General features: G+C 40.5%; 1 protein-coding gene across 6 annotated transcripts; it reads right to left on the reverse strand.

Moving 5' to 3' along the window:
• Window positions 1-6804: 6804 nt before the first annotated feature.
• SOCS5 (suppressor of cytokine signaling 5) lies at window positions 6805-60733 on the reverse strand. Of its 6 annotated transcripts, XM_048296651.1 has the most exons (5): window positions 40769-40871; window positions 19165-19243; window positions 18119-18213; window positions 16943-17034; window positions 6805-14561 (listed from the first exon to the last, which is right to left on the reverse strand). In XM_048296651.1, the coding sequence occupies exon 5, from the start codon at window positions 14547-14549 to the stop codon at window positions 12939-12941; it is 1611 nt and encodes a 536-aa protein (XP_048152608.1). In that variant the 5' UTR covers window positions 14550-14561; window positions 16943-17034; window positions 18119-18213; window positions 19165-19243; window positions 40769-40871; the 3' UTR covers window positions 6805-12938. The 6 variants fall into 6 exon arrangements, with proteins under 6 accessions (XP_048152608.1, XP_048152606.1, XP_048152611.1 ...); XM_048296649.1 differs by lacking the exon at window positions 40769-40871 and having other exon boundaries at window positions 19165-23766; XM_048296654.1 differs by lacking the exons at window positions 18119-18213; window positions 19165-19243; window positions 40769-40871 and adding an exon at window positions 60682-60733.
• Between the last annotated feature and the right edge of the window lie 215 nt (window positions 60734-60948).

Raw genomic sequence — 60948 nt, forward strand, 5'->3', positions numbered from 1 at the left:
CTGGCTGCTGAGGACAAAGAGCGAGCTGAGTCAGCCCACACACAAGGAGATAATGTGACAGAGGGTGAGTACACAGGTGGCGTAACAGGCCACCAAACAGTACTGGATCCCAAGGCAGTTGCGGTAAGCAAGGAGTAAAGGAGACTCAAACTTTCTTTCCACAAATACACAACAAGAAATCTCTTATTTGGAGCAGCGACCTAATGCCAACAGGGAACAAAGTACAGCTGTGTTCCTGGAAGACCATGGCCTTACAGAGAGGGTCCAGTGGAGCAGCTGTGGCAAAATGTGCTGTGGGACATTTTGAGGAAAGAGGTGAGCCTGCACTATCTGTGGCCACCTTCCCCATGTTGCAGCTTCCGTGCAAACAACATTCAAACACACAGCTCAAAAGCTGCAATAATTTGACAGGCTGGCTGAGTGGGGAGCTAGGGCTGGGGGGTGCATTCCACAAGGTATTCCATGAACACTTCCCAGCCCCCCCACACACAGGCAGTGCTGCCTGACCTAGTCCACTCTTTCTGAGTCTACCTACTCAAGTTCTCACAATGAATCAAAGCAGGCCTCCACAGCTTTCCCTTAAGTCCCCATTGTAAACCCACACTAATTTCTCATCTCAAACTACAGCATTTAATCACTGTAGAATAAACCAATTAAATCAAGACAATACACATAAATGATTAAAACCCGCAGCTTCAAATTCTGTATTTCTAGATCTACAAGCTAACCTACTGAAAATCACAGGTGACATGCTGATCCAGGTCTGGATCTCACACAACTCAGGAGGAATCCCAGCCCTGTCATTTTTAACAAAGGTTCCACTACCTGTTGACCTGATCAGGAGTTGGGACACGATAATCCTGACGGGTCACTTCCAACACAGCATATTCCATGATTCTATAACCCATCACACACATGCCAAGCACACCTTCTAACTTTCACCTAAAGTCTATGCTGACCAACAAAAACTGCACAGTAAGTTCTGGGGGGGCACATGACAGATATCTATGCACAAGGTAAGTAAGCTGTAGAATGAAAATACAGCTTTGAAAGGTCATTCTGTACATAAACACGTAAGAAAGTTTTAAACTTCTTTTGCATATTTACTGATTAGCTTAAAAACCTTTATGTGAAGGCATTTGCCTAAAGTTTTTCAGTCTTTTCCTCATCCATGCAAAGAGATTGGCTTGGCACAGAGAAACATCCTCTCAAAATACAACTTCAATAAGATTGAAATTTTTCAGATAATTAACTAAAAAAAGTATTTCTCTGTTAAGGTACATATTCACTACACAGGAGGTCACAACATCATTTTTACAAGAACAACATCCATTTCCACAGACTCTTCACCTGGTAGACAACCCTGCTATCCCTGTAATCTGAATAAATGGCGAGGTGCAGCATTTTGCAGTCCCCAGGAGAGAGGGGAGCAGGGCACTGTTCTGCTGAAAGCCCACCATTCCTGCAAGCCCTCACATCAGCACACTCCTTGGTAAAGATGCAACTGATGCCTTTTCCTGGTCTTAAAATCAAGAGTCAAACACAGTTAGAAGGGGAAAAGGGATTTTACCTTGGTATTTATTTTAAGGATCCTTAGGTGCACATGTCCAGGTCATATGCATTGAAATGCACCCCGCAAAAAAAAAAAAAAATGCTCTCCCCAAAAGATCTGGTATAACATTATAGGTTTTATTAATTAGCATATCTATCAAAGATTCTTCAATGAGAGGCTCAAGCGAGACTCCCTCCCCAAGGAGCCTTCCGCTGGATGGTTCTATCTTGGTTTACAGAATATGTTCTGGAGAGGACCTTGGGGTCTGGTGCACACTGATCCCTAGCTACGAAGTTTCTAAAATGTTTCGTCTCTTAGCTGAACAAACAAGTTCAAGAATTTAGGCAAAAAGCACTAGGAATACAGAGGTTGTAAAAAGGTGTAACAGGGGTATAAAAGAAAAGGCAAAAAATCATCATGGCATCACAACCACACTTCAGGTAGCTGCTTTCATCACCCGGTTCCCCAGAGTGGTCCAAGCTTTGCTGGGTGGCATTTTAACCACATTTAATATTTTCATCCTCTCACTTTCATTATAGGTGGTGTCACAACCAGCTCTTTTGTTCCACAACTTTTAAATGAAATAGCCGAGACCTGGACTTACATTGCGGGAGGTGGTCCCAAAAAATTTCATGCTGTTCCAATAGAAAACCAAAAGGTTCCTCAATCTCCAAGATAAAATTAGATGATTCAGACATGTACATCTGCAGTTTTGGGAAAAACTGTAATTAGCACAAAAACAAAACTCAGATCAAACAGTAAAGCAAATTGCAAAAGGCAATTTTGTCAAGAGAGAGACAGTGCAGGGAGGGCCAGCTGTAAGGGCATGCATTGTTCACCCTTGTCATCAATTTGACAGCCAGCAGAATGGTTGCTATGGGCTCAGCGATCTGATCTTCATAGATGTCAAATCCAGTTAAAATATCTGATAAGGAAAGAGGTTTTAAAATAACATATGGAGACAAAAATTAAAAGAGAATTAAAGGAAATATTTCTAAATCCATAACGTTTCTAACCACTGCAGGATAGAAGAGAAAAACAGTGTTTGAGTAGCAAAGATGGCCACAAACAAACTTCACTAAGCTCAGACATCAAGCAGTGTGCCAGAACGAAAGGGAAGAACATGTCCCTACAGAGAAGTGATGACTAAACTTGAAGGAGAGAATCTGATTACTTGGCTTAAGCATTCATTGCTGCTGTTAATTAGGGTATCTCCCAACAGGAAAGCTAAGTCATGATTTAACACTGAGGACCATATGACTAAGGGCTACGAATAGAGCTTTGAGTGGAGATGCTGATTTAAAAGACTGTGAGCAAGTCTGAAGCATAGTGTTGATCAGTGTCTAATTGATTGTTAATTGCTTCGTTATTTTTGGCAAAACTCGCTGTACCACAACAAATTATAAGCTGTTACCGACTCAAGTTAAAGTGGACAGGGTAAGACTAGACAGTGTCTTGAGAAAACCAAGAGGAGCCCTTTGAAACAACCTGAAGGGGGCAATTATACTGCAGAAATTCTCCTTACACAAAACTGAAGGCAGCTCACTGCTCAGAATGCAAATTGCTCATGATATGGGTGCAGACATTATCTCTGTACTCCAGGAAAAGGCAGCCTGAGGAGAGCCCTGTTCCATTAACCAAGGCAGATGAGCACAATCTCTTACCTTGTACATGACAAGTGGGATGCCAGAACTGGCCCTGTTAGGATGGAGGGATTTGGTTTGTAGGCTTACTCAGGCAGGAGCCAAGCCAGATTCTCTCCTGTGAACCCAACACTTCTGGCTAAAGGAGAATAGTAAAAGCTCTCCAGCCACAGGGCATGGAAAGCAGGGTTGGCCACTAGATCCATTCTCTGCCCGGTCTGAAATGGGGATCAACTCTTGTGCCTAACCCCCTCTCTTTCCACCTACAATAGGTAGCCCCAAAGAAGCAAAGGAAGATTGAGCCACATTCAGAGCCTCAGACCATCTCAGGCTGCTTCACGAGGTGTCACTGGTCCTGGGAGGAGCACAAGGATCAGAAATGGAACCTTTGAGAAAAAGTCTAAACTGCCAGAAAGCAGGACTCAGGGCAAGCTCTGGAGGGCACCAGTGCCTTCGAAGCACATAGTGCAGCAAGTGATGACCTGCTGGAAAGTGACTTCCGAGGCATCTACCAAGGGCTGCAGCCAAGTAGTGCTCAACTTCTCTGGGCAACTGTATCTCTGGAGCTGGTGCCAGTCTTAATGTTCCAGCCAGACATACCAGACACCTGAGAATTTAAGGAGGTCCTAAAGTGACGCAGATACCAGTCTTGGAAATAGCTCTTTTGAAGTTTGTGCTGAAACTATTTACAAGCACTTTTGCCCTTCTTTTCCTTTACCTGCCGATGTAACAAAACAAACAAACAAACATGCAAACAAAAATCTAGTTGAGGTGACCCAGCACATAGATTAAGACTTCTTGAAGTATGGAGTCAAGATGAAACAAAAATCGTCAAAAAAAAAAAAAAGCTGAAGCTGTTGCTGTTTCTTGCAAACACTTGAGTTAAAACCCTCCTCACAGAATGTTTCCCACTGGCTTTTTCCTGAACAGCATAAACACTGGCAGCACTTATCTGATGGTCAGCATTGGCTCCACCACATCTGGAACAGTTTAAAGCCACAGCCTTTATGCAAAGCCATACCCACAAAGTCAGGAAAGCAAATCTGCAGTTTAAAAGAAAAGCTGGATAGCTCTGGCTCAACTGGACATTCAGAAGAACAAGGATGAAAGTGTCCTTCAACCATGAGTGCACAACACGTGGGCCAGGCTGGGGGTGGAGGGAAGGAGAGCACCCTCACGAGCACTGCTAGGGCAGAAAAGTATTTGGCTGGAGTACCAAGGCGTCCGCACGCCCATAGTATGAATGGTTATACAAGCAACCACTTGAAGGGAAAGTCTGCCTTTTTTCTTCCTCTTGGCACATAATGAAACTGAAGACAAACGGTGTATAAATAAAACAGGGCGCTCCTGTAGTACAGAATGATAACAATCTCAGCAATTCCTCAGCTCACGCCAGGAAACGCTCCTCGCGCACTGCTTGCGGGTTTATCAGCCTCATCAGACGGGACACAAAACACAGAATGACAAAAGCAAGGAGGCAAAAGCCAGCATCTCCACAACAGCACTTCTAAGGAGCAAACACCACTTTATGTGGGAAAACCCAAACTATCCTTGGCAAAGGCTGCGTTAGGCCATACAGGGCACTCAGTGCTGTGCCACTGCGTACCTCTGTATCCTGTACGTCATGTCGGTCATCCCTGAGCAAAAACAACAAAGTGCAAATGCTGAGGGTGGACACACACCTACCTCAGGTCTACCGCTCGCCGAAGGGAGAGTGTCACACACCTGCTGCTCCTCACCAGAGCACTAAGTGTTTCACAGATGAATCAAGTATCATCATTCTTCTTCCACAAAAGGGAAACCCGAGCAGCAACACATCCCACTTACCCCATGGCCAGCAAGCCTGATTCCAAGCAGCTCGTTGTGACCTTGTGAAGTCTTTGTCCCACTCGAAATTAAGATGAATTTATGTATTCTTACTAAGGTAACAGGTGAGATATAAAACTAATGTTCTTCTGAAGATTAGAAACCATATAAATGGCAATTTTTATTCATTTGCTAACTTTTTAGGAGAGGCTGTGGAACCCCTACTGAAGGTTTACAGCCTTGACTTCCCAGATACCCCAGGACACCTGACGGGAGAGTGAAAACAGTCTCACAAGCAAGTCATGCCAACATAATTTCATCCACACCCAAGCTATTGGTTGTTGGGAAGCTCAGATGTGAGACCACACTAACACTCCTCACACCACCAGATGCTTCAGAGGTGAAGTGACAACACAAACCTTTCTTATGGATTCGTTTGTCCAGGTCCTCTGTGTTCGGCGGCAGCAACGTCACTTCAGCAATCTGTGCTGTGCTTGGAGCTCTTGCATTCGACCTAGGTAACCAAATAAATGCTTACCAGACACTTAGAAGCCCAACAGAAACCCTGCAGGTACGTGTTCTCCTCTGCACAACTTGTGCTAGTGTAACAGACACGTTCTTTCCAGAGCCTCTCCTACACTTAATTCTATATACTGACACGTTCTATTCTAGATACCTGCCAAGTCACAACACAACAGCTTTCTAAGAGACTCCTAACATTTCCTTCCCTAGGAAAGTGATGCAGAAGATACTGATTCTAATTTAGGAATTTTAGCTTCAGATCACCTGGTGTTTTGAAACCCTTTTTAAGTATTGTTGTGCCTGCATTTTCCTTAGCTAAACACATAAAATACTTAATATAATATTAGGATATCTGCCGTAAGTTTTACAGAATTAGAGCCTAATATTTCAAACCCACCACTACAACAGGCAAATCAATTTCCATAACTTTCATTTCTTAATCAATTATGGATTTATTTCAGGTGAGTTATTTCAGGTGAGTTTAAGACATGTAGGCTTCCGAATGTTCCAACGAAGCTAAAAACTGCAAGGGCAATCTCCATATAAAACAGCCAAAACCACTTGGTTTGTTTTCAGGGTTTCAGTTTTCTATTAGTTCACCAATGATGAGATATAAATACTCCAATGGAGCCTAGACTAAATGTATTTTTAGGAGCAGTGGTCTAGAAAATATATAATTAACAAATTAAGAAGCCCAAAATAGTTCTACAGAGCAGCCCACGACACTTCTTCAGCTTGTCACACGGCTGTTGCTGTGCCCTGCTCCAACTCCTCACCAGCAGCATTTTGCTCACTTTTCATAATTAACTTTAGGGTTTGCACTAATTTGCTTTCGGAGCAGCTCCCATCAGGCACAGAGGAGAAACCCTTCCAAGCTCACAGGATGACATTGACATCTGTTCCTTAGTTTGTGCCCATGGGGGCTGTGTTCTAGAAGACATGTTTATGTCACAAAAACATGTCCTTAGCCCACAGCTAGAGAGAAAAACACTTGAGATTTAAGTGAAAACTCGCTAAACTAATTGATGAACTTCAGAGAGCGATAAAGCTTCTGAAGACAGTAACTATCAGTCTGTGGATCTCTTCACTCAAGCATTTTAGATGAAACAGAAATGGACTCTAACAAACATGAGTTACTGATTACTTTGATTTAACTACTTCTCATTTTTGACACGTGCAACTAAATATTTGTAAAACTATGCATTTACAGTAGGGACTTAAAATAAACTCATTGAACCCACAACTTTTTGCTCCCAAAACAAATATAAAAAGAAAACAATATGGCAGTTTACACCCCGTTTATTAAGACAGAGCCATCTATTACTTCATACACTGGTTGGGTAGCCATAAATCACATGATTTTCTTACTCTATTAAGATGCAAGACAGTTTGGCAACCAAATAACAAAGACGAATTAGGCAGGGTGGAGAAACACTTAAGCTGCAGCGAGTTAAAAACCACCTAAGCTGGGGAGACCTAAAGCAGCACAGTTATACAGGGTGCTGGCATCGGGTGACGCTCGGCATGGCGTGCTTGCCAGCCAACTCCTCGAGTGCCCAGCGGGCCTGCCAGGCCCCGTCAGCTGGAATGTCAGAAAAGGTCCAGGGACCGTCCGGATGCTGCTGTTTTGGACATCTACCAAAGAGCGCACCACCAAAGCTACAGTTTCTGTGCAGGGATCGCATAGTTCTTTGTAAGAATGAAGGCTTCTGGTAAGAAAGTTTATAGTGCAATCTGAATTAATTTGTGCCCACAGTGTCATTATTCATTTCCCCAAAACAGTTGAAACATAATTGTGTAGGAATTTGCTGTCTCTGTAAAGATGTTACAAAGCAGTGCTTCTACAGTTGGTAACTACATAGGTTCAATTTTAGTAAATATACCTCTTCAAGCTTTTGCAAAACTACAAGTACGAAAAGCAAGAAGTGACAAAGCAGCCAAGTGCTTCTGCATCTTCCAAACACCATTAAAATTCTCAGGGCTCTAAGGAGTTCAGATACCTTATCGCACAGGAAGCACACCCCGTGTTCAGTTTAACAGCAGCTCAGTGAAGAGCAAAACCTACTTCTGCTTCCTCTTTGCCAACGTGCCACCAAGTTACAGCTCCTGCTGAGAAGTCAGAGAGGTTGCTTTACTCCAGACAAGCAAGTTCAGATATGTTTCTGCTTGTCAGCGTAGCGGTGTGCTTAACATGGAAATTTGTAACACGAGCTGTATCGCACAGAGCTACACACATTTTTTTCCTACTGAAGACAAAAATGGGTCAAGCACCAGGAGCTTCAGCTCATAAATTCATTGTGTTGGCCCTAGGGAACCTCGCTGGTAACAGCTGTAGCCTTAATGCAAATTTACAAAGTGAACACTTACTCAGCTCGAAAAGCATACACACAATAGTTACCTTGATAACAATAAATACAGTATCAGGTTAACATCCTGTTGGTAGACAGTTTTTGTAAATGGAATATTTTATAAAATAATAAATGGCAATGCTTCATTGAAATAACAGATTTAATTTGCTTCTTGAAGCAACTATTCTTAAATCAGTCTGGCAACATGCAAGCAAATTAAGTAAAAGCACCAGATTTCTTTTCAGTTTTTAAATGATTGTAAGGTTTTAGTCATCAAGAGATTGTTTGGGTTTTGTTTTTTTCTTTTTTAAAGAGTCTTGATTTAAGACACAGTGACAGGGGAAAACTTCTAAAAAGCATCTTCAAGAGATCCTTATCTCATTGCAAAACATTCACTTTAGGTATCTTGACATAAAAACATCAAACCTTTTTCTTTTCAAAGCCCTCATCATGAGCACTTTCAATAAAAAAAAGTGCTTAAAATTCAGACATTTTAAGTCAACTACATTCAGCAGATACAACTCATGGTCAAGCTAAATGATTCTCTGTACATTAATACTGCAAAAAGGGAGAGCAATTAGCAGTGTTAGATGACGCTCCATAGGAATTAATACTTTTAAAGCCAACTGATTGGATTTCTATTTAAAAATAAACAGGTATGAAAAATCTCTTTTGGTCACAGTCCGAAGGCAACTGTTTAGGCAAGTGTGACAATAGCAGGAAAAAACATACCCATCAACTGGTCATAATATATAAGTGCAGGTGAAGACACAAATAAAATAGTCTTTTTAACTGCAAAGCATGCCATGCACAGACAGAAAACTGAGAGAGAATTTTTAGAATTCCAGTACATTAATGCTCACCATATTGGTGTACTTCAGTAGCTTCAAAAAAGACCATGAATGTAAACATGCTTGGAAGCATCTTATTAACATATAAATATACATGTGCCAGATACTTGCAGACTAAGGTTAGGCACATCCATGCTCACTTCACAACAACAGTTTAGGAAAATGAGGCTCAAAAAGCGCTTTCAATAACTTTAAATGTGAATTCTAAAAGTCTTAAATGGAGAAATGCTATTTTAGAAAGAATCAACTAAGATTCAGTTCATATTTTTCCATTAAATACTGTATTTCAAGATAGCTTTGAAAAAAAGAACCATAATCCCTGCAGAGACATCTCTCTGGTATTCAGCAACTTCTGACAATGACAACTTCTGTCTTACATGCAGCTCTGCAGCAGAGACAAGCTTTAAAGCATTCTGCAAATATTTTGGCTTGCACACGGACACTGAAGCAATCAGGTTTTTTATCACAGACATTCAGAATCTTTGCTTGTTTCTAAGTAGTGCAGAACCTTAAAGTTAAATATGGACCTAAGGATCTGAATGACTTCTGTAAGGCTTGACTTCATACTGTCAAACACCACAGATACACAGACACATCCTTTCACAATTCTGTGCTTCTGAGTTAAGGACTATCATTTTGTAAGCAGCAAGTCTTCAAATGCACAATAAAAGTACATAAATCCAAAACATGAATTGGTAACTTACTTTCTTCAGAAGTTCCATTCTGACAAGTAAATTACAGACAAGTGTCTATTTGCCTTATGAGTATTTTCAAGAGTTACGCCTTTAAAATTGTTAAACACCATAGACCTGATAAAGTTGATAAAAGATCCTAAACTCAGAGACCCTCCTGTATACTAAAATATAGTATATTTTCCTTTCTCCAATTCCAGGGGATATACAATATCTTGAGATTCCTCACAGAACCCTCCTATGGAGTAAGCCCTTTCTATAGCTCTTTCTGCAGAAATGAGAATCACCTCAAAAGAACACTTGACAAGACCGAGGCTCAAAAACTCATCTGTCACATAACCAAATTAGACTGGAATAATATAAGTGTACCTTTTTACATTGAATCCTACTGTTAAATTCAAAAAACCAAATCTGTGGTTTGTGCACCTCTTTAAGACATGTGTAAGATTTTCTAAACAAAACCAGAATGTGGAACACAAACCAGAAATCAACTATTTGTGTTCTCCACATACTAGCATTTTAATGCCTTTAGAACTGAAAATATATTCATTAAGAAATACATCGCAACTGGAGTGCCAACACTCAAGTCCACCATAATTTAAAAAGTGATTCATTTTAGCATAACCACACTAGCAAATTATTCTGTATATTTCAGTGAAGCAGAGCTTTATAAAAAGTTGTAGAGAAATAGATCATTCCTTTTTTGTGTGTTTTAAGGGAGGAAATCTCTCCATAAAGATTATGTACACAAATGCAAGAGCAAACTTTCTGTGATAAGGGTGTGGGGTTTTTATTTTTTTTTTCCCAAAGATTCCACCACATGATAAAAAATTAGATGAATGTGTATTCCTGACCACATTGACAATGTCACAGCTAGTTCATGACAAACAACTGTAACGGGTGTAAACGAAAAACAGGTCCCTACACTGGGACAAAGCTTGGTTGCAGGCTGACTGTATGACACTAATATTGAAAGCAAGAATTTAGTAAACTCATCTGGCATTCAGATCTGACTGAGGGAACAGTGAGAACAACACAGTGAAGGTACACTTAGGTGCAATTTCATGCTGGTGACTTTTTCCTCTTTTTATGCTTAGAGCAGATTTTTAAACCAAGAGTTGCATATCCAATGACACACACACAATTCAAAACTTAAAGGGACCATTAGCACAGTTGTACACATAATTACATAAACTTAGTATTTACATATTCTAAACAAAGTTCCATTTTAACAGTTGAAGTCTTTTAACACATGAAAGAAGATAATCTACTACAAAGAATGCATAACGGGATCACAAACTTTCCACAAGCATATAAACACATGTTTTAAAGTGCTTTCTGGGTGCTTCAGATTAACCCCTCGCAGTACGAGCTTTTATGTAGTGCTGTTCCAGCCATTACAAAATTACTTAAATCATTCCTCTTCAGGTGCATTGCGAATTCAGGAATAATGACGACACCATTGATGTAAAAAGCTTTAGGCTCTACCAACATAAATGTACATTACTTAGGTTCAGATGAAGTTGTCAAATACTTTGGTTTATCACAGCTTGGGATAAATATTTGATAGAACAAAAATTGCACCTCTCCACTCTTGAGTTTGTTTTTTTTTTAACTAAAAAAATACCCCAACATAAATTGACAGTATTCTTTGGTAAAAACAGGACATTTGGCCAGCTTGTGTGTACGTCTATTTATTAAAATAGCCTAAAAGTGAACAAATGTCGCTGCTGTACTGTCAATTTACAGGAATAAGCATTCCTTGCTCAGTGGGGAGTATCAAAATATTAACCTTAGCAGTTACCTATATAACAAGCTGAAACACCTTCAGCAACCATTACAGGGGATAAATAATACTTTAGAACACTTTTTGCTTAACGTTTATCCTTTGCATTACAAAAACCTGTAAAATGCTCTATGCCTGCAGACAAGTCCATTACTTTGCAGTGACTACAGAAACATTATTCAATGGTGTACACTGTCAAGTTGCTGTAACAAAAACCAGGAATATGGTGTGCTGACCAACTAATACTCAACTGCACAGTACTTGTGCATTACCTATCCTAAATACTAAGAAAAGCCTATTAAAAATTCAATTAACTGCTACAAGTTATGTAAATATATAAAAACAGAGCAGATATACAAGTATAACACTGAACATACTGTACTTTATTAGCACAAAAAGCCAGAACAAGGCACAGCAAGCAGAAAAATACATCAATAGAAGGGTTAGTGTAGCATACAAGAATAACGTTTATTGTACTTGCAGCCAAAATGTTTCCTACCTCGCACAGGTCACTGCCGTCGAGAAGTAAGAAATAACACACTGTAGCAGCTGGTAAAGAAACTAGGGAGCACTCAGAATCGGTACAAAACATTAAACAGGGGGCAGGGCATTCCAACAAAATTTTAGTGCAAAATATCTAAGACAGAACTACTTTAAGCTCCATCTCCAATTAAATAAGCAAACAGAAGTTAGAATCTTGTTTCTAAATAATCTGTTGAAACTATCATCAGTGCATATTACTTAAAAACATTTTTAAAAGCGCAGATGGCAAGGTATTTACAAATAAAGTGTAACAGTACCTTTGAAACCTGACATTTGTTTTGGATATGTCAGATTTTGTACTCTGATTATAATAATTCAACCACTTGTCATGTTCCCCATAAAAATATCAGACAACTTTTAAATAATTAAACATTTTTTTTCTTGCTACTATTACCTTCCATTGTAAGTTACTAGCAGTCAGGCCACCAAAATCTGTTTTGGAAAAACCCACAACCTTATGTTTCATGGCAATAATCTAATTCTGTGTCCTGCCACAGAAGCAGCAATTCACACTGGAAGGTATTTTTAATTGTCTCAGACAGTATTACTTTTGCTAACAATGCCACTTAAATCTCCAAGTGTTTGTAACAGAATTACAGTACTGAGCAGGCATATTCAAGTCTTAATGGTTAGGAAACCTTATACACTGTGAAAAGCATGATTCATCTGTTAGCATCAAAGCACCATTAACTCTTAATGGACTGCTTCTAATGAATTGCTCTTCGTTAAAAGAAAATATTCCCTAGTATTTGGAAACCTGTTTGTGAGCTAAATTATTACTTTGAGTAGAGGAAAGTTTTCAAGAAGAGAATTTTAAAAAAATACTTCAAATATTAGCAAAAATGCTCTTCTGATAAAGCCTTTCTTTATTAGCATTACATGAATGCCCCATGGGAAATGCCTCATAGTTTCTTCATCCAATTACTACAGCTATAAAAGGGAAACAAAGTATTTAGAAATTAGCAAAAATATTTTCATTAGGCCTTAATGAAAAACGTGCAGAATTGTGTCTGCTTATTGTTTCCAAGAGGCATCACAACTTAGTTTGATTAACAGCAGGCAGCATCTGACAGGATACTAACACTCAGCTTAAATAGGACATTGCAGAAAAGCCAGACGTCGTCGGTGCGCTTGCTGCAGTTAAACTGTAATACACAAAAAAAAGCATGTTCCAGAAGCTTATTTTGATTTCCATTTACTTTGTTTTAATAGGTTCCCGCTCCAGCCATCGCACCCTGACTTTTTGTTTATAGTGATACTCCTTTAGAAAGTCTTGCAACATGGAGGGTAGAGGAAGGTCATCAATTCCATCATACGTAGTGCACCTGCAGATTACTGCCCGGCAGATATACTGCAGACTAAAGGGGAAGGTCCTGTTCAGAGATACAGTAAGCAATGGTTCAAAGAACATGCAAGAGCTGGGGTCTTTGTAGTGTTCCAGGAGCCCTGTAACGGTGGAGGAGTGAAACACACAGGGGTCATGGGCATCAAAGCTGAAGTTGTGGTTCCACTGCTCAATGCGTGCGTGCAGCGAGCGGTTGTAGCGGCGGAAGCTCACTGAGAAGAGGTAGTCCTCCTGCGCAGAATCCCTGAGCAAAAAAGTGCCTTCGGGCTTACCCTCCAGAAGCGCTTCTGCTTCGTAGCGGTCCATGACGCCCCAGTAGCACGGGTTCCCTGTGATCTGGAGCAAGTCTGGCACGAGGCAGTGGATGTAATCGATCTGAGTATGCACTTTCCAAGCCCCCTGCCTGCTGATATGGCCGTGGCTCTCTCCCGACATCTGACGCTGCTTCTGCCGGCGTGACTGCAGGCAAAGCGTTGTTGTGTCCTCTTCGGAGTCGCAGCTCCCTGGAGGTGTTACGGTTTTGTCCCCAGTCAGCTCAGTCATACCAGGGGCTAACTTTGGTCCCAGTTTATACAATGGATTTACCTGTGCTGTAGCTTCAAAAGTGTGTATTTGGGCATTGGGAGGGGGGTCAACCCCTTCTTCAATACTAAGCCTACGTCTCTCTCTCAGCCTGTCTTCTTCATCTTCTGTGGAAACCAAGGAAGGATCAAACGTGTCAAAGAAAGTTGAATGAGGGCTCACAGGCGCTGTGTGTTGTTTAATCAGATGCCACTTCTGAGCCAGATCTGAGCCTGCAGGGAAAGGGCATTTCTCAAGCATTAGTTCAGAGAGATGGATCTTTCTTTTGTTAGAAAATAGAGGTTTGGACTGTTTGCTGTAAGTTCTCATGGGAAAGCACAGCCCAACAGTATCTTGGAGACGCTGTCGCAGAGAACGGCTGCCTACTGTCCTGCTGGATACCGCATCCATGTCATGGACTGAGCTCACCCCATACCTTCTCTCCCTCCTCTGCAAACCACTTCGTGTTCTACCAAATCTTTTTTCAGTATCCAAGGAGCTCTGTGTTTTGGTAGAGCAGGAATGCTTCTTCTTCCCACCCCAAGGAGCATGCCGAGAATAAGAGTCCCTTCGAGCAAGCCTGGCTCCTGTGGTGACACACGAATCATTCTCTTTCTCAATGCTTATTTCAACAATCTGAGGAATTTCTGTGACACAGTTTTGGTTCCGCCTTGCCGAATTCTTTGAAGGACTTAAGCCTAATTGCAAAGCAATGTTTTCTCTCAAAGGGCTGCTGGGTTGTTGCTGAGCCAAGTCAGTTATCTGGATAGCTTTCTCTTTACCAGATGAGCAATTACTGGAGTTCACAACTATATTCTCATTTTGGCTTCCACCCTCATGACTAAAGAGATTCTGGCACCTGTATTTGAAATTGTTCCACATCTTTCCCACTTTATCCATGGATTATGTTATCTAAATTCAAGAGGAGAAGAAATATTAAAATAAAAATATAGTTTAAAAACATGAGGATACATCTTCAGTTATCAATTAAGTTACAGACCCAAGATGACTATTAACTGAATGCAATACATTTTACAAGTGCCCTAGTCTTTGTAGGGTTATGTGGAAGCAATATGCATCACACCTTTTTTATATTTAGAAAAATCACCATGAAGAAAGTGTTTAGGGAATTATAAATATTTCATTTACAAACAGGCCCACCCTTTTTTCTTTAGGCACGTAAGTAGGTCTGCATAGTTATATTTGATGGAAACACACAGTCTAAAATTCTTCATTTTAGGAAGAATTTTTAAGTCATATGTAAGGTATGACTCCCTGATAAACTTCCAATAAGCAGCAGTAAAACAAATCCTGAATAAGAACTGTTCAAGTCACTCTAAACTACAAGAGCAGTTAGTAAAATCCAGCAAGTACACTGCAAATGTCCAGATACACCATGTAAAAGCAAAAGTTCCAGCTGCAGGCCAGATAAATTCCAAGATATAACTTTGCAAGATTAAAAGAATTAGCACAAGAATAGAAATTTAGGGGGGAAAAAGGCATTCATCACTATTAGATGAGACAATCATCAAAAGACAATTTTAGAATTATAAAGTCTCTGATACATTAATATAAGCCATATGAAACAGCTGAAAAAAACCCCACCAACCAACGGTCTGGCTTTATTACTTAAGATATAAAAGAATGAAAGAGCCCAAGGAGCTTTTCTATCTTTAGTAAGAACACTTAAAAAGAAAGCAGCTCCACAGCAGAAACACGATGACAGTGAATCATGAAGATACAGTAAAAAGATAAAAACATTAGCAGTGTGTATTCTGAAACTGCATCTTTAGAAACTGAGTTTGATAATTGGAACAAGACTGCCAAAATTACAGGACTGCCCTAGGACAGAGAGAAACAGGCTAATTCTGTACTAAAAAAAGTCAGGCAATGCCAAGCTAAATTAGATCTAATTAAGTTCTGAGAGAAGTGCTAAACTTAAAATACTAAAATACGTCATCTAATTTAACTCTTTATGGAAACGGCTCTGTTCTTTGGAAACATATTTTGAAGCAACATTCCTCTGTTGCTGCATTTCTTTTCCGTTCGTAACTGGAGAAGAAGCTGAAGCACTGAATGCACTGGGGCTCATGACAAAGTGGACAATAAACAAGTAAGCAATACTCTGGTGATCCAGCCTACAAGTCCTTAAGACAGGAGCACACCTGTAAGCCCACGATCTTATAGCAGAATCCTCTGAGAGTGGGCAAGAGTCAGAGGCATAGCTTACATGAGAAACATGCAAGAGAATGAATGTGTAACACCTGACCGATAGGAACAGAAAACAAAAGCTTTCTTTCTCACTCTGTCATCAGATGATCCAGCAAACCCAACAAGCCAAGTATCTACATCCAACTGCACTAAAATAAGACCTTAAGAACTGGGTGTGGATGAGGGAGGTGGGGAGAAGGGGGAAATCAGGCCTTCACAGTCTCTGGAGGTTACTGGTACAAGTTACCTACAACACAGACAATCTGCACAGTACCCAAGTAGTTACTAAGGAGGGAGACACTTGCAGAGCAATGTTACACACAGAAGATGCTACAGAGTTCCATGTATATGTAACGACCGTAAACAAATGAGCAAGGAATGTCTTCCTGATTAAAATAAAAAAATCTTAAAATTGTTTTTCTTTCTGGAGTTGTCTGGATCAAGCTGGAGAAATTCTAGTAGCACCAGAACTACTAAAGTAGGCCACATACAGATCTGCAGGAAGCATCCAACATGTATCATGTCATTGCAATGATCATAGCTGTTTGTGGTGTCTCAGAATATCCATGCTGACTATGAGGGAGCACATGTTTGCTAGCTGCCAGCCTGTCAACACAATATATATAAGGTGGACTTCTACACCTTTGTCTCAAGTTGTAGGTTTTTTATTCTCTTCCTAGTCAGAGAGATGTTTAAAATTCTTGGGAATGAGAGATTATATAAACTCCAGTCCTTTGGCAAGTCAGGCTAGAAAAGGTACACATTTTTGTTTCAATGAACTGGAATTACATTTCTAACCAAACAATCCTATGCTGTTCAGCAGTGTCTCTTATTCTGAAATTGCTCTTTATTGCTCTTCCTTTGCACTACTAGTCTAAAATGTCTTAAGACTGTTAGACGAGTGGAAAGTTCTCTACACGTGCCCAGAAAGCTTCAAGAACAAATAAAAATAAAAACCAACAAAACACTCCACCCACAAACCCCCCACCACACTGGCTTGACAGACTGTACTTTTCAAAAGTTAAATTTAAAAGGTTAAGTACTTTTTGTCACACTCAAGAGAATAAAGATACCTTTCTTACCCAGAAAAGCAAATGAGTCACTGTGTCTTGTCTTGGGAATATACCTCAACATGAACTTGCTAGATTCCTTCTTTGAGTTGTGGACATGATTACTACAAAGGGAAAAGCAGAAATTTTGTTAATAGTTAGAATATTTTTTCATTTAGACATTTACCGTTAGTCACTGACATCAAAGGGATATTTTACTATTTATTTCTGAAATGTATGCATGGAACTGCCTGCTCATTATATGTTTTTAATGCATATTAACATAAACAAAAAGCTTCACAGAACGTTTTTTTTATACATTAACAGCATTTGTCAAGTACAGTCATGGGGAGGACTCTGAAATAAAACTCTTGACAACCAAAAGCAAAGCCACAGTATCTGGATCATTGAAGTGCCAGGCACAATGGGCATAATCAGGCCTACAAAATGGTTTCTCCACATTTTGGTCTCAAGTCCAAAACAGTGGTTCCCAAGTTGTGGTTGGCAGTGCTGTCAGATCACCACATACTGTCTCTCCTCCTTGTTTCCAGCTGCTACATCAAATCAAAAGGCAGCTAAAAATACACACTTTTCTAATATTACTTTTCCAGGTAAGCAACTGCTGTACTCTCCACAAGGATTTTAAATGATTGTGAAGCAAGAGCAATATGAACCACAGTTCTAAAAATGGGAAAGTGGAATACAAGACAAGCTCTTTATTAAAACAGTAGGTCAGCACTTCCCTAAAATAATCACCATTGTTTTTCAGAAATCCAAGAAGAGTTGAGGGATTTAACATGCTCACACCACTGTCAGAAATCTAACAGTAGCAGAACAGAGGAGAATAATTTGCTTCTCCATGCTAGAACCAAGCCCAGGAAAGCAATAAGAGTTAACAGAAAACATTGGGAACTTACATTAAAGCTTTACATACAGAACAGAAAGAAAAATACTGAAATGTGATGCACATGTACTTCAATGAAAAGCTACAGGGTTGGGCAATCACTAGGTGAATATTAAAAGTTAATATACCTAGGTAGGAACTCCAGAGCAACGACAGAAAAGCACAAGTATTACCAGTTTCCATTCACCTCTGGAAGCACTAGAATTGCTGGAACATTTTTAAAGTTAGGCCTCACTACTGCTATTGAGATTCCATAAAAGTAACCTTTTCAGAGAGCAACAGAGTGACAAGTACAAAGTACTTACTTATACCAAACGAAGATCAAAGCACAAGCACAGTTCTTCTGCAACTGTAACATTTACTCTCATTTCTTTTGTTCTGCATTATGTTCCTAGCAAGCCTACAAACACAAGACAGTCAAACCTACTAGAACTGGTTCAGTGCAAGGCCTTAACAGCACAAACACAAGGTAAAGTTGCTAGAATAAGGGCTATCCAACTTCAAACTAAACCTTACTTGAAACGTTAGCTCCTTCAGCCCTCTGAAGTCTGTCTTCATTCCAAACAAAACCAGTGATGCCGTTTTACTGGGCACAGGTGGCAAAGGGGCTGCATGCTAACCATTTTATCTCATTAAAAATACAAAAATCTCACATGGGTGCTTATCCTGAAGTGTCATGCTTAATGGTATTAGCTTTATATATCACTATTCTTCTCAGTTCTGCTCAGAAACACAAGCAGTCAATGCACCACCTATCACATCACCGTTGCCAGCCAGCTGACATGGCCTGTTGGACAAACTGCCAGGTGGCTCCAGGAGGGAGTCTCTTTGGGAACCAGCTTTCCCTAATGGAAAACAGTTTCTTGAATTTGGGCAAATTGTCTCAGTTAAACATCTCAGATTTGTGTTAGAATAAAACTTGAGTCACTGGTAAAGTATTTAAAATTCAACCTAGTGATTTTAAATTAGTTTAATTCAATGTGCAACAGATGTGTGGTTTCACAGATTTCTTGTGGCAGCACTAAGCTTGACAAAATAAAAATTGTTTCTGAACTGGTTCTAAAGCCATCCCAGTTTCACAAAGGAGCACCGCCAGTGGTTATTCTAGCCTAAACAGGAAATCAATTTCATTCCATCAAAATCCACAAAATGAATTCAACCATTTGTAGATTTTCTAAGAAAAAAACCCCAATTATTTTTCTACGAAAAATACAAGTTCTACTGATGTTCGCAACAAAATCTCTTTTCAACTAAAAATTATTTCTATCTACTTTGAACTGGCATAAATGATCTTAAAAATAACAGATAATAAGCACTCTACAGGGATTACAGAAGCAATGAGCAGTAGTACCTTAGTGCTATACTCCCATTTGCAGTAAATTTAGACATTCAAAGGCTTGAAGTTTGCAGGAGTGTAGTCTTCAAGTATTCTGAGTGCACAAATGATGAGACAACAAAAATTTTGAGCAACACAATAAAGCTACAGTTACAACCTGTTTGTAGTTTTAAAGTACCACACATTAACAGATTACTGTGAAAACTCAGACCACTCTTTCCAGAAATGTTACAAGTTCTAGCTAGAGTTTTCTGCCTGTGACTTCGTAGGATGACTATTCAAAGTCAAGGCTGTGCTCTGTCTGAAAGAGCACAATCCACTCTCACAATTCACCCAATTTAAAAATTACTCAGTATGGTTTATTATATTCAAAGTATTAACTCCTAACAATGCACCATCTTCACAAAGATGATACACTGCACAAAGTATGATACCTTACAGAACGGGTTCAAAAACAAAAACCTACAAGATGATTTGTTTTGATTTTTTTGTAAGATGATAGCTTCAAAACATTGAAAGATAACAAGGTCAAAACATTGAAGGAATACAAAACCAGACAATTCTTACAAGTCAAAACCCAGTAACTTGACAGGAGAAGGAAAAGAGGAGACGGAGAAAAATCGGAGTCTCCCTGCTCCTTGCACACTGTTCAGTTCAATGCTAGCAGGAGCTGGCACAGCTAAACCAGCTGCCACCTTCCACGACACTGGTGCATGCCCCCACGGACCATAGAGGGACAAGACTGGAGGGAAACTCTGCTTCTATTTGTATCAGTCCTTAAAATGATTTGCTTAGCAGTGACAAGAGACTTACTAAAGACATTTGCTTCCATTAAGGGATGCTTGCTGGAGAGGTCACTGCCCTATCTGCACACTGCCAGTGCTCACTACAGGCTCCTGCTGTAGGGATGCACTGAGGGAGCTGGTCCCATCAACACTCCTCAACCTTATCCAAAGTGAGGAAGGCTGGCAAAGCCCAACGTCTGAAGTAACGCACTTGAGGAAGGAAGGGCAGTACCAAGGATTACAAAGCAATTTCCTCCCTGCCAATGCACATTCCAGAAATAATGAACTACTACTATAATACTAGAGATAACGTTTCTTGAAAAACAAGGAATGTGTTGGCTCGAGTGGAACCATGCATTTTTCTACACACTCAAAAATGTGCTCACTGCAGACAGCTCAAAGAGCTGATTTAGAGGCCTGGAAGGAAAAGGTACCTGCTATTTTTTTAACTAAACAAGGTAAAGGGGCCAAGTGTCTCAAGTGCTCATGAAAGCCTTATTAGGATAAAGTACTACTGGTTTTTTCCTATTAGGCTTTGATAAACTGGAAGTGCAGTTGTGTAGGAAGATGAATATGAAGGTTTTAATCCCCAAACCAAAACTCAAACCTGCCAGAAAAGAAGTAAAGGATACTGAGCTGCAATTCCAACAACACAGAATTGGCCTAAGTCAGCACTCACTGCAACCAAAAGAAATGGCGTCAGCCTCTTCCTGGCCACCTGTGCTGGTGCAGGAGGTGGTCTGTACACCATATGGCTGCTCAGTCAACCAGCTCAAGGAACTGATCCAGACTAAAATGAATTCTCAGAAAAAGTCTCAATCATTTACTCCATCTGGTTTATGACTTCTCTATAAACATTCAAGTTAACACATGGGAGGAGCAGATGAGGAGGGAGGAAGCAGCAGCCAGGGCAAGACTGCTTCCTTCCACAGCAGCACGGGTTAGTTCTGCTCAAGTTATTAAGTCCTTGGATGACTACTTTGAAGAGAAATCTCCATTTGAAGCCTATATATATTAACCAGCTGTGGGGCTCTGGCTGCAAAGAGAGAGATTAGGACTCTACTCAAGATGCTGCTTTGAACATTTGCATTGAAAGTTCAGCCACTGAAAGAAAATCTTTACTTCGAAAATAAAATTCTGAGTTGGCTTGATGCATTCTGCTAAAACACAAGGAAAGCTGCGAGTTTAAAGGACTTAAGCTGGCAAACTGCCAAGTCAAAGTAAAATAATGATATTTTGCCATTGTTCCAACCTGGAGTAAGAAGTAAACGCCTCCCCCTCCTTGGTGCAAATTCACAATGACCAAAGAGCAGTCTTAGCCTGGACAGCTGATGTTCTGCCAGTTTCTTTCCAAGCAGCTACACATTGGTAACTTCAGTTCAAAAGTACTGCTCCAAGATTTTGAACAGTGGGAACATTCTTGCAAGCCCCTTACTAGGCTTTGGGTTTCCAGAAGGACAATTTTGGGACTGTATGTGCTCACCCCGGATTGAAAAGTACTGTACAGTTCTACCCATTTCTCTTCTGTTCAGAAAATCTAAAATCCCTGAAGCAGACAAGCCATCAATGGACAAACAAAGTAATGGCACTGAACCAAAACTAAAGACAACTGTTTTTTAAATACTCCTTTCCCTCTACTTACACAAGTCTAGTAGATAATAACACAACCATCATGAACAAAGCTAGTATTTCTAATTATGCAACAATCAGAGCAAACATGAGTTTCAGATATTAAAACAGAAATAACACTCTACAGACTTACCAAGAACTCCACATAGTGGTAGATCTCTACACTAGAAACTGCAAATTCAAGACAATGGTGCACATTAATTCCAAGTCAAGAAACCTACAAATCATTTAGGCAATATCCTGATGGTGGCCACTCATTGTAACATGTAAATCCACACAAGCAACATTAAATGGAAGCGGTTTCATTTAAACTACCTCCATACACCCTAAGCAGGCAAGTCAATTTCACCTTAACATTTGAAAAAACAAAAGAACAAGCATTAAGTTAGCAAGGTAAAGTACCTGCTATGCAAGAGAACTTCGTGTGACCTAGTGTAATGTTTTGCATATTGCTATGTTTAACTCTTCTCACACAGAAGCTGCCACTACACCTTTTTAAAATTCATGTGGACAGAATAAATGGTTCCAGTCAGTGTTCAAGTTAAGTACAGCAGCCCTCTTGATGACCTCTGCAAAAGCCATAAGTACCCTGAGAAAAGTTATGGAGCTCTCCCTTAGCAGAGAAGAATTTGTTTCCACTTCTAAGAACACTAATGAAGCATATCTTCCTGTATAAAGTTCTAAAATATAAATAGGTCTCAAATTGATACAAAGAGTGATACAATGGTTATTTGTATGTAATTCTTGGGAGCTCTGAGTTAAGAAAAAGCATACCTTAATAGCTGTGCCTCACTAAAAGCAAAGGAAATTGGAAGCAAAGTTGAAAAGATGAGTCAAATCACATCCCACATCCTTGACTAGCTCAGTAAAAACATCCAATTTAATATATTTTGTAAACAGAGCATTTCATTCAATTGCAAATGGCCTGTTTTCCAAACACATTTCTTCTGTTCTGGGATCAATTTATACTGGTTTAGCAGCTTTATTTCTTCTCACTACATTTTTCAAAACCTCAACAGCCTGTCTAATACCTCTCCCTCACCACTGTACCTGTGCCCCCCATCAGCTTACAGGCACTTCCTGTACACAGAGCTTTTCTCATGCACTCAGCCACTTCTCATGTGTCCTTTTAACCTGACCAAGCAAAAGATCATATTCTCCAACACAAACTAGCTACCTGCCACCCCCTACCAACTGATAAAACCGAAGTTGTACTGGTCTTTCTCTAGTGATGTATCTACAGTCGTGACCACATAGAAAAAAGCATTATTGCTATTCATGCAATTAGCAAGAAAAATAAAATAAAGCACCCCTTCTCTAAAAGTTAAGTGAAATGGACCCAAAAGTTCAAGTTTCTAGAACCATAACAATTGAGAAGAGTAACAGCCTAGGCTGTCAGCCAGCTACAGATATGCTGTACAGCAAGTAGAAGGTGGCCTGAGATGGACTGTTCTAATAACATCCATAAACTTAAAAAGTGACCTTCATAATGACTTAACTCCCAACTCACCTTCTTTCATGCCAGAAGTTTGGCAAGTAAACTCTATCACTACAGCATCACTGGAAATCTTAGATCAGCTTCTGTATAGAATATACTTTCATAAAATAGAAGCCTATTTGAATAACTGCAGAATGAGACCAGGGGATTTAACCTGTGAAGCATTTGGCAAGCAAGGAGTTAAAATCCTGCCTAAGACTACCCCACAGCTGCTGTCAGCAGTCAGGCTTGTCAAGAGAAGCTCTGGGCTGTCTTGACAAGACTAATTGGCAGCAAGCACCTGGTTCCCCAGGCTGGGCCTGGGGAAGGTAAAAGAACATAAACCCTGCAAAGAAGGAGGAGAAGCAGCTGGAAGGCTGCCAGTAGGTCTAGCCTGTTTCATGTTTTCACTTCAATCCACAGGCAACTTTATCCTACACTATACCCAGTTAGAGCTATTACAAACATTTCTCGGCAACTTCCCAGCTGAAGGAAACCTGTGCTTTGTGGTTCTGTACCTGCAAGTTCTGCCACTGAGCACCCACCAAGCCTTTGCTGTGCAGGGTCACACTGCAGCACAGCCAACTGCAACATCACCACCATCACTAAATTGCAGTAGAATTGAAATTTTGGTTTTCTAATGCCACCAAAAATTCACTTAAAGGTGTTACTGTAACTTTAAAATTATGGACTAATATGCCAGAAAATCAAAGTGAAGACTGTTCTGGATATTTTGTACATTGCACACATAAAGCATGTGCAACAAAAACTTATGAACATAGCAAATTACAGTGCATCTTTAAAGAAAGTAATAATAAAAAAAAAGGTTTAAAAATCCCCAACATTCTGGAAACTAGCTAGAAGTAGGATGCATGTGGAATTTTAAGTGGGATTTCCAGAAAAATTTAAAAAATTTAAACATATTTTGACCTCTGCTAAGAGTCATGACCAGTGAACGTGAAGCTTTCTGAAATTCTGCCCTCATTTTTTTCACACTATTAAAACTCAAGTTAAAAAAACTTAAAGCATTAGCCTTGCAGGTTCAGCCCCTGAGGTAGGCAGATCTTTCTTAGGAGTAAGGGACAAAAAAAAATTCCTTTAGTATGTTTAGCTGAATTTGTATTATTGAACCAACAAGTGTCTAATTATATATAAACATACACAAAAATTGATATATATAAAATATATAACATCAACATACATCAGAATTTTTTTTGGTGCAAGACAGTGTAAGTATAAACATTAAAAAGTCAGAAGTAAATTTCTTCAAAGCAAATTGCTCAGCAAATACATTGACTATGCCTCTGCCAAGTTTCACATTTTGGGCGTTTTAGCTTGCTAGTCAAGAATTCTAACAATGTAGAGCAGCACAAACGTTTCCATATCTTAAAACCCTGGAAATTTGGAAGTGCATTTGTACATAGTCTCAGTATGAAAGACATTTCCATCAATAAGCAATAATGCCAAATTATGGTGCTTGGGGGAACAAAAAATTGCAATGGAACCGCTTGCTAGTTAAACCACTGGTATCTGTAGAACAAACTCACCCCGAGAGCCACAGAGTGTGCCACTCTGCTCCTGGCTGGACACACCATAGAAACGACTGCAACATTCCTTTAACTGCTAATGATATCAATACCATATCATTGTACCAGTACAGTGATCCATCAGCAATATTTAAAAAGGAAAATCCTCAGCGTAGCAAGATTACAAGCTACTGTGTTTAGAGTTACTGCTCTAGCAATAGCAAAGGAATGTTTCTCTGCCTGACAGCAAAGGATCCAGCCCTTTACAATACCTGCTCTCCATTTATATTCAAAGACTACTAATGAGTAAATCTAGAGGCTCTCTTGGTCTCTACTCATGAGCTTCATGACTCAGTGTTTTTTTAAAAAACCCAACAAAACCAAACAGAAACACCCAATCAAAAAACCCCACCCCAAAACCAAACCAAGACAAACAAACAAACAAAAAAAACCCCCACCTACACCACACTTCCCCTTGTGCCATGCAAAACATGAATGCCCATGATTCAAAACACAGGATCAAGGTGTACCATAAAGTCAAGTAGAACAATCTAACCTTTCCCATGGTCAGAAATGTAAGACTATGACTATATGCACAGGACATGCATTACAGAGACTGACCAATCACTGATAAGAAAATCAGGTCTTGCCTCTTAAGAGCATGAATTGCCTCAGTCCATTACAACTGAGGTGCTAACTAGATTACTACACTACTATCTTATCTTTAAGGAGCTAGACTCTACTGCATAGTAGGATGATATAGGACAGCACGATTGTCAAGATGTGGCTACATCTTCTTGGTTTTACATAAAGCAACCAGTTAAATAAAAACTATTTGAATGAAATGCTTATTCTAGCAAAGAAGCACCTGTGCATGTTAAATAAGTAAGCCCCCACAGGATGAGAATTCTCTAAGAAAAATATATGTATTGGGTTAGCTCCTAAATTCTTCTGAAAATAAAATATATAAATGCTTTGTCTTTTGAAGTCATCTATCCAATCCAAAAGCTGACTCCAGTTATCACTAAGGATTGTTGCAGCAAGACCTAGTCACGAATCACTAATCTACTGGCTAGCTAATGGGCATTCCTATTAATCAATAGGAAAACAGCCTATCTAAAAAGACAACTCACTAACCTATGATACCACTTGAACACCTACACACCAGCTCATTCCGTACTGGCAAGCTGCTTAGTATCCAAGGGCTCCTATCTGATATGGATGAATGTAAGTTACAGGCTGCAGGAGCTCCAAGAAGATGCAGCAAAGGAACAGACTGGCAAAATGAATCTTTACAACAGCATTACCAGCTGCATGAGACTAATAAAAGCAGTAATGCTCTTTTGCCCTATGAAAGCAGAGATTCATTTGTATGAATGGTTTACCCTGCTTGAGCAGGGAGGTTGGACCAGATCACCCACTGCAGACCCTTCCTTCCAACCTTACCTATTCTGGGATTCTGATTATAATGGCTTAAGAGGCTGCATTTCATGCAGGAAGAGTCTGCAGCACCACATAAAATTGAGCAAACCTGCATCAATGATAACTGAGTGATAAACTTGTCAGAGGGCAGCTATTGAAGAGTACAGTTCTTTCCAGGTTTTCTCATTAACAGAATTTAGCCACAGAAAGGGCACCCCAAGGATAACAGATAGTCCATGATAACTAATCTACCACTGTTTTGCTCCTATTAAAAGGGATATTCTTGCTTCCCTCCCATCCCTTTGCATCAGTTCCAACACTCATCTGACCTCCATTCTCACCATAAGCTAATTGGTGGAAGCACCAGACAGACAAACAGCACTTCAACTAGGAAAAAGAAGCCAGAAGAAACCAGTGATAGCATGAGGGCAGGAGAATCTCCAGAGTTTTATGCAAACAGAGAAAGGGAAAAGAACCATGTCTACCAGTAGCAGTCAGGTGTTAATACAGGTTTAGCCATTTCTGTGAAACCCACTCCTTAATGTTAATCCACACTGCCCTTATAACCAGAAGCATGTTTTATTAAATGAAAGATTAAATCAAAGTCATAATTCTAAAGCAAAAATAAAAAATTTAGCTTCAAGACTAAGACCCACCTAGAAAAACACTGTACCCTTCAGATCAGGAACTGTAACACTGTTAACAGGAAAAACTTTAAACATAAAAATACAAGAAATATTCATCTTTATTTTTTGAAAAAGATGGTTCAACTGCTACTTGAAAGACCAGACATTTTCTGGTATTTTCATAAACATTCTCAAGACACAGGAACAACCTGTTCAATAAATGATTTCAGGAAGTTGTGATCCTTAATTGTCCTCCATGACGAAAAAGAATTTGATTCTTGATGTAGAAAATAATAAACCCGTCATTATGAGACACGGCAGTTTCCACATCTAGCTACTGTCACACAGTGGCCAGGAACTCCTGAAGAAAAACATGCATGGTGATCACAAGAATGAGAATTCCAAATTCTAGATTCAAAAATAGATGAAAACTAAGAAATTTTCTTAAGATACTCATGATTAGTCACAGCTTGAGCACACTTTGAACCATTATATAAAGTTGAAGGGTCCAAATAACTAAAACCAGTTGTGCAAGTTCAGAGATTTCAAACTCTTCTGCTACAGATTGGCAGGAGTCTGCCACTTAGGTAAGGGGAGGGAGGGAAAACCCCAGAACACTGCCTCATGTTTGACTGTACACAAGGCTACAAATTTCTGGTTGTACTGGCACCAGTGGCACACAGACATACAAAATTAACCTGTACATAATTTAAAATCTGTCATGACTTGAGGAAAAATTATTTATCTTCGTAAGAGTTCTGATAAGCAGCCAGACTGGAACATTCTTTCTGCAAAATCTGTCTGTTTGCTCCTCTACTGAATGAGCATGGAAAAGAATCACCTGATCCACCAGGTACCAATTTCCCGAGAAGTTCACCCTGCCACAGTGGGCTCTGCTGCTGGTTCAGAGAAAGCACAGCAGTGAAACTCAGGAAAAGTTCTCTCACACAGCTGCAAATGGCTACATAATTGACATGGATTTTGCTACAGGGGAAATGCATTTTAAAAAGGAAACTTTCAGCTGTACTGTGTCAACAGGCAAGGCCATCCTTCTTGAAGTTTAAACTAGCCACCTCAAAAACAGCAAAGAAAGTCAGTGTACTTGCTGGCCCCTAAGTCTTTTCCTAGTAAGAGGGACATGCTTCTGAAAATATTTTTTTTCTTTTACCTTTTTAAAAAATAATTTATTTACTACTATCACCTAATGCTTCCCATTATCAGACACATTCAATTGCTTTCTGATTTGGTCAGAATTTCATAGGCTGGGTAGCGACCTAAAATAGTTCTTCAAAGTCTAAGTCGTTGTAGGAAAAATGTCAAAAAAAGTTACATTTTGGCCATCTTTAAAAAGCTACCTCCTCATTTTATAAATTCAGGAAGTGCAGCCTTTGTGCGGAGTATCTTCTGCTACCCTTAAAAAAGTTCAGCCGAACTTGGTCCAGTTTGGAACTCCTAAAGAAAAATACCTTTAGGTTCATCAGCCCAGTAGTCTTTTGAGATTTTATCTGTGAAGGTCTGTGAAGAACCACATTGAGCTTTTTTTGGGTGTCACAGCAACCAGTCCTGACCAAATGCATACACTCTGCTTGTGTGAAGTGACTGAGCACCCTCCCTACAACCACAGTTACACGAGTGTGAGGAGTGACATCCTTGTTATGCCCAGAAGTAACAAATGTGTTCAGATACAGAAGAGGCCAAGCTTTAGCCCAGTATGGATACCTCAACTTCTCTGAAAAAAAATTCTTAACACAGTCAAAGTCACGGTCAAAATACCAGCGTTGCTAGGAGTCTGGAGATACTGTAGAGCTGATGGGACAGGAAAGGAGGAGGAACCAGTGCATGATTCTGGAGCTGACACATGTCAGGGCTGTCTCAGAGATTTCCCAGTTGGCTTTGTACCATAGGACCCCCACTCAATCCCCCCAATTAACTTGGGACAATTCTGGTTCCCATGCTCTGCACAGCTTATTGCAGTCCAGAAATGTACTTGAAAGAAAAATCCTGCTGAGCATACAGAATGCACACAGTCTCCAGAGTACCCCACAAAAAACAAAACAAAACAAAAAACTGCCATGTCCAGATCAGAAATTTTCAAGAAGAGAATTGGCTTAATTTTGACAGATTTTCATGTAAAATTAAAACAATACTGCTCAGCCAGAGGCTGCCCACTGACGAATTTCAAGTGGATGTTCCAGTTCAGAGGTGCAATACAGTATTTCAAAGTAGAGACTGACATAAAAAATGGCACAATTATTCTAGTTTTGTTTCTGAAAACAGATGACGAATTTTGGCAAAAAGCTTTAAACAAAATTAAACCCAAGGCAAAGGAAAAGCATAAAGTATTTTGGTCCAGAAGATTAGAGATCAGGAAAGTTATAAATTATCTCTTAACATTTTTCCAACATTTCCTATTATCTGTGGAAGAAACAGATGAAGGAAGAACATCAGTGGGAACAAAGACTTGTGTGAACTCCCATTTTCACTTAAGCAGCAATGGTCTTTGTTACAGAAGTTTACAGCTGCATAACAAAATAGGATGCTTTGTCAATGATACAAAATCAAACCATTCAAATTGTCCATTCTGATTATGCAAACTGCTGGGTGAACAGCTAGACACTCTCAGAGTTATCTGTGTGATGACCAGTGTCAGGTTCAGTGAATGACAGCACAGGATGGAGCCAGCAAACACAAATAAAACATAATACTATCTTCCTTCCTAAAAATTCCAATTACTTGTTTACTCATTGACATCAGGTAACATTAACACTCTATGCCATCTTGTTTTCTCCAGAAGAAATCTGAAGGTAAATCAGAGTGACCTTTGCAAGCCTCAGAGACAGACTCAACCGGAAGACTTCACAGCCTTGATCTCATACAATGGCATACTCTATCCTAAGGGAGCAAACAGGAAAGTGAAGCAACAGGGGCATATACAAGGACAAGATTCTCTTAATACTGAAAATAGAGGACTTTTAGGCCTAAAGTAAGCACAATCTAAAGTCCATAAGGACCAGACAAGACCCCTCAAAGAGTCTGAAGAGGGTAAAAACCCCACCTCAACTGTAAGAAAATACAACAACCAGGAAAGGTTTTTTTCACTCTTCTGATTCTCCTACAAGCAGTCCTGGACATTCTCTTTAAATTCAAATCATATATAAATAAAACCAGAAACACCCATGGCCACTAACTCCTTACAACCAGTTACCACTGTTCAACTCCCACTACGGGCAATTGTAAGCTATTTGAAGTATCATGTCATGAGCAATACATGCACCAGCCTAAAACTGAAACACCTTTGAACACAGCTACACTTGGTACAAAGTTACCTTTGTCTAAATACTGGTTGGTTGTTGCTGGGGTTTTTTTTAGCTTGTTTCTTCTATAGAATAGAGTATTTCAGTTGAGAGGGACCTACAGTGATCACCTGGTCCAACTGCCTGACCAATTTCGAGCTGGCCAAGTTAAAGCACATTTTAAGGGCATTGTCCAAACGGCTCTGAAATGTTGACAGGCTTGGGGCATTGACCACCTCTCGAGGGTGCCCTGTTCCAGTGTTTGAAGAAATGCTTCCTAATTTTCATTCTGAACCTGTCCTGAAGCAGCTTTGAACCATTCCCACACATCCTATCTGGATCCCAGGGAGAAAAGCTCAGCACCTCTCTCACCACTTCCCCTCCTCAGGGAGCTGTAAAGAGCAATGAGGTCACCCTCAGCCTCCTTTTCTCCAAACCAGACAAGACCAAAGCCCTTGGCTGCTCCTCACAGGACATTGCTTCCAGGCCTTGCACCAGCTTTGTTGGCCTCCTCTGGATTCAAGGACTTAACATATTCCCACGGCAGACTTCCACAGTCATATGTCCTTTCTACCTGATGAGAAGGGAGAAAGATGCAAAAGCAGAAATAATTCTTTTACCAGGCTGGCACTATGTTACAGAGTAGGGATCACACACACGTTTGGCACCACAGCACCTGTGGCTGTGCTACTGCCAACACACTGCCAACTTCAGCTCGGCAGGGATGACACAGAATTCTGCTTCCCTCACTCCATGATACACTCCTTTGCTGCTGCTCCTCACCAAGGAGGCCCAAGTCTGTCTTCCTTCTGTGTACTCCCACACAACAAGCAGAGTGCATGAATACACATAGGACTCTTGCACACATAGGACAGGTATGCTTGTGCAAAGCCTTTTGAGTAGCAACTTTCTACATGTAATTGTTTGAGCCCCAGGTTCAGCTGCTGCAAAGAGGTATCACTTCCCATTAGAGCTAAATACATGGTTCAACTCTAAAATTAGTAAAAAGACAAAAAACACATGCAAAGCTAAATAAGTAGGAACCAAAAATAAGGAGCACTGGATTCAGCAACACTTAAGGGATTTGCAAATATCTGGTAGGCCCACCTAGTGAAATTTTGTAACAGTTACCTTTGTACATTGACATTCTTTTCCAGATTTGGCTTTCATCCCTGTCTCAAATCAAAAACCAGAATATTTTCATATGTAGCTGTATCTGTAACACCACCATAATTTCTGCTATACACAAATCACAAGGGTTTCCAACAGCAAAGACCAAGACTATTTTTCCATGCTAACAACAAACTCTGCTATGTTTGCAAAATGTTTCCTTTGGATGGTTCCTTATAGCAATACTATGATGTTTCTAGAAAAGAGAAGAGCATCCTGAGCATTAGGAAAACTTACAGTGATTAATGAAACCACAGAACTAAACATCCTTCAGAAGAGAGGCATCAGCTGAGTACTCTCACACGCTACTGAATGACTAAAATACGTCATCCTGCTGCTCAGAGCGCCACTGTTGCCTCTTCAGCCCCTCCAGACACTAAAGGAAGGCACGTAAACAAGCAAGGCAGAAGAGAAGAAGGTATGTCATCCATGATGTCAGCATACTCTTAAATCAACAACTGCTAACTTACTGTCCTCTCTGAATCCAGAATAACTTGAAAAAAGACAGGGTACAGTGCTTTAGCAATGACAACCTTACTGTTGACAGGAAGCTCAGAGGCAGTCGGTTTTAAAAGTATCTCAACATCGATTTGCACGTAAGCGTGAAAACTAAAAAACTTCAGAGAATTGCTATCTGTTTTACAGGTAAGCTGTACTCCAGTAACTTTCTCACTAAATTACATCAGTTTTATACTTCTTTGGGCAACAGCTCACACTACATCTACAGATTACCTAGGTAACAGAGTTTTGAAAACCTTACTAGCACCTACTCCTATATTTGCCTTTGGCAAGAAAAAGTTTTTGACTCATTTTTACATTCAATTAATCCACAGTCACATTCTTCATAGAAAGACTTCTGGAAAAACTCAACTTGCTGGAAACAGTAACTATAATTACTGACCCTCTTCAAGTCAGCCAAAATTAAATTGCAAAGTAGATTTTCTGGCATTTGAGCTATAACTTAATAGTACAAAGAAAAGCAAGTAAAAGTGTAAGTAAAAGAAGAAACCAAGCCCAGGATTTGAGAGAACCCAGAAAATGAGATACGAGTGGTGAGCTATAGGGAAAAATTGAGAATGGACCCTGAACATTCTCCTTCTAGATTTGTACTGCAAAACAAAAAGGGCAAAACTTCTGCTTTGCTCATCTTTTCAGTATCAAACTTCTGTCAAACAAAGCATTAAGACTAAAAAGGAGAAATATGACTTCATGAAATTTCATAGTAAAGAACAAATCATAAACTGTAACTGTATGGTATTTTATCTCCTTATATAACATTATTCTCTTTTTGCCACAGTTTTCAGGTTTGTTTTACTTACTGCTCTCTGCAATTATGAAGAAAGTAAAACCAAAAATTGTAGTGTCTCTGTATTTCTCAGGAAAACAGAAAACACCATTGCAGGTGTCCCATTAGGAAACTTGTGTGCAATTACACATGCCACTGTCAAATCAAGATTCTTTTCACTTATTAGGGGCTTTAAAGCAAGTACAAGGATCACATATTCATGGATATACTATTAGTATACCATGTTAACTCTACTAGCATTGAGACAATTAGCTTATCTTGGTGCAAAATTGATAAATATTTCATATTTGACTAAAGTTTAAAAAATACAGAATTCATGGGCTATGTAGACATTCTGCAGGTTTTGCTTCTACCGAATTATTTGCACAACTGAAAAAAAAAAAAAAGTGGTTTCATAATGTGATAATTTTTGAGCCTGTAAGCAAGAACTTCCAGGACTAAAACCAAAATAAGTTCTATCTTAAAAACCATTTACAAAATAAGCTGAAGATTTGAAGTTACTACTATCTATTGTCATCTGTGATACTCCAGGAGAGTATTTTCTACCCAAATAAACCCTCTTGCTGAAAACAGGGCTATAAAGTTCTTAGAGAGCTCACTATCAACAAGGATTCCCATATATACTTAAATATAGGTACCATCAAAGAGATGACCAATGGTACATTGCTATTTTTTTCCATTCTTAAAATTCTGATCAAAACTAGTTGTGAAAAAAGCTAAACACCAGTCACCAAAAAATACAGCAGGGGTCACCAAATGTAGGGAAGGGACAAACCAAACAACACTCAAAGCAAGGATATTTCAAACTTGCAGGCCACTTAAGCGTTAGCCCCTAGAAACCAGCCCCTGACCTGAAAACAAGTGTAAGTCCAATCAACAAGAAGTCAGTTAATCCTGAATTATACAGAACTACAGAACAAAATTTTTTCCAAAACAAGTGCCATACTGAATCTAAGTCCAAACCTTGATCTAAGATACAAGATGCCTACTATTATTTCAGACACCAATTGCTCTACTGGTCTGGACCTTAAGGCACCAAACCTCTTTTATTCTGTCCACAACCATTAGACAAATATCAAAATAGAAAATTTGTTCAATGCAGTGGTCATCACTCACCCACGTAAGCAACTCTGAGCTATAGATGAGTGCAATTACTTGATAGTTTCGAATATTAGTAACAATCATTCTGACAAAACCGCTGAAAATCCCTTAACAGATGCTTCACTCCTTTAGGAGTTTGAGAGAACAAAACCATGTCCTATGCACATGGGGACTAACAGTTCTACTGACAAAAATGCTAAATCCTCTAACAAATGCTTCAGACCCCCAAGGAATTTGAGACAACAAAACCGTATCATCCTCACATGAGAATTGATACTGGGCAGCACAGACTCTTGAGGCAAAACAGCTTTCTCACTTCTCACAGCACAACTATTTCAATTAAAACTTCTGACTCATTCCCAGATTTTATCTTTTTAGTTCCAGTAATGAGAAACAGGAGATCATCAGGTCAATCTGAAAGAGTCTGTGTATTTATTAAAATAAACTTTTCTAGAATACAATTCAATAAAAATACCTCTATAATATAGACTACTGGATTAACTGAACTTGGAAATAATTTAACTGAGACATGAAAGCACCACAGAAGAGAATTTATTTTGGGATTGTCATACTGGAAGACTAATTGCTAAGTTATCTTTCTCATAAAGAATAAAAAATGAATTTTCCTTTTCAAACAGATTAGGTGAATAGGGGTTAAAAAAAAAAAAAAAAAATCAGTATTTCTACTTTACCAGTGCACATTACACTAAGTGTCAAGTATAAAGACAGATTTTCTGAAAAAGACCATTTCAAACATTCTCAACTAAAGACAACTAAGTTATGGAAAGAAACCAACAAAATTTGTTAATTGCCAAACCAGGTTATATGCTAATTATGTCAGCAAATACTAACAGGCAGACGACACACTCCTGAAATACAGTAATGGGATGTAACATAAGAATAGCCCTGACCATCACAGGGTACACCTAATAAAAAACCTGTCTGGCCAATACATGCTGCTCAGCAGAGAATACAAGAACGGGTGAACTATTTATTAACACATTTCTGATATCCTCTCCCAGAGTCAGTACTCTGCAGTTCAGGGTTTTAAACCCAGAAGTAGTACTTTTGCATTCTCCAAGATATACTATACTATCAGTAATTTCAATCTCATAATTTAAATCTAAATTATGACACATAATCTGTTTTACATCTCTAAGAACCAGAGCTCCTGCTGTCAGAGTTCTTGCTTCCATAAATAAGTTGTCCAGATCTTAAGAACAGTAAATATGAGGAATTTCTTCAGTGGATAAACCACACATATTTTTGAAGATAAAAGCTGGTTTGATATGGAAACTTTGAATCTGATTTATATTCCAATCTACCATCACTGTGACAATCTGCATTAAGGCCTCATTGTACTATTAACAAATAAAATTAAAGCAAAAATCAAAGCAGATCAGGTTTGTTGCCAAAGTTTTAAATAATGTCAAATGTCCAAATGAGTTAAACTGCTGGCAAGAATCTGCAGAACTACCCAGTGAGACCTTGGCAGCAGAAACTTTGCTCACTGGATTCAAGACTTTTCTTACATTAAGAATGTGGCTTGATGAGACAGACTTAAGAGAGAACAAGTCACTGCAGTCTGAAGGGACAACATAATGCCATCACCCCTCTGTACCCCCATGCCCCATCACACACCCCAGAGTCAGTCTCCCTTAACAACCTACTACCAACTAACCCAGAGGAAAAAAGAAATTAGAACAGTGTGGATTGAATGAACCGGTTGAATAAAAATTGAGAAACTGTGTCAGAGATTCTGAGGACTCCAAGTGTGTAATAACACAGGCACAATTTAAGACAGGTCAAACAGAAGCTTTATTAACTATGATCACAGTGAGAGAACATTGAGAGCATCTTTCCTGATTGTCTGCCAGGCGATTGAAGAGACCCAACCCATATCCTGTTTCAGAAAAAAGGCAAGGAAAAGCAATCATATGAATGTTAATAAAGCCAGGTACCCTTCCCCTGGAGGGATGGACTCCTTAAATCTGTTGCTAAACAGCCACAATTCTAATGAAGACTCAGGCAGTAAAGAACGTAACAATAAGAAGATGGCTCTTGGTGGAGCCCAAAGGGATGGCCTGGCATTATCCTGTCTGAGGTGCAAAGTTGGAAGCAATCAGACTGCTGGCTTCTGGTTGAATGTTCTTGAGTATAGATAACCTCTTAGCCAGACCTCTCAATTTTAACTGTAAATAATTTTACCACCACAACTGTTTCACAGCTTAAAAATACATTGTTATTTTCTTTTTCCCGGCCACAAGTAAGACCAATGAATGAGAAATCATATCTATCAAGTCCAAAACACTGCAAGATACAACTGAATAGAAATTTTAACTTACTGAGCAAATTTTAAATTAAAAAAAAAATAGTTTTGATAAAACTGATGTGTTAACTACTCATCCTGCACATCTGAACTGATAAACTACAAACCAGTTTTAAAATGCTTTTTGTACATTTGACTTCCATTTCCTATCCAAGTGCGATTTAACACATTTTTTAAAAATACTTAATTCACTACTCCCCAACAGAAATGTGAGAATTAAAGACTTAAGAAAACAAAGCATCAACTAAGCAGTGTGTTTAACTGAATTTATCACACAAAGATACAAGCCAACTGAAGATTAAAGATAATTTGCAATCTAAGATTAAATCACTTTTCCATGTGCTACTTCAAAAGAATAGCTCTCAGTGCACTAGTGGAATGATTAAAATACCTCCTTCTTCACAGATGCCAAATGTAAAAACTCCCCAAAATCAAAGTTTAGTAATAGGTACTTTTCCACAAGCAAATCAGTCAGTAAATCAAACAGTGCTGCACATGTCTTACTGCAAAACCAAAAACCCAAGGTACAGAGGCAGAGTATGTACTTTGATATAAAAACAGATGTACCTAACCAGATGAAATTCTAAGTATCAGAAGTTAGAGACACCTTAGAGATGGAAGTCTCCTGTCCCAAGTTCTTTTCAAGAAACAGGGTACTTGCAGGTCTACCCCATTAAATGCGTTCATCCTTAGCTAGGCAAGTTCCATTAAGAAAATTAAGTCAAACTGGCATAAGCAATCACTACAAGCTAAATTTTTGTCATTAGAGGCCAAAAAGTCTAAGGGATTATCTCTATCAGTTTTTATCACAGTCTTGATCAAGCCTAGTTCATTCAGCTGCAGTCCTTGAGTCTCTACAAGCCTAATGGGAATATTAGGTAGTAAGTGTCAGACATTTTTTATCCCAGAATTACAATTCTTAATCCTATGATTGACATTTGAGTCTTGAGCAATGAGGCCCAAGTTATTTCATTTGGGAGCCCGGCTGACTGTTGAATTACTATCAGAATTCATTCTGCTGAGGAGGAACAAAAATGTCATCAGATTTAGTACTGGAGAAAAACTGTTGCTCCAACTCAAATTTTTAAGCAATACTTCAAATTTCACCTCTATAAATGTGCTCCAGTCAGAAATCACTGAAGCACTTATAAACACTGTAAAAGTTTCTGCCTCTAAGAAGCTGGTGCTCACCATAAGTATTGCAGTATGTACTGCAATACAACAGTATCTTAAGGAATGCTCCATGCACCTTCAACAGCAGTGAAAATATTTGTTATAAAAACCTTGAGTTTACACAGAGTAGTTATGTACTGCACTGAAATTGTTCTTATTCTGCTGCAGAAAAAAGAAAATCAAATTCTTGTCCTCTTTGATTCTTCAACTACTGTAAAGACTCAAACTTCCACAAGAAAGGAGTACTGGTTTAAATACTTCAGTTGACCACGCAGTACATAATCAAGTAGTCTCCAGCTAGCCCCGAACACACCGTATACAGCTACATAAAGAAAATACTTCAGAGTCCTCAAGAAGTATTACTTATCTGGGCCAGCCTCCATCTCCCCCTCCTTCTTATCCCAATCTTTCAAAGATAGGCTTTAAATGTTTTGCAGCTGTCCAACATTAAGGCTGAAGAATTCAACAACCACTGCACTGTAAAAGCACAGGGTGAAAAGCAACTACATTCAGGACCCGTTACAGAGCCAGAAGAGCTTCCTGACTGCAAACTTCTTCAGCAAAATCTGGATAAGGTCCCGAGAGCAGATAAACCTGTAAAATTATTCTTTCTTCCTTCCAGATAATTCTCCAAGTGAGTTCCTACCATATAAACTAGTGCAGACTATGCATAACTGCACTGAGTTTTAGCCAACCTCTCTCACAGCCAAAAATATCAACCACCACCACTGCACACATTTTCTTACTGAGATTTTCAGAAGGTCTGCATAATCTTGTAACTATGAAGTTAGTGAGCCATTTCATATTTCCTGAAACTAAACTGCACATTAGATGATTCACCAATTAGTGTATTCATGAAGCTTTAAGAACCAATCAAAATTTCATTTTTGTTGAAAAATTTAACAGAAATGTCCAGCTGTATGCATGGAGAGAGCATGTGGGCTCTTCTCCTTTATTTAACTTAACTAACAGCTACGTTAGCTGGTGAAAAATATTCAGTGTGTCAAAGTTAATTTATCAAGCTGACAAAGTATAAGGGCTCCAGAAGGTATAGCATACATTTACTAAATTTTAAATACAACATTTTAACTAGATATAGCTCAAAGATTAAAATAAGCTGTCCAACAACCAAACCACACAAATACATATCACTCCAGGGCACTTCTTATTTAATGGAGCAATTGCATGCTCATTTCAAACTAATGCATAGGTCAACATACCAGAAAAGCTGATCATCCTTCAGACCCCAAACCCCACAAATCAAAACGTGTTTTTTTAAACTAGGCGGATATCTCTGGAAGACAGAGGGCTTGTCAGTACAGTGCGGGCCATGATCGTATGGAGGGGAGGGACTGCACCGTTGCTCAACACAACCAAACCTTGTACCTCCCCGAAGCCTCTAGGCACAAATACCACACCGTAAAACTAAGTGCTAATTTCCCCCTACGGTTGAAACTAAGAAGTACAGCTCTTGGGGAAACAAGAGGCAAGGAAATCAGCCTAAAGTAGATGGTTATTCAAGAATTACTTAACTAGCCAACCTATTCCAATACTTTGGAATAAAAATCAATATTTTAGGAGTTTATGATGGAGCCTTTACATCAAAAGTTCTTTCATTCTACAAAGTCAGGAATGTACAATTTAGTAAACAAAAAGGTATCCTGTCTAGATTTTACATTTAACTATTTGCAGCAGTAAATAAAATATCACCACCTGAACTAAGTTTTAAGAATAGATAAAATTGCTGTACGGAAGTCACATGGAATGATCTGAATCCACGCAGTATCTATCAAAAATTGAGCTATTTGGCAAGAGGCTATCACAGGACAAGGTGGTTTACAACTATTAACAATCATCACTACTGTTTGATTAAACTAAAATACATCTCTAAACATAATGAATGAGCCCAAAAAATGAATGTTATACCATCTCGGGTTATAAGTCCATCACGGAAACACGTAAATTGCCACATCTAATTTGATGAACAGTCACTCATCTCTCTAGAACCTTGCTGCAGTGACAGGTTTCACATGTTTCAAAGAAGATTAAAAAAACCCCCTTTCTGCTAGAACACAGTTCATTTCTAATCCCTTCCATCTGCTCCCTCTTTCTTAGATGTACCTGCCATCATTAAAAGAGCAATAGAAGAGAAATTCTACATATTCTTCCAGGGACGAACCCAGGCATTTTCCCAATGCTCTCACACATATGAAGTCATGTCAACCTACTGCTACCCAGCTGTCTGAATTCACTGCCTCGCTTGTATTGTTAATGCAATCCTGAAAACCAGAGGAGAAGCAGGACATTTAGACCAACTGGAAAATCAGAACTGATTTCATCAGCTCAGTCCACCAGGTCACAAAATCGGTTCGTTTTCTCTCCTTCTATAGTTTGCTTTGGACTGACAAATAATTTGCCCTAGTAGTATAGCTAACTCACTCTGCCATACTTAGCCATGTGCAAAAATGTACAGAACTGAATCTGTTCTGACAGAGACTCTACTAAGGCTATCGCTTTGATACGAGGTCCATTTGAGTATCTTCGTTTACAGACTGACAAGTGAATGAAGTAGGAGGTTGCTAACTTGGAAACCTGCCTCCTTTCAAATGCCTCACTGCAGCAAACTCATCAGCTGGGGATATTCAAGGTAACAGGGGTTATGCTCAGGCTGAAAGCTGCACAACATCTTCAACGGGAAGACTTTAATGGCACAAACCTGCATGACATGAGGTCTTGAGGTGCATGGATCGCACCTCAAGATTCCTATGGATGTAACATTCCCAAACCATACTGAAATTAGCTTGAGTGAAAACGCATCTTTGGTATGGCCAGGGATCACCCCCCACGTAATGGGCCCCATATGATGAATAGTATAAAATTTATAGCTTACAATCAGAAACAGTGTGGAAAACTTCAACGAGCTTTACAGGAGAGGGAAAAAAAAATAAAAGAGGAGAGCATTCTGTAAGTATTCAGGGAATGGAAACCTGACTATTGTACATGCTGGGTAAGACTACATGATACACAACCCTGATGAAATAAACATTCAGAGACAGAAATGTATTCCATGCGATGAAGCTACTGTGATTCAGTGCAAGTACTGGAGTACAAAGTTAATAACAACAGCAAAAATAACAGGATTTACTGCTCCTACAATTCTAAGAAACTATTCATAACTCCGAGTCAGATGCTTATAAAGACCACTTGCAAACTTTTATGAGCGCTCACGAGGGAAGACGGCCTGATGTTTAGCGCTCCCCCCCCAGTCCCCGCAGAAGGGGTTAACAGGAGGCTGTGCGCCCTGAGGGCTCTTTAGTGGCAATTCTGCCAGGGTAATTTCCATACGGACAAACCGTGCGTGCAAACTCGTACATAGGACACCGCCGACCACCGCGCTGCTCCTGCACCAGCCCCACAACCACCCCGGGTACCAACACCGGGCACCCCCGCCCGGCCGGGGCAGGTTCGACCCTCTGCAGCCGGGGCGCCGCTGCGAACCGCCAGCGGGACGGCCGGGACCGAACGGAACCGGCCCCCGACACACCGCTCCCCGCCTCGCCCGCCCCAGGCGCCCTTCTCCCGGCCGCGGGCACAGCCGAGCCCTCGCCGTCCCTTCCCCCGGCTCCCTCGGGCCGGGACAGGGCGGCAGCTCCCGCCTCCCTCCCGCACGGAGCCGCGGCCTCGGCGGGCGGCAGCGGGGCTGCGGCCGCCTGTGGCCGCCGGGGGGCGAGCGGCGCAGGCGGGTCCCGCCCGCCCGCGCCCCGACCGGAGGCAGCACCTACCGCTGCGCCGTCCCGGCGGGGGCAGCGGCGCCTCAGCGCCGTCCCGGCGGGGGCAGCGCCCGCAGCATCCCCGGCCCGGGCCCGCCGCCGGTGCCGCTCCCGGAGCGACCGGACCGAGCCCCCTCCCTCCCTCCGCCCAATGGAAAATAGTTCCCCGGGCCCCGGAGCGGAGACACCGGGAGCGACACCTCGCCGGCCAATGAGAGCCGGCCTGGCCCCCCGCGGCGCCAATGGGAGCGGCGGGCTGGCGGGGGCGGGGCGTCGCCCAGCCAACCGGGGCGCGGCGCTCGCACTGACCCGCTAGGCTGTCTCTGGTGGCCTCCATTGACCACCATCTTGGAGTCGGGCGCGATGCCCGCTCCGGGAATGGGCTCGCTGGCCGGCGGCCATCTTGGATCCGGGCGGAGTCACGTGCGGGGGCGGGCGGCAGGAGGCGGCGGGGCCGCGGCGGCCGAGCGGAGCCCCCGCCCCGTCCCGCCCCGCCGGGAGCCGGAATTCCCCGCCACACTCGGCGTCGCAGGCCGAACGGCGGTGCGCGGCTGGTGTCTCCAAGCGCGGCTCCCGGGGCGGCCGGATGCTGCGCAGGCAGGGACCGCCCCGGCACTGCGCCTGCAGGAGTCAGGCGGCTCCTTCTACGCTGAAGGTAGCAGCAAAAACTTGGAGACCCTTGGAGACACGTCGGTATTGTCGGGAGTAATACCCCATTCGAAGCAGTTTCCTCTCCTTTCCTCCCCATAATGGGGAGCGAATCCATGGCTTGGCCTAAGTGCAGGTGAAGTAACATCCGATCACGTCGGGCAAAGGAATCGCTCGCTGCAGCGCAAAAAGACAGCTGGTATTCCAAGTACCAGAACGCATCGCATCTTCCTGTAGCTGGCAGACACACTGGGACGCTACAGTGCGGACGGTGGACGCTCAGATGGGAAGAGATGCATCGATGTCAGGCTCGGAGGGAAGGGTCCATGGGTTTACTCTACTGGAAGGCAGCAGCAAGCAGAGAATGGCAGGGGTCGGTTCTCTTGGACATCTTTCTCAGAGACTTTTGAGGAGGAGATGGAGTGTGTGCTCAACAAATTTGCAGGTGGTGCTGAAGCTGGAACAGTGGGAGTGCTGAAGGACAGAGCTGCCATTTAAATGGATCTAGACCAGTTGGGGGAATGACCTGACAGGAAGTCTGTAAAACTCAGCAGGGACACACAGAAGGAAATTTGACAAGTCTAGCGCTTGGGAAGGAGCAGGCCTCTGCAACAGTACAGGGTGAGGACTGATGGGCTGTGGAGCAGCTTTGCAGGAAAGGATGTGGGGTCTCGTTGAACAGGATGTTGGCCATGAGCCAGCAGTGTGTCCTGGCAGCAAGGAGGCCAAAAGCATCCCAGGTCATACGGTTGGAAGCATAGCCAGTAGGCCAAAGAAAGTGATTATTTATTTCTGCTCAGCTACATGAGGAATAGTGTGTCCAGTTTTGGCTCCCAAAATGCAAGGAAAATCTCAACAAACTGAAACAAGTTCAGTGGAAGCCACCAAGTGGTCCAAGGGGAGGTGCAGCACTTGCCCTGTGAGGGAGAGTCTGAGGTAACAACCCTGGATTAGCTTGAAGAAGAGACAATTTAAAATACTTCAGCATACAGAACACAGCCTAGCATATACATTACCAGCAAAAAAACCCCAAAGATTAAATAATACACTGTATAAGCAATTCTGCACCTTGGAAGAGGATGAAAAATATAATGAAACACACATAATTGATGTTAGTTGCATTCAAAACGATACTGATGAGGCCAATGTGTGAATTTACATTTCTAGAGCAGGGTAGCACTCACGAAGGATTCATGTGCACCCTGCACAAATGCAGCTAAATTGCCACTTGGCAGTCCTACGTAAACAGTGCAATAAAGAATGTGCTAGCACGTAGCAACAACAGGGAAAATAAATATAGAGCCAGCATAGCCAGGATTTAGTTACCAGTTCAACATGGGGAAACACGAAGTCCTGCATCTGGGGAGCACCAGCCCCAGGCGCCTGTACATGCAGGGGGCTGCCCCAGCAGCTTTGTGAGAAGAACTTGAGGATCCTGGTGGGCACCAAGTTGAACACGAGCCAGCAACATGCCCTTGATGCAGAGAAGGGTAATGGTATCCTGGGCTGCATGTTGCCAGCAGGTTGAGGGAGTTGATTCTGCTCCTCTCCTCAGCACTGGTGAGGCTGAACCTGCTGAGCTCCCCACTACAAGGGAGATACAAAGCTGCTGGAGAGTTCAACAGAGGGTTGCTAAGATATTAGGGGATTGGAGTACCTCTCCTGTGAAGAGGGGCTGGAGGAGATGCGGCTGTTCTGGCTGGAGAAGAGAAGTCTTAGAAGAGGATCTCATCGATGTGTATAAAAACCCAAAGGGAGGATCCAGAGGATGAAGCCAGGATGACAGCAGTCTTTTCTGCAGTCATCCAACACTGACTCCACTTGTTTAAAAGTTCCATAAGTCAGTTTTAGCCTCAATTTATAAGCTTTTTCACTTTTTAATTAATTATGTAGCAAACTGTAGCATTTTCATTTCCAGTATGCAGTAAATATTTTTATGCTAGATATCTAAAACTTATCAGAAGTATAAAGTTTCAGTAACATAAACCCTCAGATTTGCTATATCTCTTCATAATTGTAGAGCAGGTCCTCTTGATGTTACCATTTTTGCCAGGATTAAGGTTCAGCAAGTTTCCATCTAATGAAAACACCTGCCATTCTGGCCTGCTTCTAGGGCAAAGAACTTGTAACTGGGTGGAGGGAAATAATCAACTGCTTTGTTTCATTTTGAAGATCTGATGATAGGATGGAAGAAAAGAAAGGAAATAGGCTGCTACTTGGTATAAACAAGAAGAAAAATTCCTAATACCAGCAGAGCTAGGCTGTGGCCAGAGCTCAGCAGGATGGAGACTGTGCAGCTGGTGGTTATCATGCCCGGGCTTCACCAACCTGACCCACACAGCTGTAGGACATACTTTTATTTTGTGAGGAAGCATTGGTGCTAGGGACCAGCTCTGAGCCCTCAAAGCATGATGGAACTTGCTGTGGTTTTTCTGTAGCAATATGTTGGACATCTGAAGAGCTCTGTCAGACTGAGAAGGATATGAGAAAGCCATGGACTGGTGTGGGTGCTCCAGACCATGAGGCTGCAATGAGCCTATTGGTTCCTTTTTCAGGGTGTGCACACACTCTTGAATGAAAAGCAATTCCCTGGGGAAATTTCTGGGCAATCCCTTCTTTCCTAAGGCAATCAGTTTTCCGGATGGAGGGCAATGATCCGTGCATTGTAGGAGAACAAGGGGATACTGAGAGGAAACACCACTTGGAAGAAGGTGATCAGAGGCTGGAAACTGAGCCGGCTGCTACCTCCCACATTGGCTTGCTTTCATCTTTCAGTGTTTATTTCCCAGGCATGCCGCCAGCCTGGGGTGTGTGCTGCCAGCAATGCAGCGCTGCAGGGCATGCTGTGCACCGTGCCCTCAGTCTGCCACTCCTGGGTGACACTGCCCACTTTCTGTGCTATGGGGTGGTTGCTTCACCAGCCCCGAGCTGCCACATTAACCATGCTGCCTTAGCCCACATCTGCGGGATCATTGTTTTTCCGTGTGTCCCTGGCTGATCCTACTTCTGTGTTGCAAATTGTCTGACCCAGGCAACCTCTGCAGCTCTTGCCCCGAGCACTCTCTTCCACTCCCTTCTCCAGAGTTTATTCCTCTCTGCAGCCTAGAGCAATTCTGAGAAAGCAAATGCAGGCATAGACTTTAAATAAAACTTTTTAATTCCAGATGGAACTTAGTAAGGTTTGATGAAGTTAGTCAACTCCCCTCACTCCTACCACCATCAGCCACATACCAAACCTCAGTGTCAGGGGTTGTAAAACTGAATTGGAGTTCAGCAAGGCAAAAGGGCACCTTTCAGTTCTGGCTGATGTGGCAAGCAGTCTTCTCTGCGGACCCAGCATCTGTGCCCAGAAATCTGTGTGTCTGTGGAACTGATGTATAGCTACAGTGGTAGGAATTTCCTGTGCTAGGGTGCTTTTTCTAGGCCATGGTGACACACAGCCAGAGGATTGCCTATGGGAGTCAGAGCAGTCATCAGAAGTGTGAGCATTTGATGCTGCTTCCTTACTTCCAGGCTTTTTCCATTCTGAGTGAGATGAACACTACTCTCTACTTCAGCTAGGTAGAGAAGAATAATAATTTAGATGGAAAATCTAAGATAATAGCAAGGAAAGAGAGCAGGAGTAAAACAATAAGCACTTTCATTATCCTGCTGAGGAAATCTTGGTGTCTGTGGATAAATCCTGTCAGCAAAGGATACCTTGAAGCAAAAGGCTGATGAGCATGTACTAGATAAACCACAAGATTTGGCAAGAGGGACTTGCAGTAGGGACAGAGACCTCTGCAAAGCAGAAGTGGACAATCCTGGGAATGGTAGAACAAATGCAAGGTCTTGCCTGGTGTCTAATCTAACAAAATAATCCCAACATGGCACATCTCAGGATTAAGGATGAAGGAACCCTCATCAGCAGGCCAGCCAACTCCTGCTGGGCACCTTCACTTACCAAGTGCTCCCTGCTTTGCCTTCACTGAACTCTGGCAGTTTTGCTTGCACGTGTAATCAGTTGCAGCATGGTGATCTGGTTGTTCACAAGCAGACTCACATTAATTTTACAGGGCCAAAAATTCTATCTTGCCTAAATAAATAGAAGGCAAGTTTGGTCTTAAAAATGCAAGAACCTCAGCTATCAGAAGAGAAATACACTTTTGAAATGTTCACCTGAACATCCAGCACACCTGCCCTGGCCACAGACCGCCCTTCAAAGAAAAGGCAAGGCTGGTAAAGTGACTGGACCAAACTGGAAGATATAGGTCCAAGTATTTTTAATCTGGGCTAACTGAACATGACTAGAAATAGAGGGGCATGAAATAAGGATACCACAGTGTTATCACTATGGTGGAGGAAGAGCTCTGAAGGGGTTGGTTATTTGCTTTCTCCTTCAGTCCTTTGCTTTCCTCTGCCTGCTCCACTGCAGCTGAGCTGGGAAAAAGACCTAGAAGCCTTTCTGATTTTTTTGGAAGCTGAGTCATTTGGGTGGATGAAATAAGAACATCTATGATGCTTCTTTCTCCATTGTTCTGTACCTTGAATAAGCATCGACATCAAGGCTGAAAACATCAACTTTCTGATTTGGTTGCAGGTTCCCCACTTTGCATAGGTGTTAATAGTCATTCCTCCCGCCAGAAAAAGGACAGCCAGGCTCCAGGACAGCTTCAGGCAGGCACAACACATGCAGTGACTTTTAAAAGTACTCTGACATGTCCAAGCACCACCCAAGACTGTAGTATGCGTTCTTGATCTTTCCTTTACTGAGTAATACAAAGCAACTGCTAGAACCGGTCCCTAGCCTACCCTCTTTTGCTTGTTTGTTTGTTCATTAAGTAACTTCCAATCATCCCAAGAGTCGAGAAGTCTGTTCTTGCAAGGAAGGTATAATTTTAAAATATTTTCCTTTGAAATGGATTTATTTGTGATCTAATCTGGTGCTCTGTTACTAATTTATGAATTGGCATACTTTTTGTCACTAGTATACAGTATCTACCATGGTCTTAAAATGACAGGGTCTGAAGGTTTTGAGAGGAAGCTGGACCATTTGCAGAAAATCAGTGTTTAGCATTTTCTGAAAACCAGGTCCCTCTTCAAGGTATTTCAAACTGAATACGTAAAAGCAAAGAAACCCCAAATCATGAGTTACTTTTGAAAATTTTAGCCAGGGAACATTTTTTTTTAGTGCTGGTTGTGGAATCATTAATTATCATTGCACAGAATGTAATAACAAAGCAGAGCTCCCCAATGGATGAAAGCAAACCACTTCTCTTGTAGCTTTTCTTTTTTTTTTTTTTTTACAGCAATAATAAAACATATTATTATGCACTTCCAACCATGAATGTTCTCCAAAGCAATTTGATATTAAACTCCAAATCATCTGACTGGATGAGTTTTTACAGATTGTTACAGCAGAGCAAGCCAGGAATGTTATTAGAGTGGCCTGAGGCACAGTGCTGTTTCACGGAAAACGAGGAACAGTTAAAAATTTAAAGCGTCCCAAAATTCCTTTTCTCAAAGGGGATTTGTGGCACTGCGGAGATTAGAGCCATTCCTATCCAAGCTATATTCCTGAGGAGACCTCCGTTTGTGCCTATTTAGTCTAGAGGATCTGGTTTATTTCACCAGGGCAGAATACTAATGTGAGCTGGTGGTTCTGTTCTCTGGACTTGTTTCGTTTTCCTTCCTTTCTTCAGCAGCAATGCATTTGCACAATTTTTCAGGCTACAGCAACAGTAGGAAGAGGTTGGGTTGAAGCCTAGTTAACACCACCCAGATGCATGCCAGGTTTGTATTTTCAGTCGGTCCCTCTGACTGTCCACTGTATTGCAGGATTGGCAGACCATGCCTTCCATGATTCAACATGCAGGACTGGCTTTCAGCACTTACAAGAGCACTTTTAATTTGTAGAAATCACCATTAGTTAGAGAGAGGTGAAGCAAAATTGTGACACCTGACAACACCAGCATCGACAGGGTTGTGTTACACCGACCAAGGTGTTTTACCGAACAACCTACAAAATGGCTCTAAAAAAATCTCTTTGTTCTACAGGTCACTTGATTGTCAGCATAATTTGAGTATAGATCGAAGCAGCTGGACAGTCCCCAAGAATATCTGTGCAAGCTGTATTCTTCTGTGGCAGTGCCTACCAGGAGGTGGTTTGGGAGACATTCTGGGTGGTGGCTTCACTCCACTTGGAGATTTCCACACTTGCAGAAAAGAAGTTTTAAACTTGTTCCGTGTTTTCAAAGCACTGAAGACCAGCAATATAGGATTTAGGATTTAGATATTTTATTCTCTTAAAAATCGGATGATAATCAGTATTGGTTGGTGTTAGTGGCTACTAATGTGATTTCTGAAGGCTGGCAGCTAAACACTGCCAAGCACCTCAATCAGGCCAGCAGCACTATGGTGATCCCCAGGGAGCCCAGGCTGTCCGAGGAGGAAAGAAACAGGCTAGGTTGGAAAGGAAGTGGGACAAAATTCAGGACAATAGACAAATTAAAGAAGTTGGGAAAGTTTTAGACATGAATTTTAAACCTAGAAGGAATTTAGATTGTCTTAAATGTGCTATATTTTGAAAATTTTCACAATAGTTTGACTTATTTTTTAAATGAGGGGCAAATTTTATCACATGTTCAGCTAACTAAATAGTAGCTAATAACCTTCTAAATTAGTTTTCTGAGCTTTGTCTCCTAGGTTAGAACAGAATATATTTATTAGCCTACCTACCTTGCCAGACACAAAGAGAGCATAGGTGTAGTTTAAGTGAATTACCTGGTAATAGAGCCAGGTAAGATAACTCCTGGATCGCCTCCTGCCTCACACACACACACACATACACACACACACACAGAGTGGTTTGGCAATGTCATTAGCAATGCACCAAGCACATCTGTCAAGCACAGTCCTCGTCCCAGGCCTGCACAGCTGGGCAGTGTTACACCTCCACTGGGCCTGGGCCAGGCACTGCTTATTCAACCTCCATGTCACCCTGTTCTGTTGGGGTGACAAAGAAAACAGTGAGCTTTGGGGCACTATTGTTGCTTCCCACAGGCATACCACATTGTTGGGGATCTTTTCCAGGTGCTGTTCTGGACTTCAAATGCGTTGTTGGGATGGACTTCGGTTAAGTCACCCAGGTTGCCAAATGGGAACAACAAACGGCATGTCCCATCAGACCTTCACTTCACCAAGTACTTCCGAGAGTGCCACGCTTCATTGCCAGCCACACAGTCCATTTTTGCATCAACAATGGAGTCTGCAATGTCTACCAGGACCAACATGGGCTCCAGGAATACTCATAGACATGTCTGAGAAAGTAAGCAGCAAGCTATGGTTGTTTTCAAGCCTCTTCTGAAGTGAGAGGAGGCCTCAGGGGTACATCTCAAAGTGTAAAACCATGACCAGATTAAAGGAGATTTAAAGCACAGATTAAAAGGAGCCCTTATTAGAGAACACATTAGAAGAAGTAGGACAACCAGAACATTTTCTCAGGATGTGCTCAGAACCACACAGGAATTGTTTCAAAGAGCAGTGGCTCATGACTAAAAGAGACAGTTTAAAGTGTTTTTGGACATCCTATGTCTCTCATCTTCACCACAGGTTTAGCCTTGCATGGGCAAACAGTCCAATTCCAGCACAAGGGGTGCCTCATTTATTACTAAATGATGCTATTTAAATGTTGGCAGTTTGAAGCAAGGGTGCCATGCTAGATTTTTATGCTCTTATGATCCCTCTTCACCCTTTTTGGGATGAAAGCCTATTGGGGTTAACCTGCACATATTGGCTGGGTGTGAGCACAACTTACAGTCAAATGTTACTGGTTCCAGTGCTTATTTACCTAAGCGATTGTATTGTCTCCAGTCAGGCTATTTCCACTGATAAAGACCATTCTTGTCGTAAAGGAATGTACTAGTAGGGTTTCTTGTTTGTAACTAACTAGTAGATGGCCTTTTAGCTGACAATATCCCTAAAGTAAATGTAGCCGTAGGACTAGAACAAGATTTACTTGAAGAAACTCAAACATTCACGTTGAACTTGCCTTAAGATTTAAATGTCAGTTTCCTATCTTTGAAATATCTAACTCCCACTGATTCCAGTGAAATAGCTAATAACTACCCTTGAGGATTTGAACCTGAAGCATAACAGAAGGCAAAATATAACTCACAGAAATGCATAATAGAAAAATAATTATATTGTAAAAATAACTCGTAGTGCTGTTGCAGTGAATATTCTGCACTTGGATGTTTCTTTTAAAGGATTTACAAGATTTATAAATCTGGTTCTACAATGTTTTAGAACTCAAATCTGAGATAGACCATGGTTTTTTCATTGCTACAAACACATGAATTTAGTTTAAAATGGTCCAGCGTACAAGAATAAGTATGATTTTCTTGACAGGCTCTATTTTCTCCTATATGCATTTGATAATGTAAGCTACAGAATCACTCAGTTATTCCTGTTAAAGACTGTACCTCTGCAAAATTCTAAAAGTAAGCTCTCAAATCAGCGTGTTAGAGAAAACAAGCTATATTGACTGTTAAAAGAACAATATATGTATTAAGCTTTGATGTTAGCTACCACCTGTGGGAAACATTAAAAGAAATTGGCAACAGCCAGCATTTAACTTTGTGTGACAGGAAATGTAAGCTTTGAGGCTAGTCCCAAAATCTAGGTGATTTTGGTCCAGAAGTCAAATTTTCATTTTTAGGCACAAACCACTGTAATTATCAACAAGCAGTTTGTACTTGCAGACAGACAATGAACTGTCTGGTTGCCCAAATGACACTTAACACTTCTGGTGTGCTTTTGAGTGAGATGCCTTTTGATGTACTGAATCTGGATATGCTTACCTTGGGTTCAGTAGAACATAACAGGTTTTCAGGTACCTTGTGGTCTCACTTTGTGAAATTAAAACATTTCAGGTAGCTTTGCACTCTTCATCATCTATATGATATCACTTATCAACCAACTGAAGACTCTATGTTTTAATCCTTGGAAAGACCGCTACACCTCATATTCCTCAGAATCTCCTCAGGCCACACAAGTAAAATTTGGATGGTAAATCTGAGCTTCCCATTCAGAGCTGGACCCGAGTCCATCATTCCCTGGGCTTGGCCTATGCTTATTGAGTGAAAATTACTGTAGTGCCATCTAGTGCTACTCTGCTGATCCTTGTATTTGCTGTATAGTTCCCAAGGACATTGCTCTGGATTCAATATTCTATCTCTAAACACTGAAACATTGAAAAGGCAATTACCTTTCTTGGCAACATTCCCCATTTTTTCTCAGGCAAGTCATAGTATAGATTATATACAATTTCTATAACAGACTTTGCAGCAGTGCATTAAATTTGGCTTTGAGCAGTGTGACAGTGTGGAGTGGGGAAGGAAGTGGAGATATCTTGCAAAGAGCATGTGTTCCCATATCTTCAAAATGTGCAACTTTTAAAAATAGGAATGCAGAAACTGCTCTGGAAAGTATGCCTATAGAAGGGAAGGAATCCTTGCTTGCAAAGATGATTTTGAAGCATCAAACCCAGCCCAGTTAGTGAAGAAACTATTCTTTCCCCTGTATATATGGAGTGCAATCTCTGTTGAAAAACCTACAGGTATTGTCACACCCTAAGGAGATGAAAAAGACTTCCAAGAGTTTTTGTGCAATTCTGTTCACTAAAATGTACCTGGTTCATGCAGCAATTCTTCCTGTTAACCCATCCAGGTCTCCTGCATTCCAAGACTGGGAGAACTAGAGGATTTTGGTCTGGATATGGGACAGCTGCCCTAACTGTAGTTGAAAACCAGCTACCCAAAAGGCAGTATCTGGCTGTCTGCAGCCTGAAGCAGTGTGCCTTGAGACACCTAATCCCATATTATTGAAATGTTTCTAAGCTATTCCTACAAAGACAGTCCTAGTGAGAAGCCAATTGGAAACAAGCACTTGGGGGCTTGTGAAGATCCTGCTGGCTTCCCATCTACACCTGCAGAAGTTTTTGAATCTGACCTCAAGGCACCTTGTGGTCAAGTAAATGTGCTTTGTTGAATGTGACAGTGATTTTGTGAGCTGTGGTACAATGTGACCTGTGGCCTGTTAGATTAAAAAAGTAGCTGCTGTTGCCAGATGTTCCACGTGTCTCCTCAGACCTCTTATTTAAAGTACTGGCAGCAGCTACCCACAAGCAGTCCAGCACCCAGTGGGCCAAATGACTATTTCTGTTTTCTTGAAGAGCTATAATGTCAACACATTCATCTGAAGTAGTTCGAGGCCATGCCCATGATAGCAACTGTGGGTAAATAATTTCAGGTGTGTAGCAGGTTCCACTTAAATCAGTAAAGTCTGTCCTATGATTTCTTTCATCTCATAATCATTATATAGTTCAAGAACTATACTGGGCTTGCTCTTAAAAAGTTCTACTGACACTCCCAGCATCCACCTTTTCATCATACCTTCAATATGGAACTAAAATTAGACTCTGTTCCTGAAATGAATATATTGCTCTTCAATACACAAGCTGCAAATTGAACAATAAATTCTTGTCTTAGCATGGAATTAAGTTGAGCTAAGATAGGAAATTTTATGTTTCGCCACCTCTAAAATAATAAAGTAAGTAATAGAAATTGTTTTCCATGCTGTCAGCTTGAAACTTACAGCAATTTACTGGCTAACAGAGCAAATTTTGCCTGATAGGAGAACTATATGTGAGATAGTAAAATAGGTAACAGAGGGAAGTTTATAAAACTCTAAATGAATATTTACAAGAATTTAACCCAACATACAAATCTAGAAGCATTATCACTATTTTTTTTTACCTTAGGAATAGGCACAAACTTCCACATACTTGATATAAATGTCTAGACCTTATTTTGTTTGAGTGAATCCATGTCTATTTAATAAGCAGAATAGTGCCAACAATTTTATAGAGAGCTCCACATGTTTTTTTTTTCCTCTGGAATGTCTCCAAGCAAGTCACACTCTTAAAAAAAAAATATTTGGCCCTCATCCTGCAAAGCCTTGTGTGTGTGTCAAGTTTTACATGCTGTGAAGAGCCTCATTGATTTAAATAGAGTTACTCACAAAGTAAAATGTTAAGCCTCTGCACAGATTTCACCAGGTTCAGAACTTTTGTTTGAAATATATTTATGTGTTCTCAAGTTTCCTTTTGAAAGAGCCCCTACTGTCCATTGCTCCATTTTTGTGTACCCAACACTTTCTATAGCTGTTCTAGCATTACTCCAGCCTGAATTTGCTGGAACATTTCACAAGATCCTGTGAGCTGTGGAAGAGGAAACTGCAAGTAGGAAACTTACCCAGTCTATATTTTTCACAGATCAAGACTGCAATACATGACACTTTGAGCAGTATTAATATATTTATGTGAGTTAGTGACAGATAGAATTTGATCCAAAAAAAGTGTCTAAAATACACTCAGCAGGATGCCCCCTGCTCCCCACCATGAATGCCAATAACTTTCATTTTTACAAAAGTTTCTAGTGCTGTTCCTGAAAAAATTCCAATGTGACTTGAGAGTGACACAGTATAGTACCATATTCCTCACAGGAGCTCACAGGAGATTATTCCAGAGTCTCTGCTGCTGCCCAACACCTTCTCAAATCGCAAAGGGGTGAAAAACCCTCACGTGAGAAGACGCTTCTCAGATTTTGCCATGTAAGTCCTACAGAACGACAGCAAACCTAACATCTTCCTGAAGTCTTTGAGGTGACAGTATAAGCTATTTCAGAGGTGTTCACTGTCTATCTTGGATCATGCTTAAGTTAGAAAACTGAAAGCAGTGATTTATAATTACCATCTGACAGCCATCCCTTTGGAACATATCACAGGAACTGTGGCAAAGACCAATATGGTTTAATTCAGGGATATTCGTACTGACTTTTACTTTCCATTCTATGTTAGCTCTGATAGGAGTTTCAATTTTAAGACCGTGCTAAACATGTCTCAGCAGTAAAATATACTAAGAGTGTAAATGAACTATCTAAATTTTACCCTTTTTTAAAGGTCAGGATTACATTCGTGTTTTATCTAGAAAATATTTCACACATTTTGTGAGAACAATGTATTAAACAAAATTGAGCTGATTGACAGTGGCACAGCTAAAGACAGTACACAACTGTCTCATTAATTTAAAATGTCAGATACATGTTCTGCTCTGGTATACTTCAAACAGGATAAGAGATTTAGATAGAACAGGTGTAGATGAATTTTCCACTGTCAAGCAATAAATATAACTTAAATAATATAGAAGCAGAAGACTTTAAATACAAGTACTTCCTTCCCCTAGGAGTTGCACAGAGGAGCCAACACATGTGACTTCGGAAGATTCAGTGACATCTGGCTTCACATTTTTCCTGCATATTATGTGATATTTGGCATATAAATTTGTCTTCTTTGATACTGTTCTGAGTGCTAAACCTTTAACCTGACTTAATTTCTGTCTGAAGGACTTTTTCTTATCTGCTTTATTTTGCATGTTTTGTTGGTGGGTTGGTTGGTTTCTTTTTTTTTTTTAATTACTCTTTGCTGCTTTTACCTGTGGGACAGAACTGGTCTAATTTGTCCCTTCTTTCATGGATGATCCTGAATACAGTACCAAGCAACAGAGTAGGGAACCAACCACTGCTCCAATACAAGACCTTTCCAGAGACCTGTGTGAATAAATGATCCTCCACTCAACCTGATGAAGGAAGATAAATAACCATCTACTTCTATATTAAGCATGTATTTATTGTGTAAGAGTCACGTAATGGGTGTGTGCACATGAGCATGAAGGGAGAGGTCAAAACACTGTTCTAGAAGATACTGGTGTTGAGTGCTAGAGGTTGATGCAGCGAGACATGGAGGCTTAAGAAGGTGAAGAAAGGAAGGAAGAGTAGGAAGAAAGCTGGAGAAAGGAGGGTGGGAGTGAAAACTAGGATGCACAGGAAGAGAGAAAAGTGGGTGAATGAACTAAAAGAGACGCGGCAAGCAACAGCAATGGGCTGGCAAATGGAGGCTGATGCAGAAATAGCAGAAGCCGAATTTTGGAGTTCAGGATGTGGTTGGGTCCAGAAGGACAAGGCCCTTCCCAGCTATTGCTGTGCATCGCTGGACAATGGGAGAAAAGAAGGCATTTGAGGGCTATGGCTTTTACTGCCTGATCTCAGCCTTAAATGGATACTTTGAGGAAGGATAAGATTTTAAAATGCTGAGGGAGAGAGAAAGAAACAACAAGGGAAGGTGAGATAGGAGACAAGCCTCAATGTGACTTGTGATTTTATTTCAGGCTGCTTGCCAACGCATGTTTTATTTATTTTTCTGGTTACTATTGGATAATGTAAAAATGTGTGTCAAGTTGTGACCTGTCAAACGTGCTCAGAGGGTTTTCAGTCCTTAACAGGGAAAAGATTCTGCCACTCCCCAGGTTAAAAATTTAATATGGCCAAGGGCTGTCTGTGAGTACAGTGGAGAATCCAGCTGTAGCAGTGGAGGTGGTCTCTGATAAAGATACCAGATAAAAGTGAAAGCAAACTGGAAACTCAGCTGTGCAGAAGCCTGTAAGTTGGAATGTCATCTGTAGCCTAACATCACACTGAAATAAAATACATCTATAATGAACTCTTCCAGCCTTAAGAAAGATTCTGATACCTTGATGGCCTCGACTATGGCACATTGGTGCCTGGGATCCTCTTCCCAGCTGCTGCTGCTCTTCCAGTGGGAGGGAGGCTGTCTGATCTGCACTGAGACCTTGACTCGTAGTTGTGATGGCAGCAGGAAGCCCATTTCAAACTGTCTCGCCCCAGATATCTTCTTTATCCCTAACCCAGAACCTTTAAGAGTGAAGAGGAAATTGCACACTGGATGCTGTCATTGAGCTTCAGGGCTCAGGGCTCAGGTGCAAAGGTGCTGCACCATCCATCTCCCTGAGGCACCTGGTCCTCTATCAGGCTCCACTGCTGGGGCAGGAGAATTCCAGAGCCAGTACTGCAAAGCCAGCCTACAGAGCAGAGGAAGGATGGAGGGAGTTATTTCACCCATTCTCTGTTCCCTGTTGTCAAGTAATACTGCATGGGCAAGTTGTTTTCATAACTCACTGCAGATTATCTGGTATTTAATAGGACTTGCTGGTTTTGCTTTCAAAAGAATTGACATGTTGCAGGATTGTCAGCTCTGAAGCCAATCTCTGGCAAAGCTATCCGATTTCACATTGCTGACTAACACACCCATCTCTCAGTGGCACTGTTTCTTATCCCTTCTGTTTAATAGTCAGATTGATTTTCATTCTTTATTACCATTTCTTTAGTTTTACACAGTTCACTGCTGTAACTCCAAATAATCTCCATCTGGAATATCACTTTGGCTCTCTTTTTTCATATTACTGGGAACTCATTTAGTTTTGTCAGTGTTTCAGTTCAACTCCCCCTTCTTTTTTTTTTTTTTTTTTTTTTTTTCCAATTTTGGTAGTGACTTGCTGGAAGGTTGTTAGCTGAGTTTCTTGGGGGATTGCATTAGCTTTTCATTCTGGTTTAAAGGTACAAAATGCTCAAAGTTAACAGACTGTGTCACAGCAGAGGTGTCATAATTTTTTCAAAAAACAGGAATAATGCTTGTAATGGATTCCTTTTTCGTCTTCCCAACACTTGCTCTATATTTGTGATGGACAATATCAAGTTAGCAAGTTTAGATATAAACTTTCACAACTGTTCAGTTGTTTTCCCAATCTCTGTAACTCCTTTGTGGTAGTGGAATGCCTTTCCCCCCGCTCCAATATTTATGCAGTTTCATGTCTCAGTAAGTTTAAATATTATTTTTATTTAATAGCAATAATGTGGACTTCTATATAACTTTACTTGTCTTTCCATAAGATTGGTTTTTCTCTATTATTTTTTTCCCCTTACAAATGTAAGAGACATCTTAGAACAGACTTGCCTTTTTATCAAGTGTTCAATTAAAATCAGTTAAAGGCTCCTATTTATGATTTCTGCACATGCAGAGCAGAAAGCAATGAACTGATTCAGGACCAGGCTTGGTCCTCTTTTTCACAGCAGATCCAGAGATCTCTGCTGACTGCTCTGGAGTTGTGGTGTCTTCATTCACATGAGAACAAAACTTCTGCTTTAATGTGTAGCCAGCAGCACAGTTCTCTTATTGTCAGGAAGATGTTAATTCCTGTTAGTGTTTAAACTTTGCTTTCAGAATGGCAAGTTGACACCTACTGGTGCAGCAATCAAACTCTCTCAGATATGAGGGATTAGCTGTAGATGTCTCTTAACCTTTTTCCCCTTCCTTGGGCCTAAAATTTGGCAGATTCATAATCTGCTCAGGAGCCTTTCTGTAATATGGCTGAAATGTGTTTTACAATGAAGTGAGCCAAGAAATGGACACAGAAATTATTCTTTTTATTTTCTATTCATTTAGCACTGCTGTGTGATTTGAGATTCTCTGGCAGAAAAAAAATACTTGGTTTGCTAATGTGACTTCTGTGATCTCCAGTAAATATTGTCAGAATTGAAAAGTTTGAAAAGGAGTTTTCACTCTCTGAGTTTTCAGTAGTCTACTCTTATCCAACTCTGTAGATTTCATTCTAGGCTTCTGCATGTAAGTTGAAGAAATCCTGTCCCAATAAATAGAGCTTCCCTTCAGTAAGAGAGACACTGACAGAATCCTTCCCCCCACTCCACACAGATAAAATCCCTTCTTTTGTGGGGCCAGAGCTCTTGGGTTTACCTTAAGGGTTTCAGGGAAACTGGAGAAGGCTGGCCCTTGGCGTTTGCCATTTCAAAAGCCAGGCTGGGTATCTTTCCACTGGAATTGGTGGGCTTGGTTAGTGAAATCCAGCTGCCTCTGCCATGCCAGAATAAGACAAGATGATCTGCAATGGTTCTTTCTGGCTGCAGGGCTTATGAATAAATGAAGTGATTAAGACATATGGAAAAAGCCCATGTTCTTGAGGAGTCTTAACAGTAAATATGTTCATGTGCATGAGAAGCAGAGTTAGAGAGGCTTAAAGGACCTTCAAATTATTTCCTCAGATCTGCAAACTTTGCTTTCTATTTTTTTTAAGGTAAAGGTTTTCCATAGAATTCATCTGTAATTTGAACACATCTGGCACCTTTTATTATTTTTGTGTAGTTAATTACCTTCTGCTCCTGACAGAGGACTACTGACATGACACTGTAACAGCACTAACACTGTGGCTGCAGGATTCCCATGTGCCGTTCATTCTGTCACAACACATTTTTCTACCCCTGGGATATTTTTCAGCTCTTACTGACTGATCTCTTCTACAGTGGAGAGACACTAAAAACAGTAGTGGGTTCTGCTGTTATATGTTTGCTTGCTAAAAAGACTTACTCCTTTTGTTGAGATATTTACAAAAACTAATTCAAGTTGGTTTAGAAAACATATGAGTTGCATTATTTTTTCTAAGAATTTCAATGGTTTAAAGAAAGTATCTTTTTATAGCTCCTAGGCTCTGAAGGAGCATAAGTTTTCCATAAAATAATGCTTTATTTTTCAAAAAGAGTTGGGTTTACTCCACATGCCAGAAGTTAAGATATTTGAGAATGTGAAAATCTATTTCTATTTTCACTGGAAAAGAATTCCCATTTCTGATGATATATGATCTTACAGCTTTGTAAGGTGATATTAGCCTCTATTACTGCTAACATTTATTTTGGACAAAAAGTCAGTGGGGAAGACTATGGGGCTTAGCAAGAGAGTTGAGACCATAGTAACTACATTAATTGTCCTGGCACTTCTAACATTTCTTCAAATAAATTTGTCTTAGTGTTACAGATCCATTACAATTAAATGCCAGTCAGCTTTACAGTGTTGTAATGTGGTTTTTAGGATTTAGAATGACATCATATGAAATTTTTTCTCAGACCACTGTATTTTTTTGAAATAAAGCTCATTGTTAAGATAATTATTTACCTTGTCTTGCCTTAGAGATTTGCCTTTTCTTTATAACAATGCTGCCTCCACATCTTTCAGATAAGGGCCATGCATGGAGCTGGGCACCTCAGCTGCAGCCCCAACCTTGTTTAAAAGTTAGTGCAAAAAAAGGAAAATTCTGGAATGAAGTGAAAACAATTAAGTGGAAGGACTGAACTGAAGTGCAATGAAATGAACCGAAACTTAATGAAATAATACTCATAGAAATCTTGAGATATCATTTCTTTCCATACAAATAAAGAATTTTCATAAAAGGAAATTAAATGAGAAATCAATAAATAAAGTGAAATAAAAAGAGAGGAAAGGAAATAGAATGTAATTAAATGAGATTGAAAAAAAGAGAAAATTCTGAAATTAAATGAAAACAGTTAAACACAATGGAATGAACTGAAGTGCAGTGAAATGACCCGAACCTTAATGAAATGATACTCATGAAAATCTTAAAATTTCATGTCCTTTCATGAAATGAAGAATTTTCTCTTCATGAAAGGAAATGAAATAAGAAAAGAAGGAATGAAGTGAAATGAAAAGACAGGAGAGGAAATGGAATGAAATGAAATGAAATTGAAAAAAAAGAAAATTCTTAGGAGAAGTTGTATCATTGAAATGGAATGGAATAAAGTGAAGTGCACTGAAATGAACCGAAACTTAATGAAATGACACTCATGGAAATCTTGAGATTTCATTTCCTTTCACGAAATGACAATTCTTCATGAAACAAGAAATCAGGGAATGAAGTTAAATGGAAAGACAGGAAAGGAAATAGAATGACATGAAATGAAATTGAAAAAAAGAGAATTCTGAAATGACTTACAGGTGTTCTAAGCCCTTTTGCAGCAGCAGCTGGAGTCTGCTTGGTGTGTAAGAAGACAACAGATGCTTCTGATTAGTTAACTGAATCTCAGTGGTTCCACAGCATGTGCTTCAGGAAGGAGTTTCTCTTTCCTTGAAATATTTGATGGAATTTGCCAGAATCTGAACTATTAAAGCTGGAAAGTTACTCTCAAACTTTGAATGCATCCCTCTCGGTCCTAATTTTTTGCCAGCTGTAATCTTGTTGAGTAGTCAACTTGAAATAAAGGGCATAGAATGTAACATTCCGCTACAATCAACCCTATGTAATCATTCTATATTATTTTTTACACTCATGAACATTCAGGTTGCCTGTACAGTCTATATACACCTATCCTAAAGTGTTAAAGTCCCTGAATGCAAACACTAAGCAAACAATCTGGGGGTATGAGGGGTGTGGGGAATGCTACAGACATCTGTGGTTGTGATAAAAGGAGTTAAGTACTTTGCTCTGTCTTCAGTTTCCTGATGACAGGAGTGGAAAACAATTACCATTTTTCCAATTGAATCCTAAGTTTATTGTCTTGGGAACATTCCTTGCAGATGACAGAAAGAGAAGAAACTATCCTACCAGATGTACTTCTAGCTATTCCATTACTTATCTCTCCTGCCACTTGGAAGTCTGTTTATTTGGTTTATTAAATATTACAGCTTACTGTTTAAAATGTCATACAGCAGGACTGGTAGAACTGCTGTGTTATCCTCCTTTGTTCAGCTCTTACGTGACAAGGTCATTGTTTAATGAGTGTAGGCACATATAACCTTCAAGACACAACAAGGCAATAAACTGTTCTCTTTTTCCTGTCGGCTGTAAAATCTGCAGGATGACTGACAATTATAAACACCTCAGGAGGTGAGGTATGAGATTCCTTTTAATACTGGATTCTGATACATACACTCTGTGTTGGAGGCATAGTCTCCCTAGCAAAGAGCTGTGTTAAGCAAGTAAATTGGAACATATGAAATGTTCCATTCTTAAGGCTCCACTGCATCTTCCTGTTACTAATGGACAATCAACATCAGTAACTTCCCCCCCTGCCCCACTCTTCTGTTTCTGCATCAGACAGAAAAAGCTAATTTTTGTCTGTCAGATTCAGACAAGGGCAGCTGGTGAACTTCTTAAGCACTTTACAATAAAGTATAAACTCCTGCCCCTGTGCTTCCTACATGGCACACACAGTTCAATGAGGAATGCATCATTCACAGGACCTTACAGTCGACATTGGTCTGTACTTTAAAAATTCATGTGATACAAACATTTAAATAGGTTAGCTCCATTTAGTTTCTACTGTCTCTTCACTGAGATGAGCAATGCAGTGATTAAATCCCATGCCATGATCCGTGTATGATACAAAACAGAGTACAAGTGCACACTTGTGAATTAGCTCAGATTACCTTTGTTCTGATGAGAATGAGTGCAGTGATCTGGGACAGAAGTGAGAAATGGAAGGACAAAGGCAGCACAGCCATTGTCCAAAACAGGTACTCACAGGTTGGTAGTCAGGCACAAGAGGCTTCCTGCCACCAGTGCAATTTGCACATCCAGAGGCAGCCAAGGCATGGCAGCTCTAGGGGGAAAAAATGGGCAGGAGTATTGTTAAATTGATGGGAAAGGTCATTTATAGCTGTCACTCCATCTGAGCAAAGTAAATACAGGTTTTCCTGAATTCTGACAGCATTAACAAGACTAGAGATCTATAGCTGGAAGGGATTTCCTGGTATCATTTACTCCATTCTCCAGCATCAGCACAGAATAA

Source organism: Corvus hawaiiensis, chromosome 3 (assembly GCF_020740725.1).
Source record: "Corvus hawaiiensis isolate bCorHaw1 chromosome 3, bCorHaw1.pri.cur, whole genome shotgun sequence".
NCBI classification, from domain to species: Eukaryota; Metazoa; Chordata; class Aves; order Passeriformes; family Corvidae; genus Corvus; species Corvus hawaiiensis.

Excerpts from the sequence above, each read along its gene's own strand:
- SOCS5 (XM_048296654.1), bottom strand. The coding sequence starts at position 14,549 with ATGGATAAAGTGGGAAAGATGTGGAACAATTTCAAATACAGGTGCCAG.